Source organism: Ochotona princeps, chromosome X, assembly GCF_030435755.1.
Source record: "Ochotona princeps isolate mOchPri1 chromosome X, mOchPri1.hap1, whole genome shotgun sequence".
NCBI lineage: Eukaryota > Metazoa > Chordata > Mammalia > Lagomorpha > Ochotonidae > Ochotona > Ochotona princeps.
This window is the reverse complement of record NC_080865.1, coordinates 39,727,074-39,794,404: the sequence shown is the minus strand read 5'-3', so window position 1 is coordinate 39,794,404 and position 67,331 is coordinate 39,727,074.

Here is a 67,331-nt window from a genome sequence, read left to right as displayed (position 1 = left end):
GTTGTAAGCATTAGGGTTAGGGTTAGGGTTAGTGTTAGGGTAATGGTAAGGTTTATGTTTAGGGTTAGTGTAAGGGTTAAAGTTTGTATAAGGGTTAGGGTTAGGGTTTGTGTTAGGGTTAGGGTTTGGTTTAGGGTTAGTGTTTGTGTTAGGGTTAGGGTTAGGCTTAGGGTTAGGTTTACGTTAGCGTTAGGGTTAGGGTTAGGGTTAGGGTTGGAGTTTGAGTAAGCTTAGGGATACACTTATGGTTAGAGAGTGTTAGGGTTTGGGTTAGGCTTGGTGTAAACCTTTGGGTTACGCTTGGGGTTAGGGATTCAGGTAGGCTTGCGTTTAGGGTTTGTGTTAGGGTTAGTGTTATGGTTAGGGTTAGGTTTACGGTCAGGGTTAGGCTTCGGGTTAATGTTGGTGCAATCACTTTTATTACTCTGGGGGTTATGGTTCCAGGTAAGGTTAGGGTTAATGCTAGTTTTAGGTTTAGGATTTGTGTTAGGGTTAGTGTTTGGGTTATGGTTGGTTTTAATGTAAGGTTAGGGCTGGTGTAAGCATTAGCATAAGGGTTACTGTTAGGGTTAGTGTTAGGCTTAGGGTTAGGTTTAGGGTTACGGTTAGGGTTAGGGCTAAGATTATTGTTAGGGTTAGGGTTAGGGTTTAGGTTAGGGTTAGGGTTTGTGTTAGGGTTAGGTAAGGGTTTAGGTTACGGTTAGGGTTAGTGTTAGTGTTATTTTAAGCATTAGGTATAGGGTTAGGGTTAGGGTTTGTGTCAGGTTTAGTGTTTGGGTTAGGGTAATGGTTATGGTTAAGGTTAGGGTTTGTGTTAGGGTTGGTGTAAGCATTAGGGTTAGTGTTACGATTTGGGTTTGTGTTAGGGTTAGGGTTAGGGTTTGGTATAAGCATCAGGGTTTGGGTTAGGGTTAGTGTTAGGGTTAGGGTTATTCTTAGGATTAGGTTTAGTGTTAGGGTTAGTGTTATGGTCAGGGTAATGGATAGGGTTTATTTTAGGGTTAGGTTTAGGGTTATGGTTTGTTTTAGGGTTAGGGTTAGGTTTACGGTAAGTGCTGGGTTTAGTTTTACGGTTAGGGTGAGGCTTATTGTAAGCATTAGGTTTAGGGTTAGAGTTTGTGTTAGGTTTAGGGTTAGGGTTAGGGTTTGTGTTTGGCTTCTTGTAAGCTTTAGGGTTAGGGTTAGGGTTAGTCTTATGGTTAGGGTTTGTGTTAGGGTTAGGTTTAGTGTTGGTGTAAGCATTAGGTTTAGGTTTATGGTTAAGGTTAGGGTTTGTGTTAGTGTTAGGTTTAGGTTTATGGTTAGGGTATGAGTTAGGAATAGGCTTAGGGTTAGAGAGTGTTAGGATTAGGGTTAGGCTTGGTGTAAGGTTTTGGGTTACGGTTGGGGTTAGGGTTTCAGGTAGGCTTACTGTTAAGGTTTGTGTTAGGGTTAGGGTTAGGGTTCGGGTTAGGTTTATTGTCAGGTTTAGGGTTCGGGTTAGGGTTGGTGTAATCATTGGGATTAATGTGGGGGTTAGGGTTCCAGATAGGCTTAGGGTTAATGTTAGTTTTAGGGTTAGGGTTTGTGTTAGTGTTAGAGTTAGGTTTAGGGTTTGTTTTAGGGTTATTGTTAGGGTTGTTGTAAGAATTAGGGTTAAGTTTAGGTTTAGGGTTAGGGTTAGGATTAGGGTTAAGGTTTGTGTTCGAGTTAGGTTTAGGTTTAGGGTTTGTGTTAGGGTTAGGGTTAGGCTTGGTGTAAGAAATAGGGTTAGGTTGGGCCCGGCGGTGTGGCCTAGCGGCTAAAGCTCTCTCCTTGAAAGCCCCGGGATCCCATATGGGCAGCTCCACTTCCCATCCAGCTCCCTGCTTGTGGCCTGGGAAAGCAGTTGAGAACGACCCAATACATTGGGACACTGCACCCACGTGGGAGACCCAGAAGAGGTTCCAGGTTTCCAGCTTCGGATCGGCGCGCATCGGCCCGTTGCGGCTCACTTGGTGAGTGAATCATCGGACAGAAGCTCTTCCTCTCTGTCTCTCCTCCTCTGTGTATATCTGGCTGTAATAAAATGAATAAATCTTTAAAAAAAAAAAAAGAAGAAGTAGGGTTAGGTTTAGGCTTAGGGTTCGGGTTAGGGTTAGGGTTTTTGTTAGGATTAGGTTTAGGGTTTGTGTTAGTGTTAGGGTTAGGGTTATGGTAAGGGTTAGGTTTAGGGTAAGTGTTGGGGTTTGTATTAGTGGTAGGGTTAGGGTTAGGGTTTGTGTTAGGGTTATGGTTATGGTTAGGGTTACGGATAGGGTTTGTGTTAGGTTTAGTGTCAGGTTTAGGTTTAGGGTTAGCATTAGGCTTAGGGTTAGAGTTCGGTTAGAGTTAGGGTATGGTTAGGGATTGTGTTAGGGTTAGGTTAGGTTTAGGGTTTGTGTTAATGTTCGGATTAGGGTTAGGGTAAGGGTTTAGATTTAGGGTTAGGGTTAGGGTTAGGATTTGTATTAGGGTTAGGGTTACGGTTAGGGTTAGGGTAAGGGTTAGGGTTAGGGTTTGTGTTAGGGTTAGTGTTAGGGTTAGTTTTTGTATTAGGGTTAGTGTTACGGTTAGGCTTAGTGTAGGTTTAGGGTTAGGGTTAGGGTTAGGGTTAGGGTTAGTGTAAGCATTAGTTTTAGGGTTAGGGTTTGTGACAGGTTTAGGGTTAGGTTTAGGGTTTGGGTTAGGGTTAGTGGTACGGTCAGGGTTAGGGTTCAGGTTAGCGTTAGAGTTAGGTTTGGTGTAAGCATTAGGGTTAGGGTTACGGTTAAGGTTAGTGTTTGTGTTAGATTTAGGGTTAGGGGTAGGATTATGGTTATATTTTCAGGTCAGGGTTAGGGGTGGTGTAAGCATTAGATTTATGGTTAGGATTTGTGTTAGGGTTAGTGATAAGGTTAGAGTTAGAGAGTCTTAATGTTAGGGTAAGGCTTGGTGTAAGCCTTTGGGATACGGTTTGGGTTAGGGTTTGTTTTAGGGTTAAGGTTAGGGTTGGTGTAAGCATTAGGGTTAGGTTTAGGGTACAGTTAGGTTTTGTTTTAGGGTTAGGGTTAGGCCTAGGGTTAGGTTTAGGTTTAGCGTTAGGTTTAGTGTTAGGGTTAGGGTAAGGATAAGGGTTAGGGTTAGGGTAAGGGTTTGTGTTAGTGTTAGGGTTAGGGTTATGGTTAGGGTTTGAGTTAGGGTTAGGTATAGGCTTAGGTTCAGAGTGTGTTAAGATTAGGGTTAGGCTTGGTTGAAGCCTTTGGGTTACGGTTGGGGTTAGCGTTTCACGTAGGCTTAGGGTTAGGGTTTGTGTTAGGGTTAGGGTTTGAGTTAGGGTTAGGGTTAGGTTTATGGTCAGGGATAGGGTTCAGGTTAGGGTTGGTGTAATCATTTCGATTACGGTGGGCGTAAGGGTTCCAGGTAGTTTTAGGGTTAACGTTAGTTTTAGGGTTTGGGCTGGTGTTTAGCTTTAGGGTTAGGGTTTGGGTTTGTTTTAGTGTTTGGGATAGGGTTGGTGTAAGCATTAGGGTTATTGTTAGGGTTAGTGTTGGTGTTAGGGTTAGATTTAGGGTTAGGTTTAGGCTTAGGGTTAGGGTTAGGTTTAGGGTTAGGTTAGGGTTACGGTTTGTGTTAGGGTTAAGATAGGTTTAGGGTTTGTGTTAGTGTTAGGATTAGGGTTAGGGTAAGTGTTAGATTTAATGTTAGGATTTTGGTTAGGGTTTGTATGAGGGTTAGGGTTAGGGTTTGTGTTAGGTTTAGGGTTAGGGTTAGGGTTTGTATAATGGTTAGGGTTAGGGTTAGGCTTAGTGTAGGTTTAGGGTTATTTTTAGGGTTAGGTTTAGGGTTAGTGTAAGCATTAGGTTTAGGGTTAGGGTTAGTGACAGGTTTAGGGTTAGGGTTAGGGTTAGTGTTAGGATTAGTGGTACGGTCAGGGTTAGGGTTCAGGTTAGCGTTAGATGTATGGTTGGTGTAAGCATTAGGGTTATGGTTATGGTTAAGGTTAGTGTTTGTTTTAGATTTAGGGTTAGGTGTAGGATTAGGGTTAGATTTCAGGTTAGGCTTAGGTTTGGTGTAAGCATTACATTTACGGTTAGGATTTGAGTTAGGGTTAGCGATAGGATTAGAGTTAGAGAGTCTTTAGGTTAGGGTTAGGCTTGGTGTAAGCCTTTTTGATACAGTTGGGGTTAGGGTTTGTGTTAGACTTAGGGTTAGGGTTAGTGTTAGGGGAAGGTTAGGTTTGGTGTAAGCATTTGGGTTACGATACGTGTTAGGGTTCGAGGTAGGTTTAGGATTAATCTTACGGTTATGGTTATTGTTGGTGTTAGGGTTAATGTTAGGGTTAGGGTTAGGGTTATTGTTATTGTTAGGGTTTTGTAAGCATTAGGTTTAGGGTTAGGTTTAGTGTTAGGGTCAGGGTCAGCGTCATGGTTCGCGTTCGGATTCAGGTTAGGGTTAGGGTTTTGTGTTAGGCTTATTGTGAGGGTTAGGGTTTGTGTTAGGGTTAGGGTTTGGGTTAGATTTTGCATCGGGGTTAGGGTTATTGTTTTTGTAAGCATTAGGATTTCGCTTCAGGTTAGGGTTAGGGTTTGTGTTATGGTTTGAGTTAGGTTTAGGGTTAAGGTTAGGTTTAGGGTTAGGGTTATTGTTTATGTAAGCATTAGGATTAGGGTTAGGGTTAGGGTTTGTGTCACGGTTTTTGGTTAGGGTTAGTGTTATGGTTTGTGTCAGATTAGGGGTAGGGTTTGTGTTAGGGTAAGGGTTAGGGTTTGTGTTAGGGTTGTTGTAAGCATTAGGTTTGTTGCTAGTGTTAGGGTTAGTGTAAGGATAGGTGTACGGTCAGGGTTAGGGTTCGGGTTAGCGTTAGAGTTAGGGTTGGTGTAAACATTAGGGTTAGGTTTACGGTTAAGGTTAGGGTTTGTGTTAGGGTTAGAGTTAGGGTTAGGGTTTGTGTTAGGGTTAGGGTTACTGTTAGGGTTTGAGTAAGGTTTAGGTCTAGGGTGGTGCAAGGATTAAGGTTATGCTTTAGGTTAGGGTTAGGGTTTGTGTTATGGTTTTGGTTAGGTTTAGGGTTAGGGTTAGTGTGAGGGTTATGGTTTGTGATAAGTTTTGGGTTAGGGTTAGGGTTTTTGTTAGGATTGCTGTTTGCATTAGGGTTAGGTGTAGGGTTTGTTTTATGGTTAGGATTAAGGTTTATGTTAGTGTTAGGGTTAGGGTTTCATGTAAGCATTAGAGTTAGTGTTAGTGTTAGGGTTAGGGTTTGGTGTAAGCATTAGGGTTAGTGTTAAGGTTAGGGTTAGTGTTTGTTTTACGGTTAGGGTTAGGTTTAGGGTTAGCGTTAGGTTTAGGCTTAGTTTTAGGGTTAGGGTTAGTGTAAGTGTTAGGGTCTGTGTTTATGTTAGGTTTAGCTTTTGTGTTAGTGTTAGTGTTAGGGTTAGGGTTAAGGTTTGAGTTAGGGTTAGGGATAGGCTTAGGGTTAGAGAGTGTTAGTGTTACGTTTCGGATTGGTGTAAGCCTGTGGGTTATGGTTGGGGTTAGGGTTTCAGGTAGGCTTAGGGTGAGGGTTTGTGTAAGGGTAGGTGTTAGGGTTAGGGTTAGGTTTACGGTCAGGGTTAGGGTTAGGGTTAGGGTTAGAGTTGGTGTAATCATTTGGATTAGGTGGGGGTTAGGGTTCCAGGTAGGTTTAGGGTTAATGTTAGTTTTAGGGTTATGGTTTCTTTTAGGGTTAGGGTTAAGGTTAGGGTTTGTTTTAGGGTAGTGTTAGGATTGGTGTAAGCATTAGGGTTAGGGTTAGGTTTAGGTTTAGGGTTAGGGTTAGAGTTAGGGTTAGGTTTTGTGTTAGGGTTAGTGTTAGGGTCAGGGTAAGTGTTAGGTTTAGGGTTAGGGTTAGGGTTAGGTTTAGGGTTAGGGTTAGGGTTAGTGAAAGCATTGTTTAGGGTTAGGGTTAGGGTTTGTGACAGTTTTAGGGTTAGGGTTAGGGTTAGTGTTAGAGTTAGGGTTGGTTTAAGCATTAGGGTGTGGGTTACGGTTAAGGTTCGGGTTTGTGTTTGATTTACGGTTAGGGTTAGGGTTAGGGTTAGAGTTTGGGTTAGGGTTAGGTTTGGTGTAAGGATTAGATTTAAGGTTAGGGTTTCTGTTAAGGTTAGGGATAGGGTTACAGTTAGAGAGTCTTAGGGTTAGGGGTAGGCTTAGTTAGGGTTAGTTTTAGGCTTTGTGTTAGGGTTAGTGTTAGGTTAGGGTTAGGGTTAGGGTTAGGGTTAGTGAGAAGGATAATGGTACGGTCAGGGTTAGGGTTCGGGTTAACAGAGTGAGGTTTGGTGCAAGCATTAGGGTTAGGCTTAGGGGTAGGGTTTGGGTTTGTGTTAGGGTTGGGGTTAGGTTTAGGGTTAGGGTTAGGGTTAGGCTTAGATTTAGGTTTAGGGTTAGGGTTTGTGTAAGCATTTGGTTTAGGGTTAGGGTTAGGGTTTTTTTCAGGGTTAGGGTTAGGGTTAGGTTTATGTTTTGTGTTAGGGTTAGCGTTTGTGTTAGGGTTTGCGTTAGGGTTCCTGTAAGCAATAGGGTTAGGGTTAGGTTTAGTGTTATGGTTACGGGTATGGTCAGGTTTAGGGTTCGGGTTAGCGTTAGAGTTTTGTTTGGTGTAAGTTAGGGTTAGGGTTACAGTGAGGGTTAAGGTTTGTGTTAGTGTTAGGTTTAGGGTTAGATTTTGGCTTCGGGTTAGCGTTAGGGTTAGGTTTAGAGTTAGGATTAGGGTTAGGGTTGGTGTAAGCATTAGGTTTATTGTTAGGGTTAGCTTTTGAGTTAGGGTAGGGATAGGCTTATGGTTAGAGAGTTTTAGGGTTAGACTTAGGCTTGGTGTAAGCCTTTTTGTTTCGTTTGGGGTTAGGGTTTCATGTATGCTTAGGGTTAGCGTTTGTGTTATGGTTATGGTTATGGTTAGGGTTAGGGTTATGGTTATGGCTAGAGAGTGTTAGGGTTAGGGTTAGGTTTGGTGTAAACATTTGGGTTACGTTTGGGGTTAGGGTTCATGGTAGGTTTAGGAGTAATGTTACGGTTGGGGTTAGGGTTAGGGTTTGTGTTAGTGTTAGGAAAGGATTAGGAAATGGGTGCTGTAAGCATTGGGGTTAGGTTTACGCTTAGGGTTTGTGTTAGGGTTAGGGGTAGTGGTGGAGTTAGGGTTAGCGTTAAGTGTAGGAAAAGGGTTTGCGTAGGCATTAGTGTTAGGGTTAGGTTTAGGGTTAGTTTTGGTGTAATCATTTGGATAACGATTGCAGTTAGGTTTCCAGGTAGGCTTAGGGTCAATGTTAGGGTTATTGTTAGGGTTAAGGTTTGTGTTAGCGTTAGGTTTAGGGTTAGGGTTCATGTTAGCATTAGGGTTAGGGTTACAGTTAGGGTTAGTGTTTCAGGTAGGCTTAGGGTTAGGTTTAGCCTTAGGTTTAGGGGTAGGATTAGGGTTAGAGTTAGGGTTAGTGTTTGGGTTGGTGTAAGCATTAGGGTTAGGATTAGGGTTAGTGTTAGGGCTAGGGTTACGGTCCAGGTTAGGATTAGAGTTACAGTTAGGGTTAAGTTTATCATTAGGCTTAAGGTAAGGATTAGGTATAGGGTTAAGTCATGTTTAATATTAGACTTAGGGTTAGGGTGAGAGTTAGGTTTAGGCTTTGGTTTAGTGTTAGAGTTAGTGTTAAGGTCAGTATTAGGGTTAGGGTGAGGGTTAGGATTATGGTTATGGTTGGTGTAATCATTTGGAATACGGTTGGGGTTAGGGTTCCGGGTAGGATTAGGGTTTATATTAGGCTTAGGGTTAGGGTTTGTGTTAGGGTTAGATTTAGGGTTAGGCTAAGGGTTGTTGTAAGCATTAGGGTTAGAGTTACGGTTAGCTTTTTGTTTTGCATTAGGTTTAGGGTTTGGTTTAGGGTTAGTTTTAGGGTTAGGCTTAGGGTTATTGTTGGTGTAAGCATTAGGTTTATGGTTAGGTTTAGGGTTAGGGTATATGTTTTAGGGTTATGGATAGACCTAGGTTTAGAGACTGTTAGGTTTACTGTTAGGTTGGTGTAAGTCTTTGTGTTACGGATGGGGTTAAGGTTTCAGGTAGTCTTAGGGTTAGGGTTATGGTAGGGATAGGGCTAGGGTTATGTTTTGTGTTATGGTTAGGGTTTGGCTTAGTGTTAGAGAGTGTTAGGGTTAGAGTTAGAGTTAGGGCTAGCGGTACGTTTAGGGTTTGTGTTAGGGTTAGGGTTAGGGTTAGTGTTATGGTGATTTTTAGGTTAGGGTTAGGGTTAGTGTAAGTGCTAGATTTAGGGTTAGGGTTAGGTTTTGTGTTATGGTTAGGGTTAGGCTTAGTGTTAGAGAGTGTTAGGGTTAGGGTTAGGGTTAGGGCTAGCGGTACGTTTACGGTTTGTGTTGGGGTTAGTGTTAGGGTTAGTGTTATGGTGATTTTTAGGTTAGGGTTCGGTTAGTGTAAGTGTTAGATTTAGAGTTAAGGTTAGGATTTGTGTTAGGTTTAGGGATAGGGTTAGGGTTCGTGTTAGGGTTAGGGTTAGGGTTAGGTTTTTTGTTAAGGATGGTGTAAGCATTAGGGTTAGTGTTAGGGTTAGGTTTAGGGTTAGGGTTAGTGTTAGGGTTAGGGTTATGATTAGGCTTAACTTACCAATCAGGTATAGGGTTACAGTTAAGTTTAATGTTTGAATTAGGGTTTGTGTTAGGGTTACGTTTAGTGTTTGTGTTAGGGTTAGGGTTAGGTTTAGTGTTTGTGTTAGAGTTAGGGTTAGGGTTGGTGTAAGCATTACGTTAGGGTAGGATTATGGTTTGTGTCATGGTTAGGGTTAGGGTTTGTGTTAGGATTTGTTTTAGGGTTAGGGTTAGGGTTACGGTGTGTGTTAAGGCTGGTGTAATTGTTAGGTTTAGGCTTAGGGTTAGTGTTAGGGTTAGGTGTACGGTCAGGGTTAGGGTTCAGGTAATCGTTAGGTTTAGGGTTTGTGTTACGTTTGGGGTTGGGGTTAGGGTTTATGGTTAGAGTTAGGGTTAGGGTTAGGGTTGCTGTAAGCATTAGGTTTACGGTCAGGGTTTATGTTAGTGTTAGGTATAGGCTTAGAGTTAGAAAATCTTAGGGTTAGGGTTAGGCTTGGTGTAAGCCTTTGGGTTACGGTTGAAGTTATTGTTTCATGTAGGCTTAGGGTTAAAGTTAGGGTTATGGTTGGTCTAAGCATTTGGGTTACGGTTGAAGCTAGGGTTCAAGGTAGGTTTTTGAATTAATGTTATGGTTAGGGTGAGGTTTAGGGTTTGTGTTAGGGTGAAGGTTAGAGTTGGTGTAAGCATTAGGTTTAGTGTTAGGGTTAATGTTAGGGTTAGGGTTAGGGTCAGTGTTTTCGTTCGGGTAAGGTTTAGGGTTAGGGTTAGGAGTTGTGTAGGGTTAGGGTTAGTGTTAGGGTTATGGTTTGTGTTATGGTTAGGGTTAGGTAAGGGTTGGTGTTAGGGTTAGGGTTAGGGTTGCTGTAAGCATTAAGATTAGTGTTAGCGTTACATTTTGTGTTAGTGTTAGGGTTGGTGTAAGCATTAGGATTAGGGTTAGGGTTAGGTTTTGAGTTAGGGTTTGAATTAGGTTTAGGGAAATGCTTAGGGTTAGAGAGTGTAAGGGTTAGGGTTAGGCTTGGTGCAAGCCTTTGGGTAACAGTTGGGGTTAGGGTTTCAGGTAGGCTTAGGATTATGGATTGTGTTAGGGTTAGGCTTAGTGTTAGAGTTAGCGTTAGGTTTACGGTCAGGGTTAGGGTTCGGATTAGGATTGGTGTAATCATTTGGATTATGGTGGGGATTAGGGTTTCAGGAATATTTAGGCTTCATGTTAGTTTTAGGATTAGAACTTGTGTTAGGGTTAGCGTTAGGGTAGGTGTAAGTATTAGGGTTAGGTTTAGGGTTAGGGTTAGGTTTAGGGAAAGGTTGGTGTTTGGGTTAGGGTTAGGGTTATGATTAGGTTTTGTGTTAGGGTTAGGGTTAGGGTTTGTTTTAGGGTTAGGGTTAAGGTTAGGGTAATGGTTAGTGTTGGTTTAAGCATTAGGTTTTGGGTTATCGTTAGGGTTTGTGTAAGGTTTAGGGTTAGGTTTATGGTTATGGTTTGCGTTAGTGTTAGGGTTATGGTTAGGTTTTGTGTAGGGTTGTTGTAGGCATTAGGGTTAGTGTTAGGGTTAGGGTTAGTTTTAGCGTTAGGGGTACGGTGAGGGTTAGGGTTCAGGTTAGCTTTAGAGTTAGTGTTGGTGTAAGCATTAGGGTTAGGGTTACGGATAAAGTTTGGTTTGGTGTTAGGGTTAGAGATTGGATTAGTTTTCGGGTTGGTGTAAGCATTAGATTTACGGTTAGGGTTAGAGTTTGAGTTAGGGTTAGGGATAGGCTTAGGGTTAGAGAGTGTTAGGGTTAGGGTTGGGCTTGGTGTAAGCCTTTGGGTTAAGGTTGGGTTAGGGTTTCAGGTAGGCTTACGGTTAGGGTTTGTGTTAGGGTTCGGGTTAGGGTTAGGTTTATGGTCAGGGTTAGGTTTCGGGTATGGGTTGGTGTAATCATTTGGATTACTGTGGGGCTTAGGGTTCCAGGTAGGTTTAGGGTTAATGTTAGTTTTGGGGTTAGGGTTAGTGTTAGGGTTGGGGTGAGGTTTGGTGTAAGCATTAGGTTTAGGGTTAGGGTTAGGTTTAGGTTTAGGGTTAGGGTTAGTGTGTGGGTTAGGTTTAGGGTTTGTGTTAGGGTTAGGGTTAGGGTTAGGGTTTGCGTTAGGTTAGGTTTAGGGTTGGTGTAAGCATTAGGGTTACGCTTCAGGTTAGGGTTACGGTTTGTGTTAGGGTTTTGGTTAGGTTTAGGTTTAGGGTTAGGTTTAGGGTTATGGTTTGTGTTAGGATTTGTGTTACGGTTAGAGTTAGGGTTAGGTTTAGGATTAGGGTTTGTTTTAGGGCTGCTGTTTGCATTACTGTTAGGTTTAGGGTTTGTGTTAGGGTTAGAGTTTGGGTATTTGTTAGGGTTAGGGTTAGGGTTTGGTGTAAGCATTAGTGTGAGAGTTAGCATTAGGGTTAGGTTAGGGTTAGGTGTAGTGTTAGCGTTAGTTTTAGGGTTAGGTTTAGGGTAAGGATTAGGTTTAGGGTTAGGGTTAGGTTTATTGTTAGGGTTAGGGTTTCTGTTAGTGTTAGGGTTAGTATTAGGGTAAGGGTTAGAGTTTCGGTTAGGCTTACGGTTGGTGTAAACATTAGATTCACAGTTAGGGTTTGTGTTAGGTTGTCATAGGCTTAGAGTTAGAGAGTCTGAGGGTTACTGGTAGGCTTGGTGTAAGCCTTTGGGTTATGGTTGGGGTTAGGTTTTCAGGTAGGCTTAGGGTTAGGGTTAGGGTTAGAGTTGGAGTTGGTATAAGCATTTGGGTTACAGTCGGGTTTAGGGTTCAAGGTATGTTTAGGATTAATGTTACTCTTAGGGTTAGTGTTAGGGTTTGTGTTATGGTTAGGGTTACGGTTAGGGTTTGTGTTAGAGTTAGGGTTAGGTTTAGGTTTAGGGTTTGGGTTAGGGTTGGTGTTACGATTAGGGTTTGTGTTAGGGTTAGGGTTAGTGTTGGTGTAAGCATTAGGGTTTTTTATTTGTGTTAGGGTTAGGGTTAGGGTTAGGCTTACGGTTAGGTTTAGGGTTAGTGTTAGGGTTACGGTTAGGGTTAGTGTAAGGATTTGGGTTAGGTTTAGGGTTAGGGTTGGGGTTAGTGTTAGTATTAGGGTGAGGTTTAGGGTTTGAGTTAGCATTAGGGATAGGCTTAGGGTTAGAGAGTGTTAGGGTTAGGTTTAGGCTTGGTGTAAACCTTTCGGTTACGGTTGGGGTTAGGGTTTCAGGTAGGTTAGTGTTAGTGTTAGGGTCTGTGTTAAGGTTAGGGTTAGGTTAGGGTTAGGGTTTGGTTTACGGTCAGGGTTAGGTTTCGGATAGGGTTGGTGTAATCATTTGGATTACGGTGAAGCTTAGGGTTCCAGGTAGGTTTAGGGTTGATGTTAGTTTTATGGTTAGGGTTTGTGTTACGGTTTGGGTTAGTGTTATTTTTTGTGGTAGCGTTAGGGTTAGGGTTGGTGTAAGCATTAGGGTTAGGGTTAAATTTACGGTTAGTGCTAGGATTAGCATTTGGTTAGGGTTAGGTTTAGGGTTAGGGTTAGAGTTAGGGTTTGAATTAGGGTTAGGGTTAAGGTTAGGGTTTGTATTAAATTTAGGGTTAGGTTTTGATCTAGGGTTAGGGTAAGTTTTTGTTTTAGGGTTAGGATTAATGTTAGGGTTTGTGTTAGGGTTAGGATTAGGGTTTGTTTTAAGGTTAGGGTTAGGGTCTAAATGTTAGGTTTAGGGTTAGGGTTAGGGTTAAAGTTGGTGTAAGCATTAGGTTTTGTGTTAGGGTTAGGGTTTGTGTCAGGTTTAGGGTTATTGTTAGGGTTATGGTTTGTGTTAGTGTTAGGTTGGTTAGGTTTTGTGTTAGGGTTGATGTAAGCATTAGGGTTAGGGTTAGGGTTAGGGTTAGTGTTAGGGTAGGGGTACGGTCAGGGTCAGGGTTCGGGTTAGCGTTAGTGTTACAGTTGGTGTAAGGAATAGGGTTAGGGTTAAGGTTAATGTTTGTGCTAGATTTATGGTTAGTGTTAGTGTTAGGGTTAGGCTTAGGGTTAGGTTTAGGGTTAGTGTTAGGGTTAGGGTTAGGGTTAGGGTTAATGTAAGGGTTAGGGGTAGGGTTAGGGTTAGGGGTAGTGGTAGTGTTAGAGTAAGGCTTAGGGTTAGGGTTTGAGTTAGCATTAGGTATAGGCTTAGGGTTAGAGAGTGTTAGGGTTAGGGTTAGGCTTGGTGTAAACCTTTTGGTATGGTTGGGGTTAGGGTTTCAAGTAGGCTTAGGGTTTGGGTTTGTGTTAGAGTTAGGGTTAGGGTTAAGTTTACAGTTAAGGTTAGGGTTTATGTTAGTGTTAGGGTTAGAGTGGTTTAGGGTTTGTGTTAGGGTTAGGGTTAGGGTTTGCGTTAGGGTTAGGTTTAGGGTTGGTGTAAGCATTAGGGTTACGACTCAGGTTAGGGTTAGGGTTTGTGTTATGGTTTTGGTTACGTTTAGGGTTAGGGTTATGGTTTGTGTTGTGGTTAGGTTTAGGCTTATGGTTAAGGTTAGGGTTAAGTTTAGGGTTAGGGTTTGTGTTAGGGTTGCTGTTTGCATTAGGGTTAGGTTTAGGGTTAGTGTTAGGGTTAGGGTTTCGGTTTGTGTTAGGGTTAAGGTTAGGGTTTGATGTAAGCATTAAGATTAGGTTTATTGTTAGGTTTAGGGTTTGTGTTAGGCTTAGGGTCAGGGTTAAGCTTAGGGTTAGGTTTAGGGTTAGCGTTAGGTATAGGGTTAGGTTTAGGGTAAGGGTTAGGGTTAGGGTTTGTGTTAGTGTTAGTGTTATTGTTAGGGTTACAGTTTGAGTTAGGGTTAGGGATACGCTTAGGGTTAGAAAGTGTTAGGGTTAGGGCTAGGCTTGATGTAAGCCCTTAGGTTACGATTGGGGTTAGGGTTTCAGGTAGGCATAGAATGAGTGTTTGTGTTAGCGTTAGGGTTTGTGTTAGGTTTACGATCAGGGTTAGGGTTCGGGTTTGGGTTGGTGTAATCATTTGGATAAGGTGGGGATGAAGGTTCCACGTAGGTTTAGGGTTAATGTTCGTTTTAGGGTTAGGGTTTGTGATAGGGCTAGGGTTTGTGTGAGGGTTCGGGTTAGGATTTGTGTAAGCATTACGGTTAGCGTTAGGTTTAGGCTTAGGGTTAGGTTTAGGGTTAGGTTTAGGGTTAGTGTTAGGGTTTGTGTCCGGGTTCGGGTTAGGGTTTGTGTTAGGATTAGCGTTATGGTTAGGGTAAGGGTTTGGTTAAGGGTTAGGGTTAGGGTTAGTGCAAGCATTAGGTTTAGTGTTAGGGTTATGGTTTGTGACAGGTTTAGTGTTAGGGTTAGGGTTAAGCTTGGGGTAGGTTTAGGGTTAGTGTTAGGGTTTGTGTCCGGGTTAGCGTTACGGTTAGGGTTAGGGGTAGTGTAAGCGTTAGTGATAGGGTTAGGGATAGGGTTTGTGTTAGTGTTAGGGTTAGGCTTAGGATTAGGGTTTGAGTTGGCATTAGGGATAGGCTTATGGTTAGAGAATGTTAGGCTTAGGGTTATTCTTGGTGTAAACCTTTCGGTTACGGTTGGAGTTTCAGGTAGGCTTAGGGTTTGGGTTTGTGTTACGGTTTAGGTTAGGGTTAGGTTTACGGTGAGGGTGTGGTTTCGGTTAGGGTTGGTGTAATCATTTGGATTTGGTGGAGTTAGGGTTCCAGGTAGTTTTAGGGTTAATGTTAGTTTTAGGGTTAGGGTTTGTGTTAGGGTTATGGTTAGGGTTAGGGTTTGTGTTAGGGTTAGGGATAGGAATGGTGTAAGCATTAGGCTTAAACTTAGGTTTAGGGTTAGGTTTAGGGTTAGGGTTAGGATTAGTATTAGGGTTTGTGTTATGGTTAGGGTTAACGTTAGGGTTAGGGTTAGGGTTTGTGTTATGGTTAGGGTTAACGTTAGGGTTAGGGTTAGGGTTTGTGTTAGGGTTTCTGTAAGCATTAGGGTTAGGGTTAGGGTTAGGGATAGTGTTTGTGTTAATGTTAGGGTTAGGGTTAGTGTAAGCATTAGGGTTAGCTTTAGTGTTAGGGTTAGAGTTAGGCTTAGTGTTATGGTTAGGTTTAGGCTTAGGGTTAGGTTTAGGGTTAGCTTTAGTGTTAGGGTTAGGGTTAGTGTAAGGGTTAGGGTTAGGGTTAGGGTTTATGTTAGTGTTAGGGTTAGGGTTTGGATTTAAGCAGCATTAGGGATAGGCTTAGGGTTAGAGAGTGTTAGGGTTAGCGTTAGGCTTGGTGCAAACATTTGGGTTACGGTTGGTGTTAGGGTTTCATGTAGGCTTAGGGTTAGGGTTTGTGTAAGGGCCAGGGTTAGGGTTCGGGTAAGGGTTGGTGTAATCATTTCGATTACAGTTGGGGATTAGGGTTCCAGGTAGATTTAGGGTTAATGGTAGTTTTAGGGTTAGGGTTAGGATTAGGGTAAGGGTTTGGGTGAGACTTAGGGTTAAAGTTAGGGTTAGGGTTATGGTTATTGTAAGCATTATGTTTAGGGTTAGGGTAAGGGTTTTTGTCAGGTTCAGGTTAGGGTTATTGTAAGCATTAGGTTTAGGGTTAGGGTTAGGTTTATGTCAGGTTTAGGGTTAGGGTTAGGATAGGGTTTGTGTTAGGGTTAGGGTTAGGGTTAGGGTAAGGGTTAAGGTTAGGGTTATTGTTTGTGTTAGGGTTAGGGTTAGGATTGGTGTAAGCATTACGGTTAGGGGTAGGTTTAGGGTTAGGGTTTGTGTTAGGGTTAGGTTTAGGGTTAGCTTTAGGGTTTGTGTTAGGGTTTTTGTTAGTATTAGTGTTTGTGTTAGGGTTAGAGTTAGGGTTAGGGCAAGTGTTTGGGTTAGGGTTAGGGTTTGTGACAGGTTTAGGTTTAGGGTTAGTGATTGGGTTAGGGGTACAGTCAGGGTTTGGGTTCGGGTTAGCATTAGAGTTAGGGTTGGTGTAAACCTTAGGGTTAGGGTTACGGTTTAGATTAGGACATGCGTTAGATGTAAGGTTAGGGTTAGGTTTAGGGTTAGAGTTTGGGTTAGGGCTAGGGTTGGTGTAAGCATTAGATTTACGGTTAGGGTTTGTGTTAGGGTTAGGGGTAGGTTTATAGTTAGAGAGTCTTAGGGTTTGGGGTAGCCTTGGTGTAATCCTTTGGTTACTTTTGGGGTTAGGGTTTGTGTTAGGCTTAGGGTTAGGGTTAGTGTTAAGGTTATGGTTAGGGTTGTTGTAAGCGTTTGGGTTACGTTAGGGGTTAGAGTTCAAGGCAGGTTTAGGATTAATGTTATGGTTAACGTTAGCGTTTGGGTTTTTTGTTAGGGTTACGGTTAGGATTGGTGTAAGCATTAGGTTTAGGGTTAGTGTTAGGGTTAGGGGCAGGGTCAGGGCTAGGGTTCAGTTTCAGGGTAGTGTTAAGTTTAGGGTTTGCAGGGTTGTGGTTAGGTTTAGGGTTAGGATTAGGGTTTGTGTTAGGGTTAGGGTTAGGGTTTGCGTTAGGGTTAGGTTTATTGTTCGTGTAAGCATTAGGGTTACGCTTCATGTTAGTGTAGGGTTTGTGTTATGGTTTGTGTTAGGTTTAGGTTTAGGGTTAGGGTTAGGTTTAGGCTTAGTGTTAGGGTTTGTGTAAGCATTAGGTTTAGGGTTAGAGTTAGGGTTTTTATCAGGGTTAGGGTTAGCATTAGGTTTATTGTTTGTGTCAGTGTTAGGGTTAGGGTTAGGGTTTGTGTTAGGTTGGTGTACGCATAAGGTTTAGGTTTAGGGTTAGGGTTAGGGGTACCGTCAGGTTTAGTGTTCGGGTAGCGGTAGAGTTAGGTTTGTGTAAGGATTAGGGTTAGGGTAGCGGTTAAGTTTTGGGTTTGTGTTAGATTTAGATTAGTGTTAGAGTTAGGGTTAGAGATTGTCTTAGGGTTAGGTTTGGTGTAAGCATTAGATTTTCGGTTAGGGTTTGTGTTAGGGTTAGGGATCGGCTTAGTTTTAGAGATTGTAACGGTTAGGAGTAGGCTTTTTGTCAGCCTTTGGGCTACGGTTGGGGTTAGTGATTCAGGTAGGCTTAGGGTTAGGGTTAGGCATAGCTTTAGGGTTAGGGTTGGTGTAAGCATTTGGGTTATGGTAGCGGTTAGGGTTCAAGGTAGGTTTAGGATTAATGTTACGGTTTGTCTAAGAATTAGGTTTAGGTTTAGGGTTTGTGTCAGGGTTAGGGTTATTGTTTGTGTTAGGGTAGGGTTAGGGTTAGGGTTAGGGTTTGTGTTAGGGTTAGGGTTTGTGTTAGGGTTGGTGTACGCATTAGGGTTAGGTTTAGGATTAGGGTTAGGTTTAGGGTTTGTATTAGTGTTTTTGTAAGGGTTAGGGTTAGGGTTTGAGTTAGGATTAGGATTAGGGCTAGGGTTTGAGTTAGGGTTAGTGTTAGGGTTGGTGTATGCATTAGGGTTACGCTTCCGGTTAGGGTTTGGGTTTGTGTTATGGTTTGGGTTAGGTTTAGGGTTAGGGTTAGGGTTAGGTTTCGGTTTAGGTTTAGGGTTTGTGTAAGCATTAGGTTCATGGTTAGGGTTAGGGTTTGTGTCAGGGTTAGGGTTATGGTTAGGTTTAGGGTTACGTTTAGGGTTAGAGTTAGGGTTAGGGATAGGCTTAAGTTTAGGTTTAGTGTTAGGGTTTGTGTTAGCATTATGTTTAGGGTTAGCGTAAGGGTTTGTGTCAGGATTAGGATTATGGTTAGGGTTATGGTTGGGTTAAGGGTTAGGGTTAGGATTAATGTTTGTGCTACGTTTAAGGTTAGGGTTTGTGTTAGGGTTTGTGTAAGCATTAGGGTTACGGTTAGGGTTAGTGTTACGGTTAGGGGTACGGTCAGTGTAAGGGTTCGGGTTAGCATTAGAGTTAGGGTTTGTGTAAGCATTAGGGTTAGGGTTACGGTTAAGGTAAGTGTTTGTGTTAGATTTAGGGTTAGGGCAGGGTTAGGTTTAGGGTTAGGGTTAGTGTTAGGGTTAGGGTTGGTGTAAGCATTAGGTTTAGGGTTAGGGTTAGTGGTGGTTTAGGGTCAGGTGCAGGGTTAGGTTTTCGAGTTCTGCTAGGGGTAGGGTTATGTTTTGTTTTAGGGTTAGGGCTAGCGTTAGGGTTAGGTATCTTGTTAGGTTTAGGGTTTGTGTAAGCATTAGGTTCAGGGTCATGGTTAGGGTTTTTGTCAGGGTTAGTTTTAGCGTTAGGGTTATGGTTTGTGTTAGGGTTAGGGTTATGGTTAGGGTTAGGGTTTGTGTTAGGTTTACGGTTAGGGTTTGTGTCAGGTTTAGGGTTAGGGTTAGGGTTATGGTTTGTGTTAGTTTTCGGGATAGGGTTTGTTTTAGGGTTAGGGTTTGAGTTAGGGTTAGGGTTTGAGTTAGGGTTAGGGTTTTGGTTAGGGTTAGACTTGGTGTAAGCGTTAGGTTTAGGGTTATGGTTTGTGTTAGGGTTAGGGTTAGGTTTGGTGTTAGCATTAGGATTAGGGTTAGGGTTAGGGTTTGTGTCAGGGTTAGGGTTAGCGTTAAGGTTATGTTTAGTGTTAGGGTTAGCATTAGGGTTAGGGTTTGTGTTCTGGTTGGTGTAAGCATTAGGGTTAGGGTTAGGGTTAGGCTTAGGCTTAGGGTTAGTGTTTGTGTGATGGTTAGGGTTAGGGTTAGGGTTACGGTTTGAGTTATGTTTAGGGATACGCTTAGGGTTAGATAGTGTTTGGGTTAGGATTATGCTTGGTGTAAGCATTTGGGTAACAGTTGGGGTTAGGCACTCAAGTAGGTTAGGGTTAAGATTGAGTTAGGGTTCGGGTTCTGGTTAGGGTTTGTGTTAGTGTTAGGATTCCTTTTAGAGTTACGGTTTGAGTTAGGGTAAGAGTGTTAGGGTTGGTGTAAGCATTAGGGTTCGGGTTAGGATTAGGGTTAGTGTTAGGGTTATGGTTAAAGTGTTATGGTTAAGGTTAGGGTTACGGTTTGAGTTAGGGCTAGGGATACGCTTAGGGTTACAGAGTGTTAGGGGTAGGGTTGGGCTTGATGTAAGCCTTTGGGTTACTGCTGGCGTTAGGGTTTCAGGTAGGCTTAGGTTGAGGGTTTTTGTCAGGGTTAGGGTTAGGGTTAGGGTTAGGGTGAGGTTTAAGGTCAGGGTTAGGTTTCGGGTTAGGGTTGGTGAAAATATTTGGATAAATTGAGGGTTAGGGTTCTAGGTACGTTTAGGGTAAATGTTAGTTTTAAGGTTAGGGTTTGTGTTCGGGTTAGGGTTAGGTTTTGGGTTTTTGTTAGGGTTTGTGTTTGGATTTGTGTAAGCATTAGGGTTAGGGTTAGGTTTAGGTTTACGGTTATGGTTAGGGTTAGAGTTAGGGTTATGGTTAGGCTTAGGGTTAGGTTTAGGGTTAGGTTTAGCGTTAGTTATAGGGTTTGTGTTAGGGTTTGGGTTAGGGTTAGTGTAAGCATTAGGTGTAGGGTTAGGGTTAGTGTAAGCGTTAGGTTTAGGGTTAGGTTTAGGTAGTGTGTAAGGTTTAGGGTTCGGGTTTGCGGTATGGTTTGTGTTAGTTAGGGTTAGGGTTAGGGTTAGGGTTCGGGTTAGGGTTAGGGTTAGGGTTAGGCTTAGGGTTAGGTTTAGGTTAAATGTTTGGTATAATTTTAGGGTTAGGATAACGGTTAGGGTTAGGGTTAGGGTTAGGTTTATGGTTAGTGTAAGCATTAGGTTTAGGGTTAGTGTTTGCCTCAGGTTTAGGGTTAGGTTTAAGATTATGGTTTGTGTTAGCGTAAGGGTTATTGTTAGGGTTTGTGTTAGGGTTGGTGTATTGATTAGAGTTAGGGTTACGGTTAAGGTTAGGCTTTGTGTTAGATTTAGGGTTAGGGTTAGAGTTTGGGTTAGGGTTAGTATTGGGGTAAGCATTAGATTTACGGTTAGGGTTTGTATTGGGGTTAGGGATAGGTTTAGAGTTAGAGAGTCGTATGATTAGGGGTAGGCTTGCTGTAAGCCTTTGGTCTACGGTTGGGGTTAGGTTTTTGTTAGGCTTAGGGTTAGGTTTAGGGTTTGGTTAGGGTTAGGGTTGGTGTTAGCATTTGGGTTATGGTAGGGGTTAGATTTCAAGGTAGGTTTAGGATTAATGTTACGGTTAGGGTTAGGGTTATTGTTTGTGTTCGGGTTAGATTTAGGGTTATGGTTAGGGTTGGTGTAAGCATTAGATTTAGGGTTAGGGGTAGTGTTAGGGTTAGGGTCAGCATCAGTGTTAGATTTCGGGTTCAGTTTAGGGTTAGGGTTAGGGTTTGTGTTAGGGTTAGGGATAGGCTTAGGGTTTGTGTTAGGGTTAGGGTTAGGGTTTGCATTAGGGTTAGGGTTAGGGTTGGTGTAAGCATTATGGTTATGCTTCAGGTTATGTTTAGGGTTTGTGTTATGGTTTTGGTTAGGTTTAGTGTTAGGGTTAGGTTTAGGATTATGGTTTGTGTTAGGGTTATGGTTATCGTTAGGGTTAGGGTTAGGGTTAGGGTTTGTTTTATTGTTTAGGATTATGGTTGGTGTAAGGAATAGGTTTAGAGTTAGGGTTAGGGTTTGTGTCATGTTTAGGGTTAGGATTAGGGGCAGTGTTATGGTTAGGGTTAGGGTTACTGTTGGTGTAAGCATTAGGTTTAGGTTTAGGGTTGGGAAGGGTCAGTGTTAGGGTTACGGTTAGGGTTTGTATCAAGGTTAGGCTTAGGTTTAGGGTTAGGGTTTGTGTTAGCGTTGGGTTAGTTTTTGTGTTATGGTTAGGATTAGGGTTAGGGTTTGTGTTAGGCTTGGTGTAAGCATTAGCGTTAGGGTTTGTGTTAGGGTTAGTTTTAGGGTTAGGGTTAGTGTTTGTGTCAGGGTTAGGGTTAGGGTTAGGGTTTGTGTTAGGGTTAGGGTAGGGTTAGGGTTATGGTGAGATTGAGTTTTAGAGTTAGGGTTTGGGTTGGTGTAAGCAATAGATATACGGTTACCGTTAGGGTTAGGGTCTGGTTTGGAGCTAGGGTTCGGATTAGAGTTAGAGTTGGTGTAAGCATTAGGGTTGGGGTTACGTTTAGGGTTAGGGTTTGTTTTAGGGTTAGGATTAGGATTGGTGTAAGCATTAGGGTTAGGGTTAGGATTAGGTTTAGGGTATGTGTTAATTTTAGCGTTGGGCTCAGGGATAGAAAATGTTAGGGTTAGGGTTAGGGTTTGTGTAAGCATTTGGATTAGGATTAGTGTTAGTGTTAGGGTTTGTGTTAGGGTTAGAGTTATGGTTAGGGTTAGGGTTTGTGTTAGGGTTAGGGTTAGCGTTGCTGTAAGCGTTAGGGTTAGGGTTAGGGTTACGGTCACGGTTAAGGTTCGGGTTAGGGTTAGAGTTTGGGTTGGTGTAAGCATTAGGGTTAGGGTTACTGTTAGGTTTAGGGTTTTTGTTAGGGTTACGGTTAGGGCTGGTGTAAGTATTAGGTTTACGGCAAAGGTTACAGTTTGTGTCAAGGTTAGGGTTACTGTGAGGGTTAGGGTTTGTGTTAGGGTTAGGGATAGGTATAGGGTTTTTGTTAGTGTTAGTGTTTGGGTTCGTCCAAGCTTAGGTTTACGGTGAGGGTTACGGTCAGGGTCAATTATAGGGTTTCTGTTAGGGTTAGGGTTAGGGTTATGGTTCGTGTTTTTGTTGGTGTAAGCATTAGATTTAGGGTTAGGTTTACGGTAAGGGTTAGGGTTAGTGTTAGGTTTAGGGTTACGGTCAGGTTTAGGGTTCTGGTTAGGGTTAGAGTTAGGGTTGGTGTAAGAATAGGGTTAGGGTTACCGTTAGGGTTAGGGTTAGGGTTAGTGTTAGGGTTAGAGTTAGTGTTTGGGGTAGGGTTGGATTTAGTGTTAGGTTTAGGATGAGGGTTAGGGTTCGGTTTTGTGTGAGTGTTAGAGTTATGGTTAGGGCTTTTGTTAGGGTTTGGGTTAGGGTGTGTGTTAGGGTTGGTGTAAGCATTAGTGTTATGGTTAGGGTTAGGGTTTGTGTCAGGTTTAGGGTTAGGGTTACAGTTAGGGTTTGTGTTAGGTTTGGTGTAAGCATTAGGTTTAGTGTTAGGGATAGTGTTAGGGTTTGATTTACAGTCTGGGTTAGGGTTCGGATTAGGGTTAGAGTTAGGGTTGGTGTAAGCATTAGGATTAGGCTTAGTGTTAGGGTTCTGGTTAGTGTTAGAGTTAGGGTTTGTGTGAGGGTTAGGGTTTGATTTAGGATTACATTTAGGCTTAGGGTTAGGTTTATGGTTGGTGTAAGCAATAGGCTTAAGGTTATAATTAGGGTTTGTGTCAGGGTTAGGTTTAGGTTTAGGGTTTATATTAGGGTTAGGGTTAGAGTTTGTGTTAGGTTTGGTGTAAGCATTAGGGTTATGGTAAGGGTTAGGGTCAGTGTTAGGGTTAGGATTATGGTTAGGTTTTGTGTAAGGGTTTGGGTTAGGGTTAGTGTTTCCGTTTGTGTTAGGGTTAGGGTTAGGGTTAGGGTTTGTGTTAGGGTTAGGTTTAGGGTTGGTGTAAGCATTATGTTTAGAGTTAGGGTTAGGGTTTGTGTCAGGGTTAGGATAAGGTTTAGGATTTTTGTTAAGGTTTATGGTTAGGGATAGTGTTTGTTTTGGGTTGCTTTAAGCATTAGGGTTAGGGTTAGGGTTAGTATTAGGATTAATGTTACGGTCAGGGTTAGGGTTCGGCTTAGGTTTAGAGTTATGGTTGCTGTAAGCATTAGGGTTAGGGTTACTGTTAGGTTTAGGGTTTTTGTTAGGGTTACGGTTAGGGCTGGTGTAAGTATTAGGTTTACGGCAAAGGTTACAGTTTGTGTCAAGGTTAGGGTTACTGTGAGGGTTAGGGTTTGTGTTAGGGTTAGGGATAGGTATAGGGTTTTTGTTAGTGTTAGTGTTTGGGTTCGTCCAAGCTTAGGTTTACGGTGAGGGTTACGGTCAGGGTCAATTATAGGGTTTCTGTTAGGGTTAGGGTTAGGGTTATGGTTCGTGTTTTTGTTGGTGTAAGCATTAGATTTAGGGTTAGGTTTACGGTAAGGGTTAGGGTTAGTGTTAGGTTTAGGGTTACGGTCAGGTTTAGGGTTCTGGTTAGGGTTAGAGTTAGGGTTGGTGTAAGAATAGGGTTAGGGTTACCGTTAGGGTTAGGGTTAGGGTTAGTGTTAGGGTTAGAGTTAGTGTTTGGGGTAGGGTTGGATTTAGTGTTAGGTTTAGGATTAGGGTTAGGGTTCGGTTTTGTGTGAGTGTTAGAGTTATGGTTAGGGCTTTTGTTAGGGTTTGGGTTAGGGTGTGTGTTAAGGTTGGTGTAAGCATTAGTGTTATGGTTAGGGTTAGGGTTTGTGTCAGGTTTAGGGTTAGGGTTACAGTTAGGGTTTGTGTTAGGTTTGGTGTAAGCATTAGGTTTAGTGTTAGGGATAGTGTTAGGGTTTGATTTACAGTCTGGGTTAGGGTTCGGATTAGGGTTAGAGTTAGGGTTGGTGTAAGCATTAGGATTAGGCTTAGTGTTAGGGTTCTGGTTAGTGTTAGAGTTAGGGTTTGTGTGAGGGTTAGGGTTTGATTTAGGATTACATTTAGGCTTAGGGTTATGTTTATGGTTGGTGTAAGCAATAGGCTTAAGGTTATAATTAGGGTTTGTGTCAGGGTTAGGTTTAGGTTTAGGGTTTATATTAGGGTTAGGGTTAGAGTTTGTGTTAGGTTTGGTGTAAGCATTAGGGTTATGGTAAGGGTTAGGGTCAGTGTTAGGGTTAGGATTATGGTTAGGTTTTGTGTAAGGGTTTGGGTTAGGGTTAGTGTTTCCGTTTGTGTTAGGGTTAGGGTTAGGGTTAGGGTTTGTGTTAGGGTTAGGTTTAGGGTTGGTGTAAGCATTATGTTTAGAGTTAGGGTTAGGGTTTGTGTCAGGGTTAGGATAAGGTTTAGGATTTTTGTTAAGGTTTATGGTTAGGGATAGTGTTTGTTTTGGGTTGCTTTAAGCATTAGGGTTAGGGTTAGGGTTAGTATTAGGATTAATGTTACGGTCAGGGTTAGGGTTCGGCTTAGGTTTAGAGTTATGGTTGCTGTAAGCATTAGGGTTAGGGTTACGGTTAGGGTTAGTGTAAGGGTTATGGTTAGGGTTAGGTTTAGGGTTTAGGTTAGGGTTCGGATTATGGTTGGTGTAAGCATTAGGTTTAGGGTTAGTTTTAGCGTGTGTGTAAGCATTAGTTTTACGGTTATTGTTAGGGTTTGTGTTAGGGTTAGGATTATGGTTGGTGCAAGCATTAGGTTTAGGGTTAGGTTTAGGGTTTGTGTAAGCATCAGTTTTACGGTGAGGGTTAGGATTTGTGTTAGAGTTAGGGTTAAGATTAGGGTTTGTTTTAGCGTTGGTTCAAGCATTAGGGTTAGTGTTAGCGTCAGGGTTAGTGTTAGGGTAAGGGTTACAGTCAGTTAGGGTTCGGTTATGTTTAGAGTTAGGTTCAGTGAAATGATTAGTGTTAGGTGTACGGTTAGGGTTAGGGTTTGTGTTAGGTTTAGGGTTAGGGTTAGGGTTGGTGTAAGCATTAGGTTTACTGTTAGGGTTAGTGTTAAGATCAGTGTTAGGGTTAGGGTTAGGGTTCAGGTTTGTTTTAGGATTAGGTTTAGGTTTATGTTTTGTGTTAGGGTTAGGGTTAGGTTTGGTGTAAAAATTAGGGTTAGTCTTAGGGATATTCTTAGGGTTTTTGTTAGGGTTATTTTTATGGTTAGGGTTAGGGTTAGTGTAAGCAGTAGGTTTAGGTTTAGCGTTAGTGTTTGTGTCAGGGTTAGGGTTAGGGTTAGGGTTTGTGTTAGGGTTAGTGTTAGGGTTAGAGTAAGGGTTCGTTTTATGGTTACGGTTAGGGTTGGTGTTGGCATTAGGTTTATGGTTAGGGTTTTTGTCAGGTTTATGGTTAGGGTTAGGGTTAGGGTTTTTATTAGGGTTTGGGTTAGAGTTGGGTTGGGTTTTGTGTTAGGGTTAGGGTTAGGCTTTTGGTGGTGTAAGCATTAGGGTTAGTGTTACGTTTAGGGCTGGGGTTTGTGTTAGGGTTAGGGTTAGGGTTAGTGTTAGGATTAGGTTTAGGGTTAGGGAAAGGGTTATGGTTAGGGTTTGTGTTAGGGTTAGGGTAAGGGTTAGGTTTAGGATTAGGTTTAGGGTTAGGGTTGGTGTAATCATTAGGTTTTGGGTTAGGTATACGGTTTGTGTCAGGGTTCGTGTTAGGGTTAGGGGTACGTCAGGGTTAAGGTTCGGGTTATCGTTAGAGTTAGGGTTGGTGTAAGCATTAGGGTTAGGGTTGCGGCTTGGGTTAGGATTTTTGTTAGGGTTAGGGTTAGGGTTACGGTTAGGGTTGGTTCAAGCATTAATTTTAGTGTTAGGTTTAGGGTTTTTGTCAGGGTTAGTGTTAGGGTTAGGGTTTGTGTTCTGATTAAGGTTAGTGTTAGGGTTTGTTTTAGGGTTGGTGTAAGCATTGAGTTAGGGTTAGGGTTAGTGTTAAGGTTAGGGTTACGGACACGGTTAGGGTTCGGGTTAGGGTTAGAGTTAGGGTTGGTGTAAGCATTAGGGTTAGGGTTTGCGTTTGTGTTAGGGTTAGGGTTAGGGTTGTTGTAAGCATTAGGTTTAGGGTTTGCGTTAGGGTTAGGCTTAGGGTTTGTGTTAGGGTTAGGGATAGGTTAGGGCTTAGGTTTACTGTTAGGGTTGGTGTAAGCATTAGGTTTTGGTTTAGAGATAGGGTTTGTGTCAGGGTTAATGTTAGGGTTAGGGGGACATCAGGGTTAAGGTTCGGGTTATCGTTAGGGTTAGTTTTGGTGTAAGCATTAGGGATAGGGTTACGGTTTGGGTTAGGATTTTTGTTTGGGTTAGGGTTAGCGTTTGTGTTAGGTTTGGTGTAAGCATTAGGGATTGGGTTATGGTTAGGGTTAGGATTTGTGTTAGGGCTAGGGTAATAGTTACGGTTAGAGTTCCTGTAAGCATTAGTTTTAGTGTAAGGGTTAGGGTTTTTGTCAGGGTTAGGGTTAGGTTTAGGGTTAGGGTTATGGATTGCGTTAGGGTTAGGATTAGGGATGGCATAAGCATTAGGTTTAGGGTTAGGGTAAGTGTTTTTGTCTGGGTTAGGTTTAGGGTTATGGTTATGGTTAGGGTTTGTGTGAGGGTTCATGTTAAGTTTATGGTTAGGGTTAGGGTAAGAGTAAGCATTAGGTTTACGGTTAGGGTTAGTGTTAAGGTCAGTGTTAGGTTTAGGGTTAGGGTTTGTGTTAGGGTTAGGGTTAGGTTTATGTTTTGTGTTAGTGTTAACGTTGGGTTTGGTGTAAGTATTAGGGTTAGGCTTAGGGTTATTCTTAGGGTTTGTGTTAGAGTTAGGGTTAGGGCTAGGGGTGGCGTAAGCATTATGTTTAGGTTTAGAGTTAGGGTTTGTGCAGGGTTAGGGTTTGGGTTATAGTTTGTGTTAGGGTTAGGGTTAGGGTTTGTGTTAGGGTAGGTGTAAGCAATGGGGTTAGGGTAAGGGTTATGGCTAGGGTTAGTGTTAGGGTTAGGGGTACATCACGGTTAAGGTTTGGGTTAGCATTAGTGTTAGGGTTTGTGTAAGCATTAGGGTTAGGTTTACGGTTAGGGTTAGGATTTGTGTTAGGGTTAGGGTTAAGGCTAGGGTTCATGTAAGCATTAAATTTAGTTTTAGGGTTAGGGTTTTTGTTTGGGATAGGGTTAGTGTTAGTGTTAGGGTTTGTGTTAGGATTAGGTTTAGGGTTAGGGTTTTGGTTAGGTTTGGTGTAAGTATTAAGGTTAGGCTTAGGGTTAGGGTTAGAGTTACGGTTAGGGTTTGGTTTAGGTTTATGGTTAGGGTTGGTGTATGCCTTAGGTTTATGGTTAGGGTTAGTGTTTGCTTTAGGGTTAGGTTAGGGTTAGGGTTAGGAATAGGGTTTGTGTTAGTGTTAGGGTTAGTGTTGGTGTAAGCATTAGTGTTTGTCTTAGGGTTAGGGTTAGGGTTAGCTTTAGGGTTGTTGTAAGCATTTTGTCAGGGTTATGGTTAGGGTTTTTGTTAGGGTTAGTATTAGGGTTTGTGTTTGTGTTTTGGTTGGTGCAAGCATTAGGGTTAGGGTTAGGGTTAGTGTTAGCGTTAGGGGTACGTCAGGTTTAAGATTCGGTTTAGCATTAGAGTTAGGGTTGATGTAAGCATTAGGGTTAGGTTTATGGTGAGGGTTAGGGTTTGTGTCAGGGATAGGGTTAGTGTTAGCGTTAGGGTTTGTGTTAGGGTTAGGTTTATGGTTAGGGTTTGGGATAGGTTTGGTGTAAGCATTAAGGTCAGGGTTAGGGTTAGAATTAGGGTTAGGTTTGGTGTAAGCATTATGTTTAGTGTTAGGGTTAGGTTTTTTGTCATGGTTAGGTTTAGGGTTATGGTTAGGGTTTCTGTTAATGTTAGGGTTAAGGTTGTGTTAGGTTTAGTGTAAGCATTAGGGTTAGGGTTAGGGTTAGTGTTAAGGTCAGGTTTAGGGTTGGTGTATGCATTAGGTTTATGGTGAGGTTTAGTGTTTGTGTTAGGTTTAGGTTAGGGTTAGGGTAAGGTTTTGTGTTAGGGTTAGAGGTAGGATTAGGGTTTGTGTTATTGTTAGGGTTATGGTTTTTGTCAGGGTTAGAGTTAGGGTTAGGGTTAGTGTTGGTGTATGCATTAGGTTTATGGTTAGGGATAGTGTTTGTGTTAGGGTTATGTTAGGGTTAGGGTTAGGGTTTGTGTTTGGGTTAGAGGTAGGATTAGGGTTTGTGTTAGTGTTAGGGTTAGTGTTGGTGTAAGCATTAGTGCTTGGCTCTGGGCTAGGCTTAGGGTTTGTGTTGTGGTTAGGGTTATGGTTAGCGTTAGGGTTGTTGTAACCATTTTGTTTAGCTTTAGGATTAGGGTTTGTGTTAGGGTTAGGATTAGGGTTAGGGTTAGGGTTTGTGTAAGCGTTAGATTTACTTTTAGGGTTAGGGTTAGGCTTAGGGCTAGTGTTAGGGTTTGTTTTAGGTTTAGGTTAGGCTTAGCTCTAGGGTTGGTGTATGCATTAGATTTACTTTTAGGGTTATGGTCTTGGTCAGGGTTAGGGTTACGGTTAGTGTTAATGTTAGCGTTCGGTTGTGTTAGGGTTAGGTTTAGGTTTGGCGTAAGTATTATGTTTAGGGTTAGAGTTAGGGTTTGTGTCAGGGTTACAGTTAAGATTATGGTTAGTGTTTGTGTTAGGGTTAGGCTTAGCGTTAGGGTTTGTGTTAGTGTAGGTGTAAGCATTAGGGTTATGTTTATTGTTAGGTTTAGTGTTAGGTTTAGGGTTACGGTCAGGGTTATGATTCGGGTTAGGTTTAGAGTTAGGGTTGGTGTAAGAATTCGGGTTAGGGTTACGGTTAGGTTTAGTGTTAGGGTTTGGGTTTGTGTTAGGGTTGGTGTCAGATTTAGGTTTAGGTTTAGGTTTAGGGTTAGGTTTACGGTTGGTGTAAGCATTAGGTGTAGGTTTAAAGTTAGGGTTTGTGTCAGGGTTAGGTTTAGGTATAGTGTTATGGTTAGGGTTTGTGTTAGTGTTATTGTTAGGGTTGGTGTTAGGGTTGGTGTAAGCATTAGAGTTAGGGTTAGGTTTGGGTCAGGGTTTGCATTAGGGTTATGGTTAGCATTTGTGTATCGGTTAGGGTTAGGGTTAGTGTTAGAGTTTGTGTTAGGGTTAGGGTTAGGGTTAGTGTTAGCGTTTGTGTTAGGGTTAGTGTTAGGGATAGGGTTAGGGTTAGGGTTTGTGTTAGGGCTAGGGTTGTGGTTAGGTTTGGTGTAAGCATTATGTTTAGGGTTTGGGTTAGGGTTTGTGTCAGGGTTAGGGTTAGGGTTAGGGTTTGTTTAGGGTTAGGGTTTGTGTTAGGGTTGGTGTAAGCATTAGGTTTAGGGTGTTAGGGTTAGGGTTACCATCAGGGTTAGTGGTCACCTTATTGTTACAGTTATGGTTGGTGTAAGCATTAAGGTTAGGGTTTTGGTTAGTTTCACCGTTAGGGTTAGAGTTAGGGTTAGAGTTAGGGCTTGTGTTAAGGCTAGGGTTAGATTTAGGGTTATTGTTTGTTTTTCTGTTCTGGTTAGGTTTGTGTTAGGTTTAGGGATAGGGTTAGGGGTTGTGTTAGGGTTGGTGTAAGCATTAGGGTTAGGGTTGGTTTTAGGGTTTGTGTTAGGGTTAGTGTTACGGTCAGGGTTAGCGTTCGGGATAGGGTTAGAGTCAGGGTTGGTGTAAGTATTAGGGTTAGGATAAGGTTTGAGTTAGTGTTAGGGTCAACTTTTGGGTTAGGGTTTGTGTTAGGGTTAGTATTATGGTTAGGGTTTGTGTTATGGTTAGGGTTAAGGTAATGTTGGCGTAAGCATTAGGTTTACGGTTAGGGATAGGGTCAGGGTCAGGGTTAGTGTTAGGTTTATGGTTAGGGTTGGTGTAAGCATTATATTTAGGGTCATGGTTAGGGTTTGTGTCAGGGTAAGGGTTAGGGTTAGGGTTTTTTTAGGGTTAAGGTTAGAGTTAGGGTTACGGTTACAGTCCGAGTTAGGGTTTGGGTTATGTTTAGGGTTAGGCTTAGGGTTAGGGTTTGTGTTAGTGTCAGGGTTAGGGTTGGTGTAAGCATTAAGATTAAGTTTAGGGTTATGGTTATTGTGAGGTTTACGGTTTGTGTTTTGGTTACGGTTAGGGATGGTGTAAGTATTAGGTTTAGGGTTAGGGTTAGTGTTAGGATCAGGGTTAGGGTTAGGGTTAGGGTTTGTGTTAGGGTTAGGATTAGGGTTAGGGTTTGGTTTAGGGTTAGTGTTTGTGTTAGGGTTTGGGATAGGGTTAGTGTTAGTGTTAGGGGTAGTGTTTGTTTTAGGGTTGCTGTAAGCATTATGTTTAGATTTACGGTTAGGGTTTGTGTCAGGGTTAGGTTTAGGTTTAGGGTTTCTGTTAGGGTTTGGGATAGTTTTAGGATTTGTATTAGCGTTGGTGTAAACATTAGGATTAGGTTAGGCTTAGTGTTAGGTTTAGGTTTACGTTCAGGGTTAGGGTTCACGTTAGTGTTAGAGTTAGGGTTGGTGTAATAATTAGGGTTAGGGTTACGGTTAGGGTTAGTGTAAGTGTTAGTGTCAGGGTTAGGGTTTGTGTTTGGGTTAGGGTTAGATTTAGGTTTAGATTTAGGGTTAGGATTAATTTACCGTTGGTGTAAGCTTTAGGGTTAGAGTTAGGGTTAGGGTTTGTGTTTTTGTTAGGTTTAGGGTTTGTTTAAGATTGGTGTAAGCATTAGGGTTAGGGTTAGGGTTAGGGTTAGGTCAGGGTCAGGGTTAGGGTTAGGGTTACGGTTTGTGTTAGAATTAGGGTTAGGGTTAGTGTTATGGTTTGTGTTAGTGTTAGTGTTAGGGGTATTTTTAGGGTTATGGTTAAGGTTTGTGATAGGGTTAGAATAATGTTTGGTGTAAGCATTATGTTTAGGGTTATTGTTGGGGTTTGTGTCAGGGTTAGGTTTACGGTTAGGATTAGGGTTTGTGTTATGGTTAGGGTTAGGATTTTTGTTAGGGTTGGTGTAACCATTAGCGTTAGGGTTAGCGTTAGGTGTTACCATCAGGGTTAGGATTCGGGTTAAGGTTAGAGTTACGGTTGGTGCAAGAATTAGGGTTAGGGTTACGGTTAGGGTTAGTGTTAGTGTTAGGGTTAGGGTTAGAGTTAGGTTTAGGTTTCGTGTTAGCATTAGGGTTAGATTTAGCTTTAGGGTTAGGTTAGTTTTAGGTTTACGGTTGATGTAAGCATTAGGTTAAGGTTTAGAGTTAGGGTTTGTTTCAGGGTTAGGTTTAGGTTAAGGATTAGCGTTATGGTTTGTGTTAGGGTTAGGGTTAGGTTTGTGTTAGGGTTGGTGTAACCATTAGGGTTAGGTTTATGTTTAGGGTTAGTGAGAGGTTTAGGTTTACGGTCAGGGTTAAGGTTTGGGTTAGGGTTAGAGTTAGAGTTGGTGTAAGCATTAGAATTAGGATAACGGTTAGGGTCAGTGTTAGGGTTAGGGTTTGATTTAGGGTTAGTTTTGGGTTTCGGGTTAGGTTTACGTTTGGTGTAAGAATTAGGTTTAGGGTTAGAGTTAGGGTTTGTGTCAGGGTTAGGTTTAGGTTTAGGTTTAGGTTTAGGGTTAGGGTTAGGGTTAGGGTTCGTGTAAGCATTAGGTTTATGGTTAGGGTTAGGCTCAGTGTCAGGGTTAGGGTTATGGTTAGGGTTAGGGTTTGTGTTAGCGTTAGCGTTAGGGTTGGTGTAAGCATTATGTTTAGGGTTCATGTTAGGTTTAGGGTTTGTGTTAGGGTTAGGGTTAGCGTTAGAGTTAGGGTTTGTGTTAGGGTTGGTGTAAGCATTAGGGTTATGTTTAGGGTTAGGGTTAGGGTTAGGTTTATGGTTATCATCAGGGTTAGGGTTCATGTTAGGTTTAGAGTTAGGACTGGTATAAGAATAAGGTTAGGTTTACGGTTAGGTTTAGTGTTAGGGTTATGGTTAGATTTTGTGTTATGGTTATTTTTGGTTTTGTGTCAGAGTTAGGGTTAGATTTAGTGTTAGGGTTAGGTCTAGGGTTAGGTTTACGGTTGGTGTAAGCATTAGGTGTAGGGTTAGAGTTAGGGTTTGTGTCAGGGTTAGGTTTAGGTTTAGGTTTAGGGTTAGGGTGTGTGTTAGGGTTAGGTTTAGGACTTAGGGTTAGGGTTGGTGTAAGCATTAGGGTTAGGTTTATGGTTAGGGTCAGAGTTAGTTTTAGAGTTATGTTTACAGTTTGTGTAATTGTTAGGTTTAGGGTTTGTGTTAGAATTTGTGTTATGCTTATGGTTAGGGTTAGGGTTATTGTTTGTGTTAGGGTTAGGGTTAGGGTGAGGGTTTGTGTTAGGGTTGGTTTAAGCATTAAGGTTAGGGTTAGGGATATTGTTAGGGTTAGGGTTGGTGTATGCATTATATTTAGGGTTGTTGTAATCATTAGGTTTTGGGTTAGGATTAGTTTTTGTGTCAGGGTTATTGTTAGGGTTAGATTTTGTGTTAGGGTTAGGGTTAGGTTTAGGGTTTGTGTTTGGGTTGGTGTAAGGATTCAGATTATTTTTAGGGTTAGTGTTTGTGTTCGGGTTAGGGTTTGGGTAAGGGTTATGGTTTGTGTTAGAGTTAGGGTTGGGCTTGGTTTAAGCATTAGTTTTATGGTCAGGGTCAGTATTTGTGTCAGGGTTAGTGTTCGTGTTTGTGTTAGGGTTAGGTTTAGGTTTAGGGTTAGTGTTAGTGTTAAGGTTATGGTCAGGTTTAGGGTTAGGGTTAGGTTGGGGTCCGGGTTAGGGTTTGGTGAAGAGTTAGGGTTAGGGTTAGGGTTAGGTTTAGGGTTAGGGTTTGTTTTATGGTTATGGTTAAGGTTAGGGTTAGTGTTAGTGTTAGGGTTATGATCCAGGTAACGGTGTTTTTACCGTTAGGGTTAGGGTTAGAGTTTGTGTTTGGGTTAGCGTTAGGGTTAGGGTTAGTTTGGTACAAGCATTACGGTTAGGTTTAGGGTTAGGATTAGGGTTGGTGTTAGTGTTAGGGTTAGGTTTGTGTTGAGATTGTGGTTTATCGTTACGGTTAGGGTTGGTGTAAGCCTTAGGTTTAGGGTTAGTGTTAGGGTGTTTGTCAGACCTAGGGTTGCGCTTAGTGGTAGAGAGTTTTATTTAGGGTTAGGCTTAGTGTTGGTGTCAGCATTTGGGTTACTTTGGGGTTAGCATAAGGGTTAGGGTTTGTGTCAGGGTTTTGGTTAGTTTTAGGGTTGGAGTTAGGTAGTGTTCCTTTAGGGTTAGGATTGGTGTAAGCATTTGAGTTACGTTTGGGGTTAGGGTTACAGGAAGTTTTGGGTTAGGATTAGGTTTAGGGTTAGGGTTCGGGTTTGTTTTAGTTTTAGGGTTAGGGTAAGTGTTAGGGCTTGTGCTAGCATTATGGTTAGCATTAGGGTTTGTAATAGGGTTAGGTTTAGAGTTAGGGTTAGGGTATGTGTTAGTGTTAGGGTTAGGTTTGTGTAAGCATTAGGGTTAGGGTTAGGTTTAGGGTTATGTTTGTTGTAGGGTTAGGGTTAGGGTGAGGGTGAGTATTAGGGTTAGGGTTAGGGTTAGGGTTGGTGTAAGCATTAGGTTTAGCGTTAGAGTTAGTGTTAGTGTTAGGGTTATTGTCAGGGTAATGTTCCGGTTCAGATTGGGGTAAGGGTTAGGGTTTGTGTTAGGGTTAGGTTTATGTTTGGGTTACGGTTTGGGATAGGGTTGGTGTAAAATTTAGCTTTAGGGTTAGTTTATGGTTTTTGTCAGGGTTACTTTTAGTTTTAGGGTTAAGGATAGGGTTTGTGTTAGGGTAAGGGCTAGACTTAAGGTTAGGGTTAGGATTGGTTTTAGGGTTAGTGATCTGGTTGATTTAAGCATTAGGTTAGAGTTACAATTAGGTTTAGTGTTAAAGTTAGGTTTAGGGTTAGGTTTAGGGTTAGGGTTAGGGATAGGATTTGTGTTAGCGTTATTATTAGGGTTGGTGTAAGCATTAGGTTTAGGGTTAGGGTTAGGGTTCATGTAACGTTTAGGGTTATTGTACGTGTTTGTGTTAGGGTTAGGGTTAGTGTTGGTGTATGCATTAGGTTTATGGTTAGGGTTAGTGTTAGGCTCAGAGTTAGGGTTAGGGTTATGGTTAGGGTTTGTGTTACGGTTAGAGGTAGGCTTAGGGTTTGTGTTCTTGTTAGGGTTAGGGTTGTTTAAGCATCAGTGTCAGGCTTAGATTTAGCATTAGGGTTTCTGTTAGGTTTAGGATTAGGGTAAGGTTTTGTGTTATGATTGGGTTAGGGTTATTGTTAGGGTTTGATTTAGTTTTAGAGTTAGGGTTATGGTTTGTGTTAGGGTTGGTGTAAGCATTAGGGTTTGGGTTAGGGTTAGTGTTAGGGTTAGGGTTACGGTCAGGTTTAAGGTTATGGTTATGGTTAGGGTTAGGGTTAGGGTTTTTGTTAGGGTTAGGTTTAGGGTTCGGTTTTGTGTCAGGTTTAGGGTTGGTGTAAGCATTAGGTTTAGTGTTAAGGTTAGGGTTTGTGTCAGGGTTAGGGTTATGGTTAGGGTTAGGATTAGGTTTAGGTTTAGGGTTCGGGTTCGTGTTACGGTTACGGTTAGGGTTGATGTAAGCATTAGGTTTGCTGTGTAATCATTGGGTAAAGATTGGGGTTAGGGTAAGGATTAGGGTTTGTGTTATGGTGAGGTTTAGTTTTAGTTTAGGGTTAGGGTTCGTGTAAGCATTTGAGTTACAGTTGGATTTAGGGTTCCAGTGAGGTTTTGGTTTAGGGTTAGGTTTAGTGTTTGTGTCTGTGTTAAGTTTAGGGTTAGGGTTAGAGTTAGGGTTAGGGTTTTTATTAGAATTAAGGTTAAAGTTAGGGTTTGGGTTTGTGTTAGGGTTAGGGTAGGGGTTAGGTTTAGGTTTAAGGTTAGGCTGAGGTTTAGGTTTAGTGGTAGGGTTACGGTTAGTGTTTGTGTTAGGGTTTGGGTTAGAGTTAGGGTTGGTGTAAGCATTAGGGTTCGGGTAACTGTTAGGGTTAGGGTTGGTGTTAGAATTATGTTTAAGGTTAGAATTAGGGTTTTTGTCAAGGAAAGGGTTCGGGTTAGGGTTTCTATTAGGGTTAGGGTTAGGGTTAGGGTTAGGTTTGTGTTAACGTTAGGGTTCGGGTTGGTGTAAGATTTAGATTTAGGGTTGGTTAGTTTATGGTTTGTATCAGGGTTACATTTAGGTTTAGGGTTAGAGTTAGGGTTAGGTTTAGGTTTAGGGTTAGGGTTGGGTTTAGGGTTAGTGTTAGTGTTGGCATAACCATTAGTGTTAAGGTTACATTAGGGTTAGTGTTAGAGTTAGGTTTAGGGTTAGGTGTAGGGTTAGGGTTAGGAATAGGGTTAGGGTTAGGGTTTGTGTTAGTGTTAGGGTTAGTGTTTGTGTTAGTTTTGGTGTAAGCATTAGGTTTAGGGTTACGGTTAGGGTTACGGTTTGTGATAGTGTTAGAATTAGGGTTAAGGTTTTTGTTAGGGTTAGGGTTAGAGTTAGGGTTAGGGTAAGATTTAGTGTTGCTGTAAGCATTAGGGTTAGGTTTAGGGTTAGGGTTAGGGTTTGTTTTAGGATTAGAGTTAGGTTTAGGGTGAGGGTGAGGTTTAAGGCTAGGGTTAGTGTTGGTGTAAGCATTAGGTTTAGGTTTAGGGTTAGTGTTAGGGTTAGAGTTACTGTCAGGGTTATCGTAGGTTTAGGGTTAGGGTGAGATTGATGTTTAGAGTTAGGGTTAGCGTTGGGGTAAGCATTAGATTTGCGGTTAGTGTTCGGATTAGGGTCAGGGTTAGGGTTAGGGTTAGAGTTTGTGTTAGGGTTAGTATTAGGTTTGGTGTATGCATTAGGTTTATGGTTAGGGTTAGTGTTTGTGTCAGGGTTAGGGTTAGGTTTACAGTTTCTGTTAGTGTAAGGGTAGGGTTAGTGTTATGGTGAGATTGAGATTTAGAGTTAGGCTTGGGGTTGGTTTGAGCATTAGATTTACGGTTAGCATAAGGGTTAGGGTCAGGTTTATTGTTAGGTTTATGTTTATGGTTAGGGTTTGTGTTACGGTTGGGATTATGGCTGGTGTAAGCATTATGTTTAGAGTGAGGGTTAGGGTTTGTGTCAGGGTTAGGCTTAGGGTTAGGATTTGTGTTCGGGTTTGGGTTAGGGTTGCTGTAAGCATTAGGTTTAGGGTTAGGTTAAGCGTTAGGGTTTGTGTTAGGATTAGAGGTAGGTTTAGGGTGAGGGTGAGGGTTAAGTTTATGGTTAGTGTTGGTTTAAGCATTAGGTTTAGGGTTAGGTTAGTATTAGGGTTAGGGTTAGGGTTAGGTTTAGCTTTATGGTTTGTGTTAGGGTTAGGATTATGGTTGGTGTAAGCGTTCGGTTTAGGGTTAGGTTTAGGGTTTGTGTTAGGGTTAGGATTAGTGTTAAGGTTAGGGTTTGTGTTAGGGTTAGGGTTAGGATTAGGGTTGGAGTAAACATTAGGTTTACTCTTAGTTTTAGGGTTAGGGTAAGGATTAGGGTTAGGGTTACGTTTAGTGTTAGGGTTTGTGTTAGGGTTAGGGTTAGGGTTTGTGTAAGCATTAAGTTTATGGTTAGGGTTATGCTTAGGGTTTTGTTAGGGATTGTGTCAGGGTTAGGGTTAGGGTCAGGGTTAAGGTTTGTGTTAGGGTTAGGGTTTGTGTTTCTGTTAGCTTTGGTGTAAGCATTGGAGTTAGGGTTAGTTTTAGGGTTAGTGTTAGCGTTAGGGGTACGTCAGTTTTAAGGTTCGGGTAAGCTTTATTTTTAGGGGTTTTGTAAGCATTAGGGTTGGGGTTACGAATAGGGTTAGGGTTTGTGTTAGGGTTAGGGATAGGGGGAGTGTTGTGTTAAGGTTAGGGTTAGATTTAGGGTTAGAGTTTGTGTTAGGGTTAGTGTTTATGTTAGGTTTATGGTTTGTTTTAGTATTAGGGCTAGGGGTGGTGAAAGAATTAGGGTTTGGTTTAGGGTTAGGGTTAGGGTTTGTGTCAGGGATAGGGTTAGGGTTAGGTTTAGTGTTTGTGTTAGGGTTAGGGTTAGGGTAAGGGTCAGGGTTAGGGTTAGGGTTAGGTTTAGGGTTAGGGTTAGGGTTAAGGATAGGGTTAGGTTTGGTGTAAGAATTAGGGTTAGGGTTAGGGTCAGGTTTAGGGTTTGTGTTAGAGTTAGGGTTATGGGTAGGGTTAAGGTTAGGTTTAGGGTTAGAGTTAGGTTTAGGGTGAGGGTGAGGGTAAGGGTTAAGGTTAGGGTTAATGTTGGTGTTTAGGGTTAGGGTTAGGGTTAGGGTTAGGTTTAGTGTTACGGTTATTATTAGGGTTAGGGTTAGGGTTTGAGTAAGCATTAAGTTTACAGTTATAGTTAGGTTTAGGTTTAGGGTTAGGGTTTTTGTCAGGGTTAGGGTTAGCGTCAATTTTAAGGTTTGTGCTAGGCTTAGGGTTAGTGTTTGTGTTAGGTTTGGTGTCAGCCTGAAAGTTAGGGTTAGGTTTAGAGTTAGTGTTAGGGTTAGGTGTACGTCAGGTTTAAGGTTCGGGTTAGCGTTAGAGTTAGGGTTGGTGTAAGCATTAGGGTTAGGGTTACGGTTAGGGTTAGGGTTTTTGTTAGGGTTAGGGGTAGCGGTAGGGGTAGGGTTGTGATAGGGTTAGGGTTAGAGTTAGGGTTTGTGTTAAGTTTAGGGTTAGGGTTAGGGTTGGTGTAAGCACTAGGTTTACGGTTAGGGTTAGGATTAGGGTTAGGGTTATGGTTAGGATTGGTGCAAGCTTTGGGTTAAGGTTAGGGTTAGGGTTAGTATTAGGGTTAGGGTTAGGGTTAGGGTTAGGGTTAGTATTAGGTTAGGGTTAGTGATAGGTTTAGAATTTGTATTAGGTTTATTGTTAGGGTTAGGGTTTGTGTTAGGGGAAAGATTATGGTTGGTGTAGGCATTAAGTTTAGGGTTGGGGTTAGGGTTTGTGTCAGGGTTAGGTTTAGGGTTAAGGTTAGGGTTGGTGTTAGGGTTAGTGTTAGGGTAAGGTTAGAGTTTGTGTTAGGGTTGGGGTTATGGTTTGTGTTAGGGTTAGGGTTAGATTTAGTGTTAGGGATTGTGTTAGGATTAGTGTTATGGTTAGGGTTAGGTTTACGGTTTGTTAGAGACTTAGGGTTAGGGTTGGTGTAAGCATTATGTTTAGGGTTAGGGTTAGGGTTTGTGTCAGGGTTAGGTAAGTGTTATCGTTAGGGTTTGTGTTAGGGTTATGGTTACGGTTAGGGGTTGTTTAGGGTTGTTGTAAGCATTAAGGTTAGGGTTAGAGTTAGAGTTAGGGTTAGGGTTACTGTCAAACTTAGGGTTTCACCTTAGGGTTGGAGTTAGCGTTTTTGAAATCATTATGGTTAGGGTTATGGTTAGGGTTAGTGTTAGGGTTAGCGTTAGGTTATGGTATCTGTTAGGGTTAGGGTTAGACTTGGGGTTTGTGTTAGGGTTAGAATTAGGCTTGGTGTAAGCATTAGGTTTAGGGTTACGGTTATGGTTTGTGTCAGGGTAAGGGTTAGGGTTAGGGTTAGGGTTTGTGTCAGGTTTAGGTAAGTGATAGGGATAGGGTTTTGTTAGGGTTAGGCTTAGGGTTATGGGATTTTTAGGGTTGTTGTAAGCATTAAGGTTAGAGTTAGTGTTAGTGTTAGAGTTAGTGTTACGGTCAATGTTAGGTATTCGGCTTAGGGTTAGAGTTAGTGTTTTTGTAAACATTAGGGTTAGGGTTATTGTTAGGGTTAGTGTTAGGGTTAGGGTTAGGGTTAGGGTATCTGTTATGGTTATGGTTAGGGTTAGGGTTACGGGTAGGGTTAGGGTTATGGTTAGGGTTATGGTTAGTGCTAGGTTTGCTGTAAGCATTAGGTTGAGTGTTAGGGTTAGTGTTAGAGTTATGGTACGGTCTTGTTTAGAGTTAGGGTTATGGTTAGGGTTTTTTTACGGTTGTTGTAAGCATTAGGGTTAGGGTTAGTGTTAGGGTTAGGGTTAGGGTTTGTGCTAGGGTTTGTGTTAGGGTTTGTGTTACTGTTGGTGTAAGCATTAGGGTTAGGGTTACGGTTAGGGTTAGTGTGTGGGTTACGGTTAGGGTTATGGTTAGGGTTTTGTTTAGGAATAAGGTTAGGTTTTGTGTTAGGGTAAGGATTAGGATGGGTGTAAGCATTAGGTTTAGGGTTAAGGTTAGGGTTTGTGTCACCGTTAGGGTTAGGGTTAGGGTTTGTGTTAGGGTTAGGGTTAGTTTTAGGGTTCATGGAAGCATTAGATTTAGGGTTAGACATAGTGTTTCTGCCATGGTTAAGGTTAGGGTTAGTGTTAGGATTGCGTTACGGATAGGGATAGACTTTGTGTTTGGGTGAGTGTAAGCATTAGGGTTAGGGTTACGGTTAGGTTAAATGTTATGGTTATTGGTACGTCACGGTTAAGGTGTTGGTTAACGTTAGAATAGGGTTGGTGTAAGCATTAGGTTTATGGTTACAGTTAGAGTTATGGTTTGTGTTAGGGTTAGGGTTAGGGTTAGGGTTAGGGTTAGGGTTGGTGTAAGCATTAGGTTGAGGGTCAGCGTTAGGGTTTGTGTCTGAGTTAGGTTTAGGGTTAGGGTGATGGTTTGTTTTAGGTTTAGGGCTAGGGTTGGTGTAAGCATTAGTTTAGGGTTAGGGTTAGTGTTAGGGTTAGGGTTATGGTAAGGGTTAGGGTTTGTGATACTGTTAGGGTTAGGGTTAGGGTTAGGGTTGTTGTAAGCATTAGGGTTAGGATTAGGGTTTGTGTTAGGTTTACGGTTAAGGTTATGATTAACGTTAGGATTAGGGTTCGTGTAAGCATTAGCGTTAGGGTTTGTTTAGGGTTGTTGTAAGCATTAGGTTTAGTGTTAGGATTAGTGTTAGGGTTAGGGTTACGGTCAGGGTTACGGTTCGGCTTAGGATTAGATTTAGGGTTGGTATAAGCATTAAGGGTAGGGTTACGGTAAGGGTTTGTGTTAGGGTTAGGGTTAGGGTGAGCGTTTGTGTTAAGGTTAGGTTTAGGTTTAGGTTGTGTGTTTGGGTAAGGGTTAGGCTTAGGGTTAGATAATGATAGGGTTAGGGTTATGGTAAGGGTTAGGGTTCGAGTTAGGTTTAGGGTTAGCGTTAGGTTTAGGGTTTGTGTTTGTGTTAGGATTACATTTAAGTTTAGGGTGAGGTTTAAGATTAGGGTTTGTGTTAGTGTTTGTGTTAGGATTAGGGTTAGGGTTATGGGTTGTGTTAGGGTTGGTGTAAGCATTACAGTTAGGATTTGGGTTATACTAAGGGTTATGGCTACGGTCAAGTTTAGGGTTCGGGTTAAGGTTAGATTTAGGGTTGGTGTAAGCATTAGGGTTAGTGTAAGGGTTACAGTTTTTTCAGGGTTAGGGTTGGGGTGAGGCTTAGAGTTTATGTTAGGGTCAGGGATAGGTATAGGGTTTTTGTTAGTGTTAGTTTTAGGGTTGTTGTAAGCATTAGCGTTAGGTTTAGGGATAGGCTTAGGGTTTGTCAGACGGTTAGGCTTAGGGTTGGTGTTACGTTTAGAGTTAGGGGTAGGTTTGGTGTACGCCTTATGTTTAGGGTTAGGGTGAGGGTTTGTGTCACTGTTAGGGTTAGGGTTAGGGTTGCTCTAAGCATTAGGGTTAAGAATAGGGTTTGGGTTAGGGTAAGGGTTTCATTTAGAGTTAGGGTTAGGGTTGGTGTTAGCATTAGGGTTAGGGTTAGGTTTTGTGTTCTGGTTAAGGTTATGGTTAGGGTGAGGGTGAGGTTTAGGGTTAGGGTTAGGGTTGATGTAAGCATTAGGTTTAGTATTAGAGTTAGTGTTAGTGTTAGGGTTAGGGTTAGGTTTAGGGTTTTGGTTCTGGTTAGGCTTAGGGTTTGTGTTAGGGTTAGGAATAGGGTTAGGGTTTTCGTTAGGGTTAGGGTTAGGGTTGGTGGAAGCATTAGGGTTAGGTTAAGTTTAGGGTTAGTGTTTGTGTTAGGGTTAGGGTTAGGGTTTGGCTTCGGGTTAGGCTTAGATTAGTGTAAGCATTAGGTTTAGGGTTAGGGCTAGGGTTAGGGTTATGGTTAGGGTTAGGGTTAGGTTTAGGGTTAGGGTTTGTCTTAGGGTTAGGTTAACCGTTAGGGTTTGGTTGGTGTAAGCATTAGTTTTAGTGTTAGGTTTAGGGTTTGTTTTAGTGTTAGGGTTAGGTTTAGGTTTAGGGTTTGTTAGGGTGAGGGTTAGGGATACGGTTTGTGTTATGTTTGGTGTAAGATTAGGGTTAGGGTTAGGGTAAGGGTTATGGTTTGTGTCAGGGTTAGGGTTCGGTTAAGGGTTAGGGTTTGTGTTAGATTTTGTTTTAGGGTTAGGGTTAAGGTTAGGGTATGTAGTAGTGTTAGGTTTAGGGTTGGTGTAAGCATTAGGTTTAGGGTTAGGGTTTGTGTAGGCTTAGGTTTAGGGTTGGCGTAAACATTATGGTTAGAGTTATGGTTAGGGTTTGGGTTAGGGATAGGCTTATGCTTAGGTTTAGTGTTAGGGTTAGTGTTAGGATTATGGTTTGGGTAGGGTTTTTGTTAGGGTTAGGGTAGGATTAGGGTTATGGTGAGATTGAGGTATAGGTTTATGATTAGGGTTGGTGTAAGCATTAGGCTTCCATTTAGGGTTAGTTTTAGGGTTAATGTCAGGGTTAGGTTTAGGGTTTGGATTAGGGTTGGTGTTAATGTTAGGGTTACGTTTAGGGTTTGTGTTAGTGTTAAGTTTAGTGTTGGTGTAAACTTTAGAGTTCAGCTTAGGGTTAGTCTTAGGGTTTGTGTTATGGTTAGGGTTATGGTTATAGTTAGGATTGGTGTAAGCATTAGGTTTATGGTTAGAAATAGGGTTTGTATTAGGGTTAGGTTTAGCGTAAGGGTTTGTACTAGGGTTAGGGTTAGGGTTTGTGTTAGGGTTGGTATAAGCATTAGTGTTAGGGTTAGGGTAAGTGTTAGGGTTATGGATACTTCAGGGTAAAGGTTAGGGTTAGCGTTAGAGTTAGATTTGGTGTAAGTATCAGGGTTAGGTTTACAGTTTGGGTTAGGGTTTGTGTTAGGGATAGGGTTAGGGTTAGGGTTCCTTTAAGCCTTAGTTTTAGTGTTAGGGTTAGGGTTTGTTTTAGGGTTAGGGTTAGGTTTAGGTTTAGGGTTTGTTAGGGTGAGGGTTAGGGTTACGGTTTGTGTTATGTTTGGTGTAAGAATTAGGGTTAGGGTTAGGGTAAGGGTTAGGGTTTGTGTCAGGGTTAGGGTTCGGTTAAGGGTTAGGTTTTGTGTTTTGGTTAGGGTTTTTGTCTGAGTTAGCATTAGGTATAGGCTTAAGGTTAGAGAGTGTTAGTGTTAGGGTTAGGGTTAGGTTTACGGTCAGGGTTAGTTTTCGTGTTAGGGTTGGTGTAATATTTTGGATTACTGTGGGGGTTGGTGTTCCAGGTAGGTTTAGGGTTAATGTTAGTTTTAGTGTTAGTGCTTGTTTTAGGGTTAGGGTTTGTTTTAGCGTAAGGTTTAGGGTTGGTGTAAGCTTTAGGGTTAGGGTTTGTGTTAGTGTTAGGGTTAGGTTTATGATTAGGGTTTGAGTTAGCGTTAGGGATAGGCTTAGGTTTTGAGAGTGTTAGGTTTAGGCTTAGGCTTGGTGTAAGCTTTTGGGTTACGGTTGGGGTTAGGGTTTCAGGTAGGCTTACGGTTAGGGTTTGTGTTAGAGTTAGGGTTAGGCTTAGGGTTTGTGTTAGTGTTAGGGTTAGGGTTATGGTAAGGGTTAGGTTTAGGGTTAGGGTTAGGGCTTATATTAGGGGTGGGGTTTGGGTAAGGATTAGGGTTAGGGTTAGGGTTAGGTTTTGTTTTAGGATTAGTGTTAGGCTTAGGTTTAGGTTTAAGGTTAGTGTTAGTGTTAGGGTTAGAGTAAGGGTTAGGGTTAGTGTTAGGGTTAGAGTTTGTGTTAGTGTTAGGTTTTGGGTTAGTGTTTGAGTTAGCATTAGGGATAGGCTTAAGGATAGAGAGTGTAAAGGTTAGGGTTAGGCTTGGTGTAAAATTTGGGTTACGGTTGGGGTTAGAGTTTCAGGCATGCTTAGGGTTAGGGTTTGTGTTAGGGTTAGGGTTAGGGTTAGGGTTAGTGTTATTGTAAGCATTAGGTTTAGGTTTAGGGTTAATGTTTGTTTCAGGTTTTTGTTAGGGTTAGGGTTAGGGTTTGTGTTAGGGTTAGGGTTATGGTTGGTGTAAGCCTTAGGGTTAGGTTTAGGGTTAGGGTTTTTGTTAGGGTTAGGGTTAGGCTTAGGTTTAAGTTTAGGCTTAGCGTTAGGGTTAGGGTTAGAGTAAGTGTTAGGGTTAGGGTTAGGGTTAGGGTTTGTGTTAATGTTAGGGTTAGGGTTATTGTTTGAGTTAGCATTAGGTATAGGCTTAAGCTTAGAGAGTGTTAGTGTTAGCGTTAGGGTTAGGGTTATGTTTACGGTCAGGGTTAGGTTTTGGGTCAGGGTTGGTGTAATATTTTGGATTTCTGTGGGGGTTGTTGTTCCAGGTAGGTTTAGGGTTAATGTTAGTTTTAGGGTTAGAGTTTGATTTAGCGTTAGGTTTAGGGTTAGGATTAGGGTTGGGTTAGGGTTTATGTTAGCATTAGTGTTAGGATTAGGGTTTGTGTTAGGGTTAAGGGTTTGGGTTGGTGTAAGCATTAGGGTTAGGGTTAGGGTTAGAGTAAGGTTTTGGGTTAGGCTTAGGGTTAGGTTTAGAGTTAGGGTTAGGGTTAGCACTTGTGTTATGGTTAGTGTTTGTTTTAGGGTTAGGCTTAGGGTTTGTGTTAAGGGTAGTGTTAGGGTTAGGGTTAGAGTTTGGATAGAGTTTGGGTTAGGGTTAGGTTTAGGGTTAGGGTTGTTTTAAGCATTAGGTTTAGCGTTAAGGTTAGGGATTGTGTCAGGTTCATTGTTGGAGTTAGGGTTAGGATTAGGGTTAAGGTTAGGGTTTGTGTTAGGCTTAGGGTTAAGGTTGGTGAAAGCATTAGGGTGAGGGTTAGGGTTAGTGTTAGGGTTAGGGTTATTCTTAGGATTAGGTTTAGTATTAGGTTTAGGGTTATGGTTAGAGTTATGGTTAGGTTTTATGTTAGGGTTAGGGTTAGGGTTTGTGATAGGGTTAGGGTTAGGATTAGGGTTCGGGTTAGGGTTAGATTTAGGGTAAGGGTTTGGGTTAGGGTTAGGGTTTATGTTAATATTAGGGTTAGTGTTTGAGTTAGCATTTGGAATAGGCTTAAGGTTAGAGAGCGTTAGGGTTAGGGTCAGGGTTAGGGTTAGTATTAGGGTTAGCGTTAGGTTTCGGGTTAGTGTTGGTGTACAGTGGGGGTTAGGGTTCAACGTAGCTTTAGGGTTAATGTTATTTTCAAGGTTAGGGTTTGTTTTAGGGTTAGCGTTAGGATTAGGGTTTGTGTTAGGGCTAGGGTTAGGTTTCGGATTAGGGTTAGGTTTGGGGTAAGGTTTGAGTTAGGGTTAGGTTTAGGGTTAAGATTATTGTAAGCTTTAGGTTTAGGGTTAGGCTTAGGGTTTGTTTCAGGTTTAGGGTTAGGGTTAGGGTTAGGGTTTGTGTTATTGTTAGGGTTATGGTTAGGGTTTTTGTTAGGTTTGGTGTAAGCATTAGGGTTTATGTTAGCGTTTGTGTTAGGGTTAGAATTATGGTTGGTGTAAGCATTAGTGTTAGGTTTAAAGTTAGGGTTATGGTTTTTGTTAGATTTAGGGTTAGGGTTAGGCTTAGGTTTAGGTTTAGGCTTAGCGTTAGGGTTAGGGTTAGGGTAAGGGTTAGGGTTAGGTTTAGGGTTAGGGTTAGGGTTAGGTTTTGTGTTAATGTTAGGGTTAGGGTTAGTGTTTGAGTTAGCATTAGGGATAGGCTTATGGTTAGAGAGTGTTGGTGTTAGCGTTAGGGTTAGGGTTAGGTTTATGGTCAGGGTTAGGTTTGGGTTAGGGTTGGTGTAATATTTTGGATTACGGTGGGGGTTGGGGTTCTAGGTAGGTTTGGGGTTAATGTTAGTTTTATGGTTAGGGTTTGTTTTAGGGTTAGGGTTAGGGTTAGTATTTGTGCAATGGTTAGGGTTAGGGTGTGTGTAAGCATTAGTTTTAGGGTTAGGGTTAGGGTTAGGGTTAGGTTTAGGGTTAGGGTTAGGGTTATGGTTATGGTTATGGTTATGGTTATGGTTATGGTTACGGTTATGGTTTGTGTTAGAGTTTGTGTTAGGGTTTGTGTAAGGGTGAGGTTTTGGGATAGGGTTAGGTAAGGGTTTGGGTTAGGGTTAGGGTTAGGGTTATCGTTATGGTAATCATTAGATTTAGGATTAGGGTTAGGGTTTCTTTTAGGGTTAGTGTTAGGCTTAGGGTTAAGGTTAGGGTTAGGGTTTTTGTTAGGGTTTGTGTAAGGATTAAGGTTAGAGTTAGGATTAGGGTTAGGGTTTGTGTTAGGGTTAGACTTAGGGTTTGGTGTAAGCATTAGGGTTAGTGTTAGGGTTTGTGTTAGGGTTAGGGTTAGGCTTATTGTTAGGTTTAGGGTTAGCGCTAGGTTTAGGGTTAGGGTTATGGTTATGGTTAGGGTTAGGGTTTGTGTTAGTGTTAGGGTTAGGGTTATGGTAAGGGTTAGGTTTAGGGTTAGGGTTAGGGCTTATATTAGGGGTGGGGTTTGGGTAAGGATTAGGGTTAGGGTTAGGGTTAGGTTTTGTTTTAGGATTAGTGTTAGGCTTAGGTTTAGGTTTAAGGTTAGTGTTAGTGTTAGGGTTAGAGTAAGGGTTAGGGTTAGTGTTAGGGTTAGAGTTTGTGTTAGTGTTAGGTTTTGGGTTAGTGTTTGAGTTAGCATTAGGGATAGGCTTAAGGATAGAGAGTGTAAAGGTTAGGGTTAGGCTTGGTGTAAAATTTGGGTTACGGTTGGGGTTAGAGTTTCAGGCATGCTTAGGGTTAGGGTTTGTGTTAGGGTTAGGGTTAGGGTTAGGGTTAGTGTTATTGTAAGCATTAGGTTTAGGTTTAGGGTTAATGTTTGTTTCAGGTTTTTGTTAGGGTTAGGGTTAGGGTTTGTGTTAGGGTTAGGGTTATGGTTGGTGTAAGCCTTAGGGTTAGGTTTAGGGTTAGGGTTTTTGTTAGGGTTAGGGTTAGGCTTAGGTTTAAGTTTAGGCTTAGCGTTAGGGTTAGGGTTAGAGTAAGTGTTAGGGTTAGGGTTAGGGTTAGGGTTTGTGTTAATGTTAGGGTTAGGGTTATTGTTTGAGTTAGCATTAGGTATAGGCTTAAGCTTAGAGAGTGTTAGTGTTAGCGTTAGGGTTAGGGTTATGTTTACGGTCAGGGTTAGGTTTTGGGTCAGGGTTGGTGTAATATTTTGGATTTCTGTGGGGGTTGTTGTTCCAGGTAGGTTTAGGGTTAATGTTAGTTTTAGGGTTAGAGTTTGATTTAGCGTTAGGTTTAGGGTTAGGATTAGGGTTGGGTTAGGGTTTATGTTAGCATTAGTGTTAGGATTAGGGTTTGTGTTAGGGTTAAGGGTTTGGGTTGGTGTAAGCATTAGGGTTAGGGTTAGGGTTAGAGTAAGGTTTTGGGTTAGGCTTAGGGTTAGGTTTAGAGTTAGGGTTAGGGTTAGCACTTGTGTTATGGTTAGTGTTTGTTTTAGGGTTAGGCTTAGGGTTTGTGTTAAGGGTAGTGTTAGGGTTAGGGTTAGAGTTTGGTTAGAGTTTGGGTTAGGGTTAGGTTTAGGGTTAGGGTTGTTTTAAGCATTAGGTTTAGCGTTAAGGTTAGGGATTGTGTCAGGTTCATTGTTGGAGTTAGGGTTAGGATTAGGGTTAAGGTTAGGGTTTGTGTTAGGCTTAGGGTTAAGGTTGGTGAAAGCATTAGGGTGAGGGTTAGGGTTAGTGTTAGGGTTAGGGTTATTCTAAGATTAGGTTTAGTGTTAGGTTTAGGGTTATGGTTAGAGTTATGGTTAGGTTTTATGTTAGGGTTAGGGTTAGGGTTTGTGATAGGGTTAGGGTTAGGATTAGGGTTCGGGTTAGGGTTAGATTTAGGGTAAGGGTTTGGGTTAGGGTTAGGGTTTATGTTAATATTAGGGTTAGTGTTTGAGTTAGCATTTGGAATAGGCTTAAGGTTAGAGAGCGTTAGGGTTAGGGTCAGGGTTAGGGTTAGTATTAGGGTTAGCGTTAGGTTTCGGGTTAGTGTTGGTGTACAGTGGGGGTTAGGGTTCAACGTAGCTTTAGGGTTAATGTTATTTTCAAGGTTAGGGTTTGTTTTAGGGTTAGCGTTAGGATTAGGGTTTGTGTTAGGGCTAGGGTTAGGTTTCGGATTAGGGTTAGGTTTGGGGTAAGGTTTGAGTTAGGGTTAGGTTTAGGGTTAAGATTATTGTAAGCTTTAGGTTTAGGGTTAGGCTTAGGGTTTGTTTCAGGTTTAGGGTTAGGGTTAGGGTTAGGGTTTGTGTTATTGTTAGGGTTATGGTTAGGGTTTTTGTTAGGTTTGGTGTAAGCATTAGGGTTTATGTTAGCGTTTGTGTTAGGGTTAGAATTATGGTTGGTGTAAGCATTAGTGTTAGGTTTAAAGTTAGGGTTATGGTTTTTGTTAGATTTAGGGTTAGGGTTAGGCTTAGGTTTAGGTTTAGGCTTAGCGTTAGGGTTAGGGTTAGGGTAAGGGTTAGGGTTAGGTTTAGGGTTAGGGTTAGGGTTAGGTTTTGTGTTAATGTTAGGGTTAGGGTTAGTGTTTGAGTTAGCATTAGGGATAGGCTTATGGTTAGAGAGTGTTGGTGTTAGCGTTAGGGTTAGGGTTAGGTTTATGGTCAGGGTTAGGTTTGGGTTAGGGTTGGTGTAATATTTTGGATTACGGTGGGGGTTGGGGTTCTAGGTAGGTTTGGGGTTAATGTTAGTTTTATGGTTAGGGTTTGTTTTAGGGTTAGGGTTAGGGTTAGTATTTGTGCAATGGTTAGGGTTAGGGTGTGTGTAAGCATTAGTTTTAGGGTTAGGGTTAGGGTTAGGTTTATGTTTAGGGTTAGGGTTAGGGTTATGGTTATGGTTATGGTTATGGTTATGGTTACGGTTATGGTTTGTGTTAGAGTTTGTGTTAGGGTTTGTGTAAGGGTGAGGTTTTGGGATAGGGTTAGGTAAGGGTTTGGGTTAGGGTTAGGGTTAGGGTTATCGTTATGGTAATCATTAGATTTAGGATTAGGGTTAGGGTTTCTTTTAGGGTTAGTGTTAGGCTTAGGGTTAAGGTTAGAGTTAGGGTTTTTGTTAGGGTTTGTGTAAGGATTAAGGTTAGAGTTAGGATTAGGGTTAGGGTTTGTGTTAGGGTTAGACTTAGGGTTTGGTGTAAGCATTAGGGTTAGTGTTAGGGTTTGTGTTAGGGTTAGGGTTAGGCTTATTGTTAGGTTTAGGGTTAGCGCTAGGTTTAGGGTTAGGGTTATGGTTATGGTTAGGGTTAGGGTTTGTGTTAGTGTTAGGGTTAGGGTTATGTTTAGGGTTTGAGTTAGGGTTAGGGATAGGCTTAGGTTTAGAGAGTTTTAAGGTTAGGGTTAGGCTTGGTGTAAGCCTTTGTGTTACGGTTGGGTTTAGTACTTCAGGTAGGATTACGGTTAGGGTTTTTGTCAGGGTAAGGGTTTGGGTTAGGGTTACGGTTAGGTTTATGGTCAGGGTTTCGGTTCGGGTTAGGGTTGGTGTAATCATTGGGATTACTGTGGACGTTAGGGATCCATGTAGGTTTAGGGTTAAAGTTAGTTTTAGTGTTCGGTTTTGTTTGGCTTTAGGGTTAGGGTTTGTTTTAGATTTGGGTTCTGGTTGTTGTAAGCATTAGGGTGAGGGTTAGGTTTAGAGTTTATGTTAGGTTTGATTTAGCGTTAAGGATAGGCTTAGTTAGGGTTAGGTTTAGGGTTAGGGTTAGGTTAAGGGTTTGTGTTAGGGTTAGTTAAGGTTTAGGGTTTTATGTTAGTGTTAGGATTAGGGTTAGGGTAAGGGTTTAGGTTTAGGGTTAGCGTTAGGGTTATGGGTTGTATTAGGGTTTGTGTTAGAGTTGGGGTTAGGGCTAGGGTTAGGATTTGTGTCAGGATTAGGTTTAGGGTTAGGGTTTGTGTTAGGGTTAGGGTTACAATTAGGCTTAGAGTAGGTTTAGGATTAGCTTTAGGGTCAGGGTTAGGGTTTTTGTAAGCGTTAGTGGTACGGTCAGGGTTAGGGTTCAGGTTAGCGTAAGAGTTAGGGTTGGTGTAAGCATTAGGGTTAGAGTTACGGTTAAGTTTATTGTTTGTGTTAGATTTATGGTTAGCGTTAGGATTAGGTTTAGAGTTTGAGGTTAGGTTTAGGGTTGGTGTAAGCATTAGGTTTACTGTTAGGATTTGTGTTAGGGATAGGGTTAGAGTTAGAGAGTCTTGAGGTTAGGGTTAGGCTTGGTGTAAGCCTTTGGGATATGGTTGTGTTTAGGGTTTGTGTTAGGGTTAGGGTTAGGGTTAGTGTAAGCATTTGGGTTACGGTAGGGGTTAGGTTTCAAGGTAGGTTTAGGATTAATGTTACGGTTAGGGTTAGGGTTACGGTTAGTGTTAGTGTTAGGGTTAGGGTTATTGTTAGTGTTAGGGTTGGTGTAAGCATTACGTTAAGGGTAAGAGTAAGGGTTGGTGTTAGGGGTAGGGTCAGGGTCAGTTTTAGGGTTCGGATTCGGGTTCGGGTTAGGGTTACTGTTAGGGTTCGTGTTAGGGTTAAGGTTAGCGTTAGGATTATGGTTTGTGTTAGGCTTAGGGTTAGGGTTAGGGTTAGGTTTAGGGTTAGCATAAGGTTTGTGTAAGCATTATTTTTTGGGATAGGGTTAGGGTTTGTGTCAGGGTTTGGGGTAGGGTTAGGGTTATCGTTTGTGTTGGGTTAGGGTTTGGGTTTGTGTTAGGGTTAGGGTTAGGGTTTTTTGTTAGGTTTGGTGTAAGCATTAGGGTTATGGCTAGGGTTAGGGTTAGTGTTAGGGTTAGGGTTAGTGTCATGGTTAGGGTTCGGGTTAGCGTTCGAGTTAGGGTTGATGTAAACATTAGAATTAGGGTTTGGGTTATGGTAAGGGTTTGTGTTAGGGTAAGAGTTACGGTTAGGTTTTGTGTTAGGGTTAGGGTTAGGGTTTACGTAACCTTTAGGTCTAGGGTTGGTGCAAGCATTAAGGTTACGCTTTAGGTTAGGGTTAGGGTTTTTGTTATGGTTTTGGTTAGGTTTAGGATTAGGGTTAGGGTGAGGGTTATGGTTTGTGTTAGGGTTGGTTTAGGGTTAGGGTTAGGTTTATGGTTAGGGTTTTTGTTAGGGTTGCTGTTTGCATTAGGGTTAGGTGTAGAGTTTGTGTTAGGTTTAGCGTTAAGGTTTATGTTACGGTTAGTGTTTGGGTGTGGTGTTAGCATTAGGGTTAGGGTTAGGGTTTGTGTTAGGGTTAGGGTTAGGGTTAGGCTTATTGTTAGGTTTAGGGTTAACGTTAGGTTTTGGCTTAGGTTTAGGGTAAGGGTTTGTGTAAGGTTAGGGTTAGGGTAAGGGTTAGGGTTAGGCTTAGGGTTTGTGTTAGTGTTAGGTGTAGGGTTAGGGATAGGCTTAGGGTTAGACAGTGTTAAGGTTAGGGTTAGGCTTGGTGAAAGCCTTTGGGTTACGGTTGGGGTTAGGGTTTCAGGTAGGCTTAGGGTTAGGGTTTGTGTTAGGGTTAGGGTTAGGGTTGGTGCAAGCAGTAGGGTTAGTGTTAGGTTTAGGGTTTGTGTTAGGGTTAGGGTTATGGTTAGGGTTTGAGTTAGGGTTAGGTATAGGCTTAGGGTTAGAGAGTGTTAGGGTTAGGGTTAGGCTTGTTTTAAGCTTTTGGTAAGGGTTGCGTATAGTGTTTCACGTAGGTTACAGTTAGGGTTTGTGTTAGGGTTAGGGTTAGGGTTTGTGTTAGGGTTATGGTTCAGGTTATGCTTAGGGTTAGGTTTAGGGTTAGGGTAATGGTTAGGATTAATGTAAGGATTTAGGGTTATTATTAGGGTTAGCATTAGCGTTAGTGTTAGGGTTACGGTTTGTGTTAGGTTTGGTGTAAGCTTTAGTTTTAGCTTTAGGATTATGTTTTGTGTTAGGGTTAAAGTTAGGGTTGGTGTAAGCATTAGGGTTAGGGTTAGGGTTAGGGTTAGCGTTTGTGTTAGGTTTAGGGTTAGGCTTCTAGTTATCTTTAGGATTAGGCTTAGGTTCAGGGTTAGATTTAGGATAAGTGTTAGGGATAGGGTTATGGTTAGGGTTAGGTTTTGCGTTAGTGGTAGGGTTAGGGTTATGATTAGGGTTTGAGTTAGGGTTAGGGATAGGCTTAGGGTTAGAGAGTGTTAAATTTAGGGTTAGGCTTGGTGTATTACTTTGGGTTACAGTTGTTGTTAGGGTTTCTGGTAGGCTTAGGTTTATGGTTTGTGTTAGGGTTAGGGTTAGGGTTAGGTTTACGGTCAGGGTTAGGGTTCAGGTTAGGGTTGGTGTAATCATTTTGATTACTGTGGGGGTTAGGGTCTGAGGTACGTTTAGGGTTAATGTTAGTTTTAGGGTTATGGTTTGTGTTAGCGTTAGGGTTAGCGTTAGGATTTGTGTTAGGGTTAAGGTTATGGTTGGTGTAAGCATTAGTGTTAGGGTTAGGTTTAGGGTTAGGGTTAGAGTTAGGTTTAGGCTTAGGCTTAGTCTTAGGGTTATTGTTAGGGTTAGGGTTAAGGTTTGTGTTAAGGTTAAGGTTAGGGTTAGGGTTTGTGTTAGTGTTAGGCTTAGTGTTACGGTAAGGGTTAAGTTTAGGGTAATGGTTAGGGTTAGGATTTGAATTATGGTTAGAGTTAGAGTTAGGATTCAGATTTGTGTTAGGGTTAGGGTTATGGTTAGAGTTAGGTTTCACATTAGGTTTGGGGTTTGGTTTAGGTTTACGGTTAGCGTTATGGATAGTGTTAGGGTTAGGGTTAGGATTAGGGTTAGCGTTAGAGTTAGTGTTAGGGTTACTGTTAATGTTAGGTTTGGTGTAAGCTTTACGTTTAGAGTGAGGGTTAGGGTTTGTGTTAGGGTTATGGTTAGGGTTGGTGTAAGCATTTGGTTTAGGGTTAGTTTTAGGGTTAGGGTTAGGGTTTGTGTTAGGGTTAGGATTAGTGTTTGTGTTAGGGTTAGTGTAAGAATTAGGGTTAGGTTAAGGTTTGTGTTAATGTTAGGGTTAGGGTTGGTGTAAGCATTAGGGTTAATTTTAGGGTTAGGGTTAGTTTTTGTGTTAGGGTTAGGGTTAGGCTTAGGGTTAGGTTTTTGTTTAGCGTTAGGTTTATTGTTAGGGTTAGGGTAAGGATTAAGTTTTGTGTTAGTATTAGGGTTAGGGTCTGGGTAGGGTTTGAGTTAGGGTTAGGGATAGGCTTAGGGTTAGAGTGTTTTAGGGTTAGGGTTAGGCTTGGTGTAAAACTTTGGATTACGGTTGGGGTTAGGGTATCAGGTAGGGTTAGGGTTAGTGTTTGTGTTAGGGTTAGTGTTAGGGTTATGGTGAGGGTTAGGGTTAGGTTTACGGTCAGGATTAGGGTTCGGGTTAGGTTTGGTGTAATCATTTGGATTACAGTGGGGGTTAGGGTTCCAGGTATGTTTAGGGTTAATGTTAGTATTAGGGTTAGGGTTTGTTTAAGGTTAGAGTTAGGGTTAGGGTTTCTTTTTGGGTTAGGGTTAGGGTTGGTATAAGCATTAGGGTTAGGGTTAGGGTTAGGGTTGGGTTCAGTCTTAGGGTTAGGTTTACGGTTAGGTTTAGTTTTTGGGTTAGAATTATGGTTAGGGTTTGTGTTAGTTTTAGGGTTAGGGTTAGTGTTTGTGTTAGGGTTAGCGTTAGTGTTAAGGATAGGTTTGGGGTTAGGGTTAAGGTAAGGGTTTGGGTTAGGGTTACGGTTTTTGTAAGGATTAGCTTTATGGTTAGGGTTGGGGTTGGTGTCAGGTTTAGAGTTAGGGTTAGGTTTAGGGTTTGTGTTAGGGTTAGGGTTGTTGTAAGCATTAAGGTTAGGTTTTGGGTTAGGGTTAGGGTTTGTCTTACGGTAAAGGTTAGGCTTAGTTTTAGGTTTAGGTTTAGCGTTAGGTTTAGGGTTAGGGTTAGGGTAAGTGTTAGGGTTAGGTTTAGGAGTAGGGTTAGGGTCAGGGTTTGTGTTAGTGTTAGGGTTAGGGTTATGGTTAGGGTTTGAGTTAGGGTTAGGGATAGGCTTAGGGTTACAGAGTTTTAGGGTTAGGCTTGGTTTAAGCCTGTGGGTTACGGTTGGTGTTAGGGTTTCAGGTAGGCTTACGGTTAGGGTTTGTGTTAGGGTTAGGGTTAGGCTTAGCTTATGGTCAGGGTTAGGGTTCGTGTTAGGGTTGGTGTAATCATTGAGATTACTGTGGAGGTGAGGTTTCCAGATAGGTTTAGGGTTAATGAGAGTTTTAGTGTTAGGGTTTGTGTTAGCGTTAGGGTTAGGGTTAGGGTTTGTGTTAGGGTTAGGCTTAGGGTTGGTGTAAGCATTAGGGTTAGCGTTAGGTTTAGGGTTAGGTTTAGTGTTAGACTTAGGGTTAATGTTAGGCTTAGAGGTAGGGTTAGGGTTGGCTTTTGTGTTAGGGTTTGTGTTAGTGTTAGCGTAAGGGTTAGGTATAGGGTTAGGGTTAGGGTTAGCGTTTGTGTTAGGGTTAGAGTTAGGGTTAGGGTTAGGGTTTGTGTTAGGGTTAGGGTTAGGGTTAGGCTTAGGGTTAGAGTTAGAGTTAGGGTTAGGTTTAGGTTTAGGGTTTGTGTTTGGATTAGTGCTAGGGTTAGGTTTAGAATTTGTGTTAGTGTTATTGTTAGGCTTATGGTTTGGGTTTGAGTTAGGGTTAGAAATGGGCTTAGGGTTAGATAGTGTTAGGGTTAGGGTGGTGTAAGCCTTTGGGATACGGTTTGGTATAGCGTTTTAGGTAGGCTTACAGTTAAGGTTTGTGTTAGGGTTAGGGTTAGGTTCGGGTTAGGGTTAAGGTTAGGTTTATGATCAGGGTTAGGGTTCGGATTAGGTTTGGTGTAATTATTGGGATTAATGTGGGGATTAGGGTACCAGCTAGGTTAGGGTTAATATTAGTTTTAGGATTAGCGTTTATGTTAGCGTTAGGGTTAGGGATAGGGTTTGTGTTAGGGTTAGTGTTACTGTTGGTGTAAGCATTAAGGTTAGGGTTAGTTTTAGGGTTAGGGTTACAGTTAGGGTTAGGTTAAGCCTTATGGTTAGGTTTAGGTTTAGCGTTATGTTTAGCGTTAGAGTTAGGGTAAGGGTTAGGGCTAGGGTTAGGGTTTTGTTAGTGTTAGGATTAGGGTCAAGGTTAGGTTTTGAGTTAGTGTTTGCTATAGGCTTAGGGTTAGAGAGTGTTAGGGTTAGGGTTAGGCTTGGTGTAAGCCTTTGGGTTACGGTTGGGGTTAGGGTTTCAGGTAGGCTTACGGTTCGGGTTGGTGTAAGCATTAGTTTTATGGTTAGGGTTACGTTTATGGTCAGGGTTAGGGATCGGATTAGGATTGGTGTAATTATTGGGATTAATATGGGGTTAGGGTTCCAGGTAGGTTTAGGGTTAATGTTAGTTTTAGGGTTAGGGTTTGTGTTAGCCTTAGGGTTAGGGTTCGGTTTGTGATAGGGTTAGGGTTAGGGTTGGTGTAAGCATTAGAGTTAGCGTTAGGTTTAAGGTTAGGGTTAGGTTTAGAGTTAGGGTTAGGGTTAGGCTTAGTGTTTGAGTTAGAGTTAGGGTTAGGGTTAGGTTTAGGGTTTGTGTTAGGTTTAGTTTTAGGGTTAGGCTTAGGGGTTCTGTTAGTGTTACTGTTAGGGTTATGGTTATAGTTTGAGTTAGGGTTAGGGATGGGCTTAAGGTTAGAGAATGTTAGGGTTAGGGTTAGGGTGGTGTAAGCCTTTGGGTTACGGTTGGGTTAGGGTTTCAGATAGGCTTACAGTTAGGGTTTGTGTTAGGGTTAGGGTTACGTTAGGGTTAGGGTTAAGGATAGGGTTAGATTTATGGTAAGGTTTGGGGTTCAGATTAGGGTTGTTGTAATTATTGGGATTAATGTGGGGGTTAGAGTTCCAGGAGGTTTAGGGTTAGTGTTAGTTTTAGGATTAGCGTTTATGTTAGCGTTAGGGTTAGGGTTAGGGTTTGTGTTAGGGTTAGGGTTTTGGTTGGTGTTAGGGTTAGTGTTAGGGTTAGGGTTAGGGTTTGTGTTAGGGTTAGGGTTCGGGTTATGGTTAAGGTTTGAGTTAGGGTTAGGGATAGGCTTAGGGTTAGAAAGTGTTAGGTTTAGGGTTAGGCTTGGTGTAAGCCTTTGGATTACGGTTGGGGTTAGGGTTTCAGGTAGGGTCAGGTTTAGGGTTTGTGTTAGGGTTAGGGTTAGGTTCTTTTTATACTCTATTTTATTGTGTTGTATTGACAATCTTTACATAGTTAATTACAGTGAAAGAAAAAAAAGAAGGAAAAAATGGTTCAGTTGGATAGGGAAGTGTGTAATACTATTATATGCATATTGTTTCCGTCTTGTATCTGAGGTAAAGTTGGATATTGAGGGAGAAGCCCCACCCAGTTTCCAACCCACCCCGAGTCCCAGATGTGGGCATGCTCTGAGATATGTGCTCGAGTGGTGTTAATAGTTCTCCAGTTATGAATCGCTGCCAGTTTCACTCTATGACGTCGTCCACTGATTGATATGGTCCATCATAAAATCTCCGTTTGCCCCATTTTTCTCTTCCAACATATAGCTGAGATGAATGATTGATCTGCTCTGTCTTCTGTCTTTTCTTGATTAGAGTTCTGAGTCCAGCAGTTCGATTGGGGAGATCTCCAAAGATACTTTGAGGTATTCCCAGACTAGTTTCTTGCATGTTCTAGCAAGCACAGGGCCCGGCACAGTCCATCACCCCGATCAGCTGGTGGTTGCAATTGCTGGGTTGGTTCTGTTTTCAGTCCCGAGTTGCACTGGAACCAATGGGTGTTGCAGTCCAGTCTGGTTCTGCCCAGCACGTACACGGCCCTCACACTAACCAGTGGGAGCTGCAGCCTAGTTGGGGCGACCCACGATAACCCACACCAGGCCCACCTCCTACCCTGGTTTGCTAGTATGTGTAGCAGAAGACCAGTCTGTCCCCCATCCCATTTGGCTCTGGCACTTGTCAATGGGTATTAAAGCTTAGTTCTATCTAACCAACTCAACCATCCAGCCCTCATGGATGTTGTTGAGTGCCTCTCTATCTAGCCATCCCAGCCCCCATCCTAGTTTTCATGCCCTCCCACGGGACTAGTGACCCAAGAAGGGGGAACCCAGTTTTTCCCTCCCAGGTCTTTCTGTCCCGGTTTATGCACTCTTTAGGTGGTTCTGTGATTTGACTTGACAGAATTAGTCCCCAGTGCCAGCTTCTGCTGCTATGCCCAAACATCCCTCACCCACTCTAATTTATGCTTGCACCAGCAGGAATAATCAGCCCAGCCTGGCTTTTCCCTGATCTATTCCACATGCAGCGCACAGGTGTTGTAGCCTTGCATAGTCTAGTCTGTCTCTATCCCAGCCCACGCTCTCCAGTGGGAGTAGCTGTCCGGCGAGGGAACCAGCCCCTTAATCCCCCCGCCAGTTCTGCCCCTCCCTTCCTTCCTGGATCTCACGTGTGCTGGTTGGGTGCTGCATTCATATCCAGTACAGGCAAACATGCCCTGGCATTCCATAATGTGTACTGGTTTTGTCGCGACCAAACTCGGCTCATCCCACACTCTGATCTGGTGATCGGATTTTCCACTGGGTGATATGGACTGATTCAGCTTGGTCTGCTCCTGACCCATGCTGAATGTGTGCCAGTGGGAAACTTTCCATGGCCTATTCTGGGCTGTTTTCTATCATGCTTCTTGCGCTTACCTGCAGGGACTGTGTTCTGCCAGAGGAGTTGCCCAGGCTCCTCCATCAGAACCTCTCCCAATGGCAGGTTTTGCGCATGCCAGGGGGTCCTTGAGCCAACCCAACTCAGTTCACCTCCTGTCCTAGCAGGAACAGTGGCTTTTCCTGGCTGGCTTTCACCCTATTCTGGTTCTTGTTGTTGGATGTTTCAGCCCGGCCATGGCTCGTCCATACCCACATACAGCTCACGCATGGCTCAGTTGGGGTTTAGACCCAGCCTAGTCAGTCCCACATCTACCCTCTGGTTCTCCATGACACCAGATGGTGTTGGGGTCTGAACTGGCCTGGTGCATCCAATCCCAGCCCACACTAGTGCCTCGGGTGACTGCAACTGTTTCCTAGATAGAACGCAGCTCCAATTCTAGCACATACGCCCCTTGGTTGGAACCTCAACCTAGTTAGGGTGTCCCGTTACCTCCCCGATTGGGCTTGTTCCTAGCTGTAAATCATGCACCTGCCCGTGGTTGCTCTGAGGGCCAGTAGGTGAAAGAGCCTAGCTCGGTATGACCTGTGTTCCATGCTGGTTTCTAGTTTTGCTTGTAAACAAAAGTTTGCTCAGTCCTGCCCAGTACATTATGTTCCATTACCAATTTAGACATTTTGGAGCTACTATGCCCTGCTAGTCTGACCCCCAGATCTGGACGGCGTGTTCACCAGTGAGAGCTATGACTCGCCAGGGGAGCTTCCCAAGTACCTCCACTTAATCCACTCCCAAACCCAGTTTACATACATGCCATTGGTTTTTAGGCCAGTGCCCGGTGTACTCTGGCCTCCCATTTGGCCTTGTATGAGCTGCTGAATGTTGCAGCACGGCCCACCCCACAGCCTATTCAGGATGCACATTTGGGTGCTGCTGCCTTGCCCAGTCCAGTCTATGGCGGATCCCTTTACCTGTGATTGATGGCAGGCTCCTTGGTCACACCTAGCTTAGTCCATAACCACCTAAAATTTAGGTTTACCAGTGGGGCCAAACTTTCTACAGGGTGTGGCCCACACATCCTGCACAGAGTCCACTCCAGGATAAGGTTCTAGAGTGCTAGTTAAAATTATGGACCTGCCGAATGTGACCAGTCTCCTGAACCAACATCATGTCAGGCAAAAAAATATCCTGCTAGACAATCCGGGGCTTATCTTTTGCATTATAGGTGTCCAAAGCTCAGCATTATTGAGTGAGTAGAAGTTCTCCAAAAGAAGAGTTACTGGCGTTGGGAATCTTTAGGATTGACTCAGAACCCAGAAACAGTGGGGTCACCCTAGAGCTATCTAAGCAGCAATTAGGACATCCATTACCACAGAGCTTCCAGGCCAGGCGGCCAGCAGGCACAGCCTGGAACCACATGGTGCACTGGCCGCCCTGGATGAGGCCGAGGACTCGTTCACTGCCTTGCGGCAGTGTCTTTGGCATGAGCCCCCAGCATTGGGTCTGACCCGGCAGGGGCACCCCCCACAGTCGCCACACTGTGAGGAGCGGCAGTTGCCCCCGAATCCCAAGGCCCAAACCCCTCCCAAACTCACCTAGCTGCCAGATATTAGCAGCTGGGTGGAGCTAGGAATTTTAAGCCAGTTCCCAAGTTCCCTCATGGCACACTTACCCTGAGGAATGAGCTCTCTTGGGTCCTGGATGAGGCTCAGGACTCATTCACTGCCTTGCGGCAGTGTCTTTGGCGTGAGCCCCCAGCATTGGGTCCGACCTGGCAGGGGCACCCCCCACAGCCGCCACAGTGTGAGGAGCGGCAGTTGCCCCCGAATCCCAAGGCCGAACCCCTCCCAAACTCACCTAGCTGCCAGATAATAGCAGCTGGTTGGAGCTAGGAATTTTAAGCCAGTTCCAAAGTTCCCTCATGGCACACTTACCCTGAGGAATGAGCTCTCTTGGGTCCTGGGTGAGGCCGAGGACTCGTTCACTGCCTTGCGGCAGTGTCTTTGGCATGAGCCCCCAGCATTGGGTCCGACCCGGCAGGGGCACCCCCCACAGACGCCACACTGTGAGGAGCGGCAGTTGGCACACTGCCGAGCCCAAGGGCTAGGTTTACGAACAGGGTTACGGTTCGGGTTAGGGTTGGTGTAATCATTTGGATTACGGTGGGGGTTAGGCTTCCAGGTAGCTTTAGGGTTAATGTCAGTTTTAGTGTTAGGGTTTGTGTTAGCATTAGGTTTAGGGTTAGGGTTTGTGTTAGGGTTAGGGCTAGGTTTTGTGTTAGGGTTAGGTTTTCGGTCAGGGTTAGGGTTTGTGTTAGGGTTAGAGTTAGGGTTAGGGTTAGAGTTTGGCTTAGGATTAGGTTAGGGTTAGGGTTAGGGTTAGGGTTTCTGTTAGGTTTAGGGTTTGTGTTAATGTTAGGGTTAGTGTTAGGGTAAGGGTTAGGTTTAGGGTTAGGGTAAGGGTTTGAATTAGGGTTAGAGTTAGGGTTAGGTTAGGGTTAGGGTTAGGGTTAGGGTTTGTGTTAGTGTTAGGGTTAGGTTTAGGCTTAGGGTTAGGTTTAGGGTTAGCCCTAGGGATAGGGTTAGGGTAAGGGTTAGGGTTAGGGTTAGGGTTTCGGTTTGTGTTAGGGTTAGGGTTTGAGTTAGCATTAGGGATAGGCTTACGGTTAGAGAGTGAATGGTTAGGGTTAGGCTTGGTGTAAAACTTTGGGTTACAGTTGGGGTTAGGGTTTAAGGTAGGCTTAGGGTTAGGGTTAGGGTTAGGGTAAGGTTTACGGTCAGGGTTAGTTTTCGGGTTAGGGTTGGTGTAATCATTTGGATTACAGTGGGGGTTAGGGTTCCAGGTAGGTTTAGGGTTAATGTTAGTTTTAGTGTTAGGGCTTGTGTTAGTGTTAGTTTTAGTGTTAGGGTTTGTGTTAGTGTTAGGTTTAGGGTTAGGGTTTGTGCTAGGGTTAGGGTTAGGGTTGGTGTAAGCATTAGGGTTAGGGTTAGGCTTAGTTTTTGTGTTAGGGTTAGAGTTAGGGTTAGGGTTAGGCTTAGGGTTAGGTTTAGGTTAGGGTTAGGGTTAGGGTTAGGGTTTGTGTTAGGGTTAGGTTTTGTGTTAGTGTTAGGGTTAGTGTTAGGGAAAGGGTTAGGTTTAGGGTTAGGGTTAGGGTTTGAATAAGGGTTAGAGTTAGGGTTAGGGTTAGGGTTTGTGTTAGGGTAAGGGTTAGGGTTAGAGTTTGTGTTAGTGTTTGGTTTAGGGTTAGGCTTACGGTAAGGTTTAGGGTTAGCGTTAGGGTTAGGGTTAGGGTAAGGGTTAGGGTTAGGGTTAGGGTTAGTGTTAGTGTTAGGGTTAGGGTTTGAGTTAGCATTAGGGATACGCTTAGGGTTAGAGAGTGAAGGTTAGGGTTAGGCTTGGTGTAAAAATTTGGGTTACGGTGGGGGTTAGGGTTTCAGGTAAGCTTAGGGTTAGGGTTTTTTTTAGGGTTAGGGTTAGGGTTAGGTTTATGGTTAGGGTTAGGTTTACGGTCAGTGTTAGGTTCGGGTTACGGTTGGTGTAAACATTTGGATTACAATGCGGGTTAGGGTTCCAGGTAGGTTTAGGATTAATGTTAGTTGTAGTGTTAGGGTTTGTGTTAGCGTTAGGTTTAGGGTTAAAGTTTGTGTTAGGTTTAGGGTTAGGGTTGGTGTAAGCATTGGGGTTAGGGTTAGGTTTAGGGTTTCTGTTAGGGTTAGAGTTAGGGTTAGGGTTAGGCTTAGGGTTTGGTTAGGGTTAGTGTTAGGGTTAGGGTTAGGGTTAGGGTTAGTGTTAGGGTTTGTGTTAGGGTTAGGGTTTGTGTTAGTGTTAGGGTAAGTGTTAGGGTAAGGGTTAGGTTTAGGGTTAGGGTTAGGATTTAGGGTTTGAATTAGGGTTAGAATTAGGGTTAGGGTTAGGGTTTGTGTTAGGGTTAGGGTTAGGGTTAGGGTTAGGGTTTGTGTTAGTGTTAGGGTTAGGGTTAGGCTTAGGGTTAGGTTTAGGGTTTGAGTTAGCATTGGGTAGTGTAAGGGTTAGGGTTAGGGTTAGGGTTAGGGTTAGGGTTTGTGTTAGTGTTAGGGTTAGGGTTTGAGTTAGCATTAGGGATAGGCTTAGGGTTAGCGAGTGAAGGGTTATTGTTAGGCTTAATGTAAAACTTTGTGTTACGGTTGGGGTTAGGGTTTCAGTTAGGCTTAGGGTTAGGGTTTGTGTTAGGGTTAGGGATAGGGTTACAGTTAGGGTTAGGTTTACGGTCAGGGTTAGTGACAGGGTTAGTTTTAGGGTTAGGGTTGGTGTAATCATTTGATTTACAGTGGGGGTTAGCGTTCCAGGTAGGTTAAGGGTTAATGTTAGTTTTAGGGTTAGGGTTTGTGTTAACGTTAGTTTTAGGGTTAGGGTTTGTGTTAGCGTTAGGATTAGGTTTAGGGTTTGTGTTAGGGTTAGGCTTAGGGTTGGTGTAAGCATTAGGTTTAGGGTTAGGGTTGGGGTCAGACTTAGAGTTAGGTTTAGGGTTAGGGTTAGAATTATGGTTAGGGTTTGTGTTAGTCTTTGGGTTAGGGTTAGTGTTTGTGTTAGGGTTAGCGTTCGTGTTAGGGATACAGTTAGGGTATGGTTAACGTAAGGGTTAGTGTTAGGGTTAGCGGTAGGGTTAGGGTTAGGGTAAGGGTTGTGTTAGGGTTAGGGTTTGGGTTGTTGTAAGCATAGGGTTAGGTTTTGGGTTAGGGTTAGGGTTTGTGTTAGGGTAAATGTTAGGCTTAGTGTTAGGTTTAGGTTTAGCGTTAGGTTTAGGGTTAGGGTTAGGTTTAGGGTAAGGGTTAGGTTTAGGGTTAGGGTTAGGGTTAGGGTCAAGGTTTGTGTTAGTGTTAGGTTTAGGGTTAGGGTTAGGGTTTGAGTTAGGTGTAGGGATAGGCTTAGGGTTACAGAGTGTTAGAGTTAGCGTTAGGCTTGGTGGAAGCATGTGGGTTACGGTTGGCGTTAGGGTTTCAGGTATGCTTACGGTTAGGGTTTGTGTTAGGGTTAGGGTTAGGCTTAGGTTATGGTTAGGGTTAGGGTTGGTGTAATCATTGGGATTACTGCTGAGGTGAGGTTTCCAGATAGGTTTAGGGTTAATGCTAGTTTTACGGTTAGCGTTTGTGTTAGGTTTAGGTTTAGGGTTTGGGTTAGGGTTTGTGTTAGGTTTAGGATAAGCTTTAATGTTAGGGTTAGTGTTACAGGCTGGGGTTAGGGTTAGGGTTAGGGTTTGTGTTAGGGTTAGGGTTAAGGTTTGTGTTAGTGATAGGGTTTGGGTTAGAGTTAGGGTTAGTTTTAGGGTTAGGGTTTGTGTTAGGGTTGTGGTGGGACTTAAGGGTAGAGAGTGTAAGGGTTTAAGGTTAGTGTTGGTGTAAGCATTTGGGTTAATATTTTGGTTAGGGTTAGGATTCGGGTTTGTGTTAGGGTTAGGTTTAGCGTTAGGGTGTCTTAGGGTTAGGGTTTGGCTTAGGGGTAGAGAGTGTTTAGGTCATGGTTAGTGTTGGTATAAGCATTTGCGTTACGATTGGTGTTAGGCTTTGCGTGATGGTTATGGTTAGGGTTTGTGTTAGGTTTAGGGTGAGGGTTAGGGTTAGCGTTAGGTATTGTGTTAGGGTTAGGGTTAGGGTTAGGGTTGGTGTAAGCATTAGGGTTAGGTTTACGGTTAGGGTTAAGGTTTGTGTTAGGCTTAGTTTTAGGTTTAGGGTTGACGTAGGCATTAGTGTTAGGGTTAGTGTTAGGGTTAGTGTTGGTGTAATCATTTGGATAACGATTGTGATTAGGGTTCCAGGGTTTGGGTTAGTGTTAGGGTAAGGGTTAGGGTTTTTGTTAGGGTTAGTGTTAGTGTTAGATTTTGGGTTAAGGTTAGGGTTAAGGTTAGGGTTGGTGTAAGCATTAGGGTTTGAGTTACGGTTAGGGTTATGGTTGGTGTTAGGTTTAGGGTTAGGGTTAGGGTGTGTGTTATGGTTACGTTGGGGCATAGGCGTAGAGAGTGTTAGGGTTAGGGTTACTGTTGGTGTAAGCATTTGCTTTACGATTGGTGTAAGGGTTAGGGTTAGAGTGAGGGTTAGTTTTAGAGTTAGGGAGTGTTTGGGTTAAGTTTAGGGTTGGTGCAAGCATTAGGTTGAGGGTTGGGTTTAGGGTTTGTGTCAGGTTTATGGTTAGGGTTAGGATTATGGGTTGTGTTTGGGTTAGGGTTAGGGTTAGGGTTAGGGTTAGGGTTAGTGTTAAGTTTAGGTATAGGCTTAGGGTTCGAGATTGTTAGGGTTTTGGTTAGGCTTGGTGTAATCCTTTGGGTTACGGTTGTGGTTAGGGTTTCAGGTAGGCTTAGGGTTAGGTTTAAGGTTAGGGTTTTTGTTAGTGTTAGGGTTATTGTTAGGGTTAGAGAGAGTTTTGGTTAGTGTTAGGGTTGGTGTAAGCATTTGGGTTACGGTTGGGTTTAGGGTTAGGTTTTGTGTTACGGTTAGAGTTAGGGTTAGGGTTTGCGTAGGCATTACTGTTAGTGCTAGGGTTAGGGTTAGTGTTGGTGTAATCATTTGGATAACGATTGTGGTTAGGGTTCCAGGTATGTGTAGGTTTAATATTAGGGTAAGTGTTAGGGTTTGTCTTAGGGTTAGTGTTAGGGTTAGGTTTGGTGTAAGTATAAAGGTTTAGGGTAGTTTTAGCGTTAGGGTTCGGGTTTGTGTTAGGGTTCAGTTAGGGTTACAGTTAGGCGTAGGGAATGTGTTAGCGTTAGGGTTAGGATAAGTGTTAGGGGTAGGGTTAGGGTGTGTGTAAGTATCAGGGTTAGAGTGAGGGTTAGGGTTAGGATTAGGATTTGTTTTAGGGTTAAGGTTAGGCTTAGGGTTAGAGAGTGTTAGGGGTATGGTTAGGCTTGTTGTAAGCATGTGGGTTACAGTTTGGGATAGGATTCCTGGTTGGCTTAGGGTTAGGGTAGAGTTATGGTTAGGGTTTGTGTTAGGGTTAGGGTTGCTCTAAGCATTAGGGTTACCTTTAAGTTTAGTTTAGGATTTGTGTTAGGGTTAGGGTGGGGGTGAGGTGAGGGTGAGGATTCGGTTGAGGGTTAGCGTTGTTTAAGCATTAGGTTTAGGGTTAGGGATGGATATAGGGTTAAGCTTACAGTCTGGGTTTATGTTTGGGTTAGGGTTAGGGTTAGGATTAGGGTTTGTGTTAGGGTTAGGGTTAGGTTTAGGGTTGGTGTAAGCCCTAGGGTTAGAGTTAGGGTTAGGGTTAGGCTTAGGGTTTGTGTTAGGGTTAGGGTTAGGTTTAGATTGAGTGTGAGGTTTAGGGTTAGTGTTATTGTTAGCATTTCGTTTAGGGTTAGGGTTAGGGTTTATTGTAGGGATAAGGATAGGCTTAGAGTTAGAGAGTGTTAGGGTTAGTTTTAGGCTTGGTGTAAGCCTTTTGGTTACGGTTGGGGTTACGGTTTCAGGTAGGCTTAGGATTATGGTTAGAGTTAGGGTTTGTGTAAGCATTTGGGGGTACGGTTGTTGTTAGGGACCAAGGTAGGTTTAGGATTAATGTTACGGTTAGGCTTAGTGTTAGGGTTTGTGATAGGTTTAGGGTTAGGGTTATGGTTAAGTTTTGTGTTAGGGTTAGCGTTAGGATTGATGTAAGCATATGGCTTAGGGTTAGGGTTAAAGTTTGTGTTAGGGTTAGGGTTAGGGTTAGGGTTAGGGTTAGGGTTAGGTTTAGCTTTAGGTTTCTGGTTAGGGTTTGTGTCAGGGTTAGGGTTAGGGTTATGTTTCGTGTGAGGGTTAGGTTTAGGGTTAGGGTTTTGTTAGGTTTGGTGTAAGCATCAGGGTTAGGATTAGAGTTAGGTTTAGGGTTAGGATTAAGGGTACTGTCAGGGTTAGGTTTCTGGTTAGTGTTAGAGTATGGTTTGGTGTAAGCATTAGGTTTAGGGTTAGGGTTAGGTTTTGTGTTAGGGTTAGGCATAGGATTAGAGTTAGAGAATGTCATGGTTTGGGTTGTGTTTGGTGTAAACCTTTGGGTTACGGTTGGTGTTAGGATTTCAGGTAGGCTTAGAGTTAGGGTTACGGTAGGGGCTAGGGTTCAAGGTAGGTTTAGGATTAATGTTACAGTTATGGTAAGTGTTAAGGTTTGTGATAGGGTTAGGGTTTGTGTTAGTGTTAGGGTTAGGGTAAGTGTAAGCATTAGGTTTAGGGTTAGGGTTAGTGATAGGGTTGGGGTTACGGTCAGGTTTAGGCTTCGGGTTAGTTTTAGGGTTAGGGTTGGTTTTGTGTTAGGGTTAGGGTTAGAGTTGGTGTATGCATTAGGTTTACAGTTAGGGTTAGGGTTAGGGTTTGTGTCAGTGTTAGTTTAGGGTTACGGTTAGGGTTAGGGTTAGGTTTAGTTTTAGGGTTAGTGATAGGGTTAGTGTTACGCTCTGGGTTAATCTTCGGGTTAGGGTTAGAGTTATTGTTAGGTTTGTGTTATTGTTAGGGTTAGCGTTGGTGTATGCATTAGTTTTAGGGTTTGGGTTTGGGTTAGGTTTTCTGTTAGGGTTAGTGTTACGGTTAGCGTTAAGGTTAGGGGTAGGGGTAGGGTTTTGGTTAGGGTTTGTGTTAAGTTTATGGTTAAAGTTAGGGTTAGGGTTATGTTTCGTGTTAGCGTTAGGGTTAGGGTATGGATTAGGGTTTGTGTTAGGGTTATGGTTAGGGGTAGGTTTAAGGTAGGAGTTAGGGTTAGTGTTAGTTTTGGTGTAAGCAGTACACTTAAGATTAGGGTTAGTGTTATGGTTAGGGTTAAGGTCAGGGTTAGGGTTAGATTTACAGTTAGGTTTAAGGTTATGATTAGGCTTAAGGTAAGGATTAGGTATAGGGTTACAGTTACGTTTAATGTTAGACTTATGGTTAGCATGAGGGTTAGGTTTAGGATTTGGTTTAGGGTTAGAGTTAGCGTCAGGGTTAGGGTGAGGGTTAGGGTTAGGGTTAGGTTTGGTGTAATCATTTGGTTTACGGTTGGGGTAAAGGTTCCAAATAGGTTTAGGTGTAATGTTAGGGTTAGGGTTATGGTTTGTTTTAGGGTTAGATTTAGGATTAGGCTTAGGGTTGGTGTAAGCATTAGTGGTAAGGTTACGGTTAGGGTTAGGTTTTGCGTTTGGTTAGGGTTAGGTTTAGGTTTAGGGTTAAAGTTAGGGTTAGGGTTATTGTTGGTGTAATCATTATGTTTATGATTATGGTTAGGGTCTGTGTTACGGTTATGGATAGGCCTAGGTTGAGAGAGTGTTAGGGCTAGGGTTAGTCTTGGTGTAAGCCTTTGAATTACTGTTGGTTTTAGGGCTTCAGGTAGGCTTAGGGTTAGGGTTAGGTTTAGGGTTAGGGTTTGTGTTAGGGTAAGTTTAGGGTTAGGGTTTGAGTTAGGGTTTTGTTATGGTTAGTGTTAGGCTTAGGGTCAGAGAGTATTAGGGTTAGGGTTAGGGTTAGTGTTAGGCTTTTTGTTAGGGTTAGTGTTAGGTTTAAGGTTATGGTTAGGGTTAGGGTTAGGGTTTGGGTTAGGGTTAGCGTTAGGGTTTGTGTTAGGGTTAGCGTTAGGCTTAGGGTTAAGGTAAGGGTTAGTGTGCGGGTAATGTTTAGGGTTGGGGTTAGGGTTGGTGTAATCATTAGGATTAGAGTTTGGTTTAGGTTTTGTGTTAGGGTTAGTGTAAGCATTAGGGTTAGTGTTAAGGTTATGGTTAGTGTTTGGGTTAGGTTTATGGTCAGGGTTAGGGTTCGGGTTAGAGTTATAGTTACAGTTAGGATTAGGCTTATGATTAGACTTAAGGTAAGGATTAGGTATTGGTTTATGGTTAGGGTTAATGTTAGAAATACATTTAGGGTTAGGTAATGGCTAGGTGTTATGGCTTAGGGTTTGCGTTTCCGTCAGTGTTAGGTTTAGCGGTAGTTTTAGGTTAGGGTTGGTGTAAATATTAGGGTTAGGTTTAGGGTTAAGGTTACAGTTAGGTTTAGTGTTAGTGTTAGTGTTAAGGTTAGGGTTAGGGTTAGTGTTAAGGTTAGGGGTACGGTCAGTGTTAGGGTTCGGGTTAGCAGAGTGAGGGTTGTTGTAAGCATTAGGGTTAGGGTTACGGTTAAGGTTAGGTTTTTTTTCTTTTTTTTTTCTTTCTTTTTTTTATTGTTAATTATTTTGCATTATGTGACAGTTTCATAGGCTCTGGGAGTCCCCCCTCCCTACCCCTCCAGTCCCCCCAGTGGATTCCTCCACCTTACTGCAGTATTACAGTTCAAATTCAATCAAGATTCTTTCATTGCAAACATATACCAAGCATAGAGTCCAGCTACTTATTGTCCAGATGGGTTGAATAGTTTCTTGGGGAGACCTTTTCTGCTCTGAAGTTTGAGCTGGCAGAATATCATCACAGTCAATTAAGAGTCCCAATATAACATCAACAGCAATTTGCAATGTTATGGAATTGACATGGTTTTGAGTAACCAGTGTATTAAAAAGAAAAAAAAAAAAAAAAGGAAAACAAGTCCTAGCCACCACCTATGATTAGCTCATTGACATTTCAATTTTAGTAAATATACAGGACCGGCTGCTCTATACCTTAAAATGGCCATAAGGCACCACTCAGCTGTTTCGTTTCCATTTCATCTTAGTATTTAGCCAGTTGTTGTGTTGAAGTAAAATTTTGCTGATCTTGGCAGATTTTAGGATAATCTAGACTGGATTATAATTCTAACAAGATATATGTCAACATTTTAGGTGCAGAACATTTTTTTTGGGGGGGGGGGCGTGCAGGAAAATCCTCAACACCATGGTGAGGAGTAACTAATCTTTGTGACCCACCCAGCGAGGCATGAGCCAATCCATGCCAGCTCTTTCCTGTCAGATTTCAAGTTCTACTTTCTGTTGTTTATTTATTTTAGGTTTGTTTTTGTTTTTTTTTTTTTTTAGTTTGTATGATTGTTTGTTTGCTGTGAGGGGTTTTCGAAGCGATCCCGATGGTCATTGCAAGGGAGGGGGGGTCCAGAGGTGGAGCCAGGCTCGGACCAGAGAAAGCTCTCCTCCCTGGTCCTGAAGGACGTTTATTGTTCTTCTGTTTCTGCAGACCACTCAGGGCTTCTGGTTGTCTTTCCGATGACGTTGGTTTCTGCACGGTAGTGTTTGGACTTCTTCCATCCCCTGTGGAAGCTCCGGTTGGGGGTGGGTGACCTCAGAGTACTCGGCCTCCGAGGGCATCCAATTCCCTGTGGCCTCCTTGGCAGTTGGGATATATTCCTTGTTGCTCGTATTAATAGTTTGTGGTGAAGGTCTGGGAGTCTTCATGGTTGGGATCCAAGTTTCCTCCTTACCACCTGCTCCACTCTGGAGTGCTCCCCTGCTCCACGCACATGACCTCCTGTTAAGAGGTTGTCAGGATCGCACCCGCTTCTCCCCTCATGCATTGGTATAGTAGTTTTATTGTTGTTTAGTGCCGCTTTGAGTCTGTTATCTATGAATTACCAGATTTGATCTTGATAGGCTATATTGTACTTTTTTCTCACTCTTTTTATGGTCCTGAAAGATTTCCCTGCACTCCCCCCCCATTACAGGTTAACATAGCGTATTGAGGGTATAGTAGGTTTTACAGTTTTTCGATGTAGATCTTA